The sequence below is a fragment of the Schistocerca cancellata genome, chromosome 6, assembly GCF_023864275.1.
Source record: "Schistocerca cancellata isolate TAMUIC-IGC-003103 chromosome 6, iqSchCanc2.1, whole genome shotgun sequence".
NCBI lineage: Eukaryota > Metazoa > Arthropoda > Insecta > Orthoptera > Acrididae > Schistocerca > Schistocerca cancellata.
In genome coordinates, this window is record NC_064631.1 from 261,792,313 (window position 1) to 261,853,260 (window position 60,948).

General features: G+C 40.9%; 1 protein-coding gene across 1 annotated transcript; it reads left to right on the forward strand.

Moving 5' to 3' along the window:
* Nucleotides 1-22,754: 22,754 nt before the first annotated feature.
* LOC126191436 (probable tRNA(His) guanylyltransferase) lies at nucleotides 22,755-45,215 on the forward strand. The gene is made up of 2 exons (XM_049932311.1): nucleotides 22,755-22,826; nucleotides 44,807-45,215. Exons 1-2 carry the CDS (start codon nucleotides 22,803-22,805, stop codon nucleotides 45,116-45,118), a joined length of 336 nt encoding a protein of 111 aa, XP_049788268.1. The 5' UTR covers nucleotides 22,755-22,802; the 3' UTR covers nucleotides 45,119-45,215.
* Nucleotides 45,216-60,948: the final 15,733 nt, after the last annotated feature.

The following is a 60,948-nucleotide window of genomic DNA, read 5'->3' on the forward strand; positions in this document are numbered from 1 at the left end:
CTGCTTTGACTCATGTGGTGATGTAAAGCCACCAGAAGGACTACACCGCCACTTCACCACCAGTTACGTGTCCTACAATTTTCAGTGCTTCCAGCACTTCAGTTCATATCTGTGGGCACCCGCGCCTGTATTTATCCTGAAAAATGCATAAAACTGAATGGCACAAACATCACTGCATCAGTTTCGTTTTAGATGTGATGTCATACACTTTGACCGCGAAAGGGCGTTCGTCAGTGATAAATGGGAATTACTTTCCATCAGTGGATCAAGCAGTGTTGAATGGAGTATGGGACTGATAGGCTTGGAAACAGCAATCCTAATATCGCCAAGGATAACAATCAACTACATCTAGGAGGTGGTAAAATTCTGGAAATACCTTAGCCACATATGATGTTGATGATCTAAATACTTTATAAAGAGGTCTGGAAATGGGTTGGAGCTATGAACAAACGTTAATACATTTAAAGCGGAAATAAAAACGGCTAAATAGGCAATAGACTTTAGCCAGCAAGATTCAATAGGAAAACTATTACGTTTCAGTTATGTTTATGAGAAGAATCTCGATAAAATTTATTTGTCGAAACAAGCAGCGGAAATATTACCACTCAGTATGATTCACGTTGAGTGCAATAAGGCAACAAATCTGTATTTCAGTAGTAGACTGATGGACACAATTTACGGATTTTTTTCTACAGTGGACCGAGAACATAAAATCATTGAAGTGCCAACTAGCCCCACGCACTTCCAGTGACTACTCATACATTAGATCTCGGGCCGAATATTGTGGGCCTGGACAGGAATGTAATCGATTTTCGAGGTGAGGAAATCGTGGTATGTCTCCACTTGAAGCAAATATCATCATTGGTGTGAGATACAAAAGTACACCACACAGCCATCAAAATGTCTTTTCACAGTGGAAGAACAACGTGATAACACAGGAGAATTACAAGTTTGTTAAATCGATAGGAAAAAACACACAATGACTTCACCACACGGCCTAATCATTTGACAGGAATATGTCGTCCGAAAACTGTTTGCTCCAGCTATGTATAGTAATAATGATGAGATACAAATTCTCATTCAGTACCAAGATACTTTAACAGTTCTAAGAAACAGATTCTTATACCTCAAAGGAAGATTATTGAAGAAGGCTGGAACACCTACAGCGTCATCATAGTTTATGTGAAATGCGTTCGCCTACCTATTTCAGGAGATCCGTTACGAACTCAAGACGAAATCGAGCGCACATGGACTATTGGAATCACTTCAACCCTTCAAACATGCATCTCCGCACCAAATCCCGACTTGAATAATTTATTGAATGCAGGATGGTTCATAAATGCATCGATCAACAATCACTTTAGCTTATGCATCCCACACAGCATTTATATAGATTTCTTTGAGGATATGAAGAATGCGATGCAGGAGCTCATTCTAGTACGATCTTAAAGGGACAATAATGTATAGATGCAGGCGATATAAGCTGACCCTAAGAGGACAAGACTTTGTTTGATAAATCAGTTTGGATAACACTGCATGTTTCTGTTTCAATTGAGGAGAAACTGAAATTTTTACAACTGCTAAATTCGGGAATTACACACATCAAAAAACGTTTTGCATCACCCCAGTTCCCAGAACTCCTGAAGACAGACGTTGACTGTGGATGTTGTATCACAGACACAGTCCCTTTGACTGTTCAGAGATGTCACTAAATCTGCCCAAAGGTGTAAACAACCATGAATGAGGAGCGCCTTTTAGACGGAGGGGGCCAACAGCCAATCAGTTCCAGTCATTCCACCAGGAAGGAGGTACACGGATCGTGTTGTCTGTAGTTCAACCATGCCTAGACGGTCAATACCGCGGTCCGATCGCGTCCGCATTGTTACTTTGTGCCAGGAAGGGCTCTCAACAAGGGAAGTGTCCAGGCATCTCGGAGTGAACCAAAACGATGTTATTCGGTCGTGGAGGAGGTACAGAGAGAGAGGAACTCTCGGTGGCAAGTCTCGCTCAGGGCGTCCAGAGGCTACTACTGCAGTGGATGACCGCTACCTATGGATTATGGCTCGGAGGAACCCTGACAGCAACGCCACCGTGGTAAGTAATGCTTTTCGTGCAGCCACAGGACGTCGTGTTACGACTCAAACTGTGTACAATAGGCTGCATGATACACAGCTTCACTACCTACATCCATGACGAGGTCCATCTTTGCAACCACGACACCATGCAGCGCAATGCAGATAGGCCCAACAACATGCCAAATGGACCGTTTAGGATTAGCATCATGTTCTCTTCACCAGTGAGTGTTGCACATGGCTTCAACCAGACAATCGTCAGAGACATGTTTGGAAGCAACCCAGTTAGGATGACCGCCTTAGACACTCTGTCCAGCGAATGCAGCAAGGTGTTTTTGGGTGGCATTAGGTGGGGCCGACGTACGCCGCTGGTGGTCATGGAAGGAGCTGTAACGGCTGTACGATACGTGAGTTCCATCCTCCTACCGACAATGCATCCACATCGGCAGCATATTGGAGAGGCATCCGTCTTCATGGACGACAATTCGCGTCCCCATCGTGCACATCTTGTGAATGACTTCCTTCAGGATAACGACATCGCTCGACTAGAGAGGCCCCCATGTTCTCCAGACATTAACCCTATCGAACATGCCTGGGATAGATTGAAAAGGGCTGTTTATGGACGATGTGTCTCACCAACGACTCTGAGGGATCTACGCCGAATCGCCGTTGAGGAGTGGAACAATCTGGACCAACAGTGCCTTGTTGGACTTGTGGATAGTATGCCACGACGAATACAGGCATGCATCAATGCAAGAGGACGTGCTACTGTGTATTAGAGGTAACGGTGTGTACAGCAATGTGGACCACCACCTCTGAAGTCTCGCTGTATGGTGATACAACATACAATGTATGGTTTTCATGAGCAATAAAAAGGGCGCAAGTGATGTTTATGTTGATCTCTTTTCCAACCCTCTTTAACCCTATCGAACATGCCTGGGATACATTGAAAAGGGCTGTTTATGGACGATGTGTCTCACCAACGACTCTGAGGGATCTACGCCGAATCGCCGTTGAGGAGTGGAACAATCTGGACCAACAGTGCCTTGTTGGACTTGTGGATAGTATGCCACGACGAATACAGGCATGCATCAATGCAAGAGGACGTGCTACTGTGTATTAGAGGTAACGGTGTGTACAGCAATGTGGACCACCACCTCTGAAGTCTCGCTGTATGGTGATACAACATACAATGTATGGTTTTCATGAGCAATAAAAAGGGCGCAAGTGATGTTTATGTTGATCTCTTTTCCAAATTTCTGTACAGGTTCTGGAACTATCAGAACTGAGGTGATGCAAAACGTTTTTTGATGTGTGTGTATTATCATTAAATTTCTGGTCATGGAAATTGTGTGAATACCAGTTTCTACTGACAACATGCAAACAGACTTTATCCATTAAAACGTCATTGAGCTAGAAACACCTCGCTATGTACTCGTAAGTCTGATGCTGTAAACACACAGTAGAGCAAACCTGATAAAGGATTCGAGTGTGTTTGACAACTGTAAACCAACCAAAGCAAGGGTGTTTCTGAATGCAGAATATTTTCCATATATAATAATGTACAGATTGACAGCAGTAATAACATGAACAGTCTACTACATAAAATGTATTTCAACTTTCACTCTTTTTACTATGAGAGAGATGAATCTGGATGTCACCTCGCAGCAATATAAGGACTTGGCACCAGCTGTAGTGGTAACTGTCCTAAGCAAAATGAAAGTTTAAAGCAGGTCAATTTTTATATACCGAATGAATTTGAATCATTAGAAAATTTCCCACAAGACACTGCAGTGTGCACATTATAACAACACAACTCCGTGTTCAATTACTCACCTTTCAAAGGTGTACAGCAAACTGTATAAAGGTGCGTATGTGTCTCACATACCTGTCATTTCATAATGAATCCACAGCGTGCAGATATTGTTGCTAATGTGCAAGGCTTTCCTGATGATTGTGGTTGCTTCATATTCAAAGATGTAGCTTTTGTCACATTCACAGGTGCTAGATGTGTTTTAACAAGTTTTCACACAATGGACGCTTCGGCACAACCGTTCAGAACAATAAAATGTATCAAGACTCGGAAGACAGTAGCATGATTGACTCGATTTCATCATGGCAAAATCTGGTACGATACAGGAATGATCTACGAGGATATGCTGACTATCGCTTCATAACTTTGATCACAGACACAGCATCGTGTACACCCAAGGTCACGAGAAAGCTGTGTGGATGTGGGAAATTTTCAAGAATGCTGTTATCTGGACTTAAGACTTATTCATCTACACATCAGTTCGATATCTCAAGCAAGTGTATGATAGTGGAGAAGAAGAAAACAGTTTCATACATGCTTCAGATAATGTGCAAATACTATTACAATGGTTGAGAGATAAATAATGTTTTTATAAGAATCTCTTGCGTTTATTTAAATACTCCCGACCTCATCTGTTTATCAGGTAAGTTTTTTTTAACACGCATCTTCATCGAGAATTTAGAGACGCTTTTTGAAGTCTTTGCAACACAGCATTCAAAATGTAGCCGATCAACAGCTGTTTGCAGCCAACATACACTCCTGGAAATTGAAATAAGAACACCGTGAATTCATTGTCCCAGGAAGGGGAAACTTTATTGACACATTCCTGGGGTCAGATACATCACATGATCACACTGACAGAACCACAGGCACATAGACACAGGCAACAGAGCATGCACAATGTCGGCACTAGTACAGTGTATATCCACCTTTCGCAGCAATGCAGGCTGCTATTCTCCCATGGAGACGATCATAGAGATGCTGGATGTAGTCCTGTGGAACGGCTTGCCATGCCATTTCCACCTGGCGCCTCAGTTGGACCACCGTTCGTGCTGGACGTGCAGACCGCGTGAGACGACACTTCATCCAGTCCCAAACATGCTCAATGGGGGACAGATCCGGAGATCTTGCTGGCCAGGGTAGTTGACTTACACCTTCTAGAGCACGTTGGGTGGCACGGGATACATGCGGACGTGCATTGTCCTGTTGGAACAGCAAGTTCCCTTGCCGGTTTAGGAATGGTAGAACGATGGGTTCGATGACGGTTTGGATGTACCGTGCACTATTCAGTGTCCCCTCGACGATCACCAGTGGTGTACGGCCAGTGTAGGAGATCGCTCCCCACACCATGATGCCGGGTGTTGGCCCTGTGTGCCTCGGTCGTATGCAGTCCTGATTGTGGCGCTCTCCTGCACGGCGCCAAACACGCATACGACCATCATTGACACCAAGGCAGAAGCGACTCTCATCGCTGAAGACGACACGTCTCCATTCGTCCCTCCATTCACGCCTGTCGCGACACCACTGGAGGCGGGCTGCACGATGTTGGGGCGTGAGCGGAAGACGGCCTAACGGTGTGCGGGACCGTAGCCCAGCTTCATGGAGACGGTTGCGAATGGTCCTCGCCGATACCCCAGGAGCAACAGTGTCCCTAATTTGCTGGGAAGTGGCGGTGCGGTCCCCTACGGCACTGCGTAGGATCCTACGGCCTTGGCGTGCATCCGTGCGTCGCTGCGGTCCGGTCCCAGGTCGACGGGCACGTGCACCTTCCGCCGACCACTGGCGACAACATCGATGTACTGTGGAGACCTCACGCCCCACGTGTTGAGCAATTCGGCGGTACGTCCACCCGGCCTCCCGCATGCCCACTATACGCCCTCGCTCAAAGTCCGTCAACTGCACATACGGTTCACGTCCACGCTGTCGCGGCATGCTACCAGTGTTAAAGACTGCGATGGAGCTCCGTATGCCACGGCAAACTGGCTGACACTGACGGCGGCGGTGCACAAATGCTGCGCAGCTAGCGCCATTCGACGGCCAACACCGCGGTTCCTGGTGTGTCCGCTGTGCCGTGCGTGTGATCATTGCTTGTACAGCCCTCTTGCAGTGTCCGGAGCAAGTATGGTGGGTCTGACACACCGGTGTCAATGTGTTCTTTTTTCCATTTCCAGGAGGGTATTTCATTTGGTGCGTCTCTGTATACAGTATAATCCCAGTCTTTTAATATGTGAACTGACCAGCGTTGATGATGAAAAGAAATGCTCATGCACTAATCATGATGATGAAGAATCCAGTAAGCGTCCACCGATTGATGATGATAACACACTGTGTCTCCATTTACAGGCACTGGTGTGCATTCATTCATCATAAACGACATGGCAGAGGGTGAAAGGAAGCACACATATTTATCTACATTAAAGCACTAATTGTGTTTCTATTCATGTCTCGATGATTCATATGCATTCTGCTTCTGCCTTTTTAGATGCGATTGGTTGATGATGATGATTGATCCTGGAGAATGACTCCTGATTGTTCAGGAGCAGATATGTGACTAGTAATTCATTCATTAATGTACAATAATAATAATTTTTGTTGTTATTTATGAGATATTTTGTTTTTAAGTGTGCCTAATGAGAATATCTATGTTCCAATACCCCCACCAGATGGTGGTGTACCCACACTTTTGTTGTCATTCAGGATTGGCCAAATCAGGACCATTACCCAGCTGGTGCCACACACTGCCTCCAATACCCATGCAGGGAACACTACTAAGGACTGACACACCTGTTGCTGATGGGCTGCTGGATGCATATTTCAGCAATGAACACACTACTCATTTTATATGTAAGTACCCAGAAATTATTATCAGTGACCCCAAACTGATTTTTATTTTTATTTATTTCACTTTCATTTCTTTCTTCTTCTGCCTATAGTTTTTGGGAGGTGGTGGTTTATGATAACTGTGACACAGTCTGGCCCCTCTCACTGGAAGCCATCATAGCTAAAGCCCAGGCCTTCATACTGGTGGCCACCACTCCATGCTGCCATAGCAACACCATCTCTGCAACCCGGGTCTTCGAACTGGTGGCCCCTCACATCTCCACAGACCTGGCCTTCAAATTGGCGATCACCACCCCATACTGCAGTAGCAGCACCACCTCCACACCCCAGGCCTTCGACATCTACATGTAGCATCACAGCTCTGGCCCATTTTCCGTGGTCTGGATAGGGATCTTCATGCCCTGGACCATCTCACGATCATCTCAGGAGATTGGCGCAATACAGCGTCGAGCCTGGTAGCGGTAGCAATAGCACCACTCCCCACCCGCACTGTTATGGATCATCAAGTAAGGCTAACATCTGCACTAGACCACACAGTGATCACTGGCTCAATTGGGGTCAGGAACTCACTTGCCTGAATCAATAATTCGAATTTGGGTTACCAAGATCCTGTCACTTTCCTTAGCGCTTGCCAAGCAGTTCTGGAAAAAGCTCCCTGGCTATGTCAACATCTGCAATATCCCAAGCGCAAAGCAGTTCTGTATTGGGAACTGATGCACTCTCCTCCCCCAAAAGATACATCCACGTGAGGTGCTGAAGAGAGAAGCATTATCGAAATTTGGGAGAAGAATTGCCATGATATCACGGGGCTATTCAATCATGAGTAGTTTGCAACTTTTACCAAGAGTCTCATATTCTTTTCCTAAATATAGGAAAGAGGGTCAGGCAAGGTACTCAGCCATGTACTCCATCTCGATATATACTCTCATATCTACAATCCATTTAATGGGAAACCAGCTACATCGCCCTTCTGAAAGATATATTGTAAAAAAGCATGTATTAATGTCCATAATCTGTATAAGAGGGACGTATATTGCTTCATATGGTAGCTTCTGGCTAGCGATAGAAATTACCCTAAAGATGCAACTCTTATAGACATGTATAAAACATCTGATGTCCATGGGCATTGCAGTTTCCATGGTATTAAATTCCCCATAAAACTCCAGAACATTTCAAAATTCGAGAGGCAGGGCCCCAATTATTCAGCTCAGGTGTACAGCATGGATTTGATAAGCAAGAAGAGGACAACGGTTGTTGTCATGATTACTGTGAGAGCACTGTGCAGAACAACAAAGAAGTTGAGTAAAATGTGGTTGGACCCCTGTAATTTTTCAAATTAGCTAATAAACGTCTGAGACACATAGACCTTTTGCTAATGTATGACGGCAATGAGCAACACTACCTGTGGATGAAAAACGTGTCTCTTTCATTTTCCTCCCAAACACAATGGTGCAAGGTATTTTTGTCATAGGTGCCTCAACATTTTTGTCACCAATGAGTTTCTTGAAAGACACCTCACTGACTGCTTGGGTCAGGAACCACTACATGTGGAAATACCTAAAATATGACAAAAAGTCTCTAAAGCTTAAGAACGCCCAAAACCAGGGACAATGTGCCTTAGTCATTTACACTGATTTCGAGTGCTTAGAGACTGCTGTGGTATATTGTGAAGGCGACCCCCCTGACTCCCGTACCAGCTTCACAGAACGACGTGTACGGTATGCTACTGCCTATCAAGTTGTGTACACCTCTGACTCTAGTCACAGCAAATTCGAATCTTACATCAGGGATAATCCTGTGAGATGAGTGCTCGCTGAGCTCAGATAACTTGCATGGAATGTTGATTGAATTTATAGTGACAACGTCCCGATAACAACTCAGAGGAGATTGATGCATTGTACAATGGTTGCCCAGAAAGTAATGCACCGCATTTTTCTCTCAGCCGAAAACAATGCTACGAATTGTATTATTTAAGTAAAGTCTCCTGGGTGAGCACGCCAGGTTTCCATCTCTTCCGACAGATAGTGAAGCCGCAGGATAGTTTCAAAGTGGCGTCTGTAGGTGACGTACGTTACAAGCAACGTGCCGTCAATGAATTTCTCACTGCAGAGAAAGAAACTGTGGGGAAATATTCACAAACGCTTGTGCAAAGTCTCTGGAGCGTCTGCTTTCGGCAGAAGTGCTGTTAGTCGTTGGGCACGGAGGATGAGGTCATCAGAAGGCGGTTCGACGGAGCTCCGCGATTTGCAGCGGTCAGGGAGGCCATCCATGGCTGTCACATCTGACATGTTGCAGCGAGCTGATGTCATTCGCGAGGACAGACGCATTACGACTCGGCAGTTGGCGCTGCATCTGTCAATCAGCAAAGGAGGTTCACACAGTGAAGCACAGGGTCCGCCATCAGAGTGCTCTTTGTACTCTCATGTTTTGGTCGTGATCTGGACTGGTGTCGTGTTTCATGTATTCTGCTGAAGTGTTTAAATATTACTTTCATTCTTTCGCATCATGTATGTGTAGTTATTATTGTGGATCGATGTTAACATAAATACAGTTACTCATACACAAATTACTTCAGTTGAAAACGTCTTGAATTTCAGGCTGCTTTCAGTGACAGGAAGCAATTCCTGTCACATTTGGAAATGATTATAACTGATAAGCCGTAACACTTCTTTACGTTTGTTGTCGGTTAGGAATTTCTGTTCTTATGCTGTGTTAACATGCAACTGGAGCAAATGGAAGCGAACACAAGTAAATGTGCATTCACAGGCAATTCGCCAGTGTCTTGAAGACAACAAAATGTAACAAAAATAGCCTATGAACGCTGTGTTACTGTTTTTTGGCGCTATAAATCTGTTCTCAGGACACTACCACAGTTTAACATATACAGTCACGACACTACTGTGAATATTGTTACTGTCTGACAATTGGAACAATACTACAATCCCTAGTAACAAGAAACCAAGTCGTAAGCTTAATATTTGTTTTAAATTATTTTTCTACTTAATAACCATATACTTATTATATTTTTGCTTTCCAAGCATTAGTAAATTATCGAGAGACAAATGTAAAAGCAGCCGATCATAACTGATTCAGTGGCATAAGCTACAACCTCTTGATGAAGAAATACTTTTGAATATGTTTATAACTGCAGCTTATTCCACTAAAAGAAAGAAAAAGAATAGAGACACATATTTCACGTTTGAGATGCATATACAGTATCTCTGTTGTAGTCTGTTTTTAATTTAATAGGCACTTTCCTTGACACAAAACAATTTTGTATGGGGTCTAATGATTCACACATTATTAACTTCAATCGATTTCCTAACAGACAATATTTTTGGAAATTTATTTCAAAAGCGCATGTGTTGACGATTCTTGCCATTTGTGGCTCAGATATACCAACAATTGTGCAAATGGTTTTTACTGTGACGGGAAACAATTTTACTCCTTCTGACATTTTATTATTACATCTGCATGGATTTCCATTCAGCTACAGCTGTGGTGGCTTATTTGGTACGTTAAATAATGTAAGTGTTGCTTTCCATACATGTTTCTTAATTTCTGCATTCACTGACTTCATTCGAAGGGTAATGAAGAAAATTTTTACATTGTTGAGTAGATACACGACATCCTTCTGCACAAGCTCAGATCTTATGCTGTTTAGTAGCCATCTTTTGTTCTTAAAATAAAACGATATTCTTCAGCAAATATGTTTAGGTTGCAAGAGAATCATAAATAAACTGTCCTTATTTCGTACCTCACAGGGTCGTTAGGAAACTGCAGTCAGACAAATGTGGTGTCATTTTTAAGTGCCGATTTTTATGGCGACACATATGCTTTCTATTGTAAAAACTATGTTACAAACAAATATACATGATACTATTTGCACTTATATTGTATTCAGAACCTTAGTTTTCTGTTCGCTTGAAGCGCTGCTGTCACAGTGTATAGCAAAAATGATTAGAGATTAGATTAGATTAGATTAGATTAGATTAATACTAGTTCCATGGATCATGAATACCATATTTCGTAATGATGTGGAACGAGTCAAATTTTCCAATACATGACATAATTAAGTTAATTTAACAGCATAATTAAGTTTTTTTTTAATTTATATCTAAAAATTCCTCTATGGAGTAGAAGGAGTTGTCATTCAGAAATTCTTTTAATTTCTTCTTAAATACTTGTTGGTTATCTGTCAGACTTTTGATACTATTTGGTAAGTGACCGAAGACTTTAGCGGCAGTATAATTCACCCCTTTCTGTGCCAAAGTTAGATTTAATCTTGAATAGTGAAGATCATCCTTTCTCCTAGTATTGTAGTTATGCACACTGCTATTACTTTTGAATTGGATTTGGTTGTTAATAACAAATTTCATAAGAGTATATATACTGAGAAGCTACTGTGAATGTTCCTAGATCCTTAAATAAATGTCTGCAGGATGATCTTGGGTGGTCTCCAGCTATTATTCTGATTACACACTTTTGTGCAATAAATACTTTATTCCTCAGTGATGAATTACCCCAAAATATGATGCCATATGCAAGCAATGAGTGAAAATAGGCGTAGTAAGCTAATTTACTAAGATGTTTATCACCAAAATTGGCAATGACCCTTATTGCATAAGTAGCTGAACTCAAACATTTCAGCAGATCATCAATGTGTTTCTTCCAATTTAATCTCTCATCAATGGACACACCTAAAAATTTTGAATATTCTACCTTAGCTATATGCTTCTGATTAAGGTCTATATTTATTAATGGCGTCATACCATTTACTGTACGCAACTGTATGTACTGTGTCTTATCAAAATTCAGTGAGAGTCCGTTTACAAGGAACCACTTAGTAATTTTCTGAAAGACATTATTAACAATTTCATCAGTTAATTCTTGTTTGTCAGGTGTGATTACTATACTTGTATCATCTGCAAAGAGAACTAACTTTGCCTCTTCATGAATATAGAATGGCAAGTCATTAATATATATTAATAATAACAAAGGACCCAAGACTAACCCTTGTGGAACCCCATTCTTGATAGTCTCCCAGTTTGAGGAATGTGCTGATCTTTGCATATTATGAGAACTGCTTATTTCAACTTTCTGCACTCTTCCAGTTAGGTACGAATTAAACCATTTGTGCACTGTCCCACTCATACCACAATACTTGAGCCTGTCTAGCAGAATTTCATGATTTACACACTCAAAAGCCTTTGAGAGATCGCAAAAAATCCCAATGGGTGGTGTTCGGTTATTCAGATCATTTAAAATTTGATTCTTGAAAGCATATATGGCATTTTCTGTTGAAAAACCTTACTGGAAACCAAACTGACATTTTGTCAGTACTTCATTTTTACAGATATGTGAAGCTACTCGTGAATACATTACTTTCTCAAAAATTTTGGATAAAGCTGTTAGAAGGGAGATTGGGTAATTGTTGACATCAGATCTATCCCCTTTTTTATGCAAAGGTATAACAATAGCATATTTCAGTCTATCAGGGAAAATGCCCTGTTCCAGAGAACTATTACACAGGTGGCTGAGAATCTTACTTATCTGTTGAGAACAAGCTTTTAGTATTTTGTTGGAAATGCCATCAATTCCATGTGAGTTTTTGCTTTTAAGCAAGTTTATTATTTTCCTAGTTTCAGAGGGAGAAGTGGATGAGATTTCAATTGTATGAAATTGCATAGGTATGGCCTCTTCCATTAACAGCCTAGCATCTTCTAATGAACACCTGGATCCTACTATATCCACAACATTTAGAAAATGATTATTAGAAATATTTTCAACTTCTGACTTTTTGTTCGTAAAGTTTTCATTCAATTTGATAGTAACACTGTCTTCCTGTGCTCTTGGTTGGCCTGTTTCTCTTTTAATAATATTCCAAATTGTTTTAATTTTATTATCAGAGTTGCTGATTTCAGACATGATACACGTACTTCTGGATTTTTTAATAACTTTCCTTAATATAGCACATTAGTTTTTATAATCCAGAATGAGATTTTCACTCTGCAGCGGAGTGTGCGCTGATATGAAACTTCCTGGCAGATTAAAAGAAGCTCTTCTTTCAGGAGTGCTAGTTCTACAAGGTTTGCAGGAGAGCTTCTGTAAAGTTTGGAAGGTAGGAGACGAAGTACTGACAGAAGTAAAGCTGTGAGGACAGGGCATGAGTCGTGCTTAAGGTAGCTCAGTTGGTAGAGCACTTGCCCGCGAAAGGCAAAGGTCCCGAGTTCGAGTCTCGGTCCAGCACACAGTTTTAATCTGCCAAGAAGTTTCATATCAGCGCACACTCCGCTGCAGAATGAAAATCTCATTCTGGAAACATCCCCCAGGCTGTGGCTAAGCCATGTCTCTGCAATATCCTTTCTTTCAGGAGTGCTAGTTCTGCAAGGTTCACAGGAGAGCTTCTGTGAAGTTTGGGAGGTAGGAAACGAGGTATTGGCAGAAGTAAAGCTGTGAGGACGGGGCGTGAGTCGTGCTTGGGTAGCTCAGTTGGTAGAGTGCTTGCCCGCGAAAGGCAAGGAAGTTTCAAGTTTCAGTTTTTATAATGTTTGATAGTTTCTGGGTCACTACTCTTTCTTGCTGTCAGACACATTTCCCTTTTCCGGTTACAAAATATTTTTATACCCTTAGTAAGCCATGGTTTCTTACATGGTTTCTTACGAGTATATTTTAACTATTTTCTTGGGGAAGCAGTTTTCAAATACATTTACAAAAGTGTCATGAAATAAATTATATTTTAAATTGGCATCAGGCTCACGGTACACCTCATCCCAGTCTAACTGCTGTAGGCTTTACCTGAAATTTGCAATTGTTAAATCGTTGACTGAATGTACTACTTTGGAGGACTGTTTAGAACTGCTGAATGGAGCTATATCATATATTGTAACTAGCTGTGCACCATGATCAGAAAGACCATTCTCAACAGGCTGAGCATTTATCTTGTTAAACTTATCTTCGTTTATAAAGAATTTATCTATCAGTGAGCTGCTATCCTTTACCACCTGAGTAGGAAAATCAGTAACAGGTGTGTCACGTGAGTATCACAACTGTATGTAGATCTTGATACAACCAAAGCAGACAAGGGCTAATTCACACTGGCCAACAAATCACGTCACGTACTGTCCCATCCAAACATTCTGCAATGCATTTACAATGGCGGCATCCACACTGGTCATCCCATCCCATCATGTCACGTCACGGCAGCGTCAAGGTTTCTCAGCAAGAAAGTTTTGAGGTCTGACATCATCTGTCTGTTGTTGACCACATGGCCGCTATGCTCATTTCCTACCGATATATGGCCATGCACAGATCTACATATTTCCTTTAGTTGTGATTTTAGTGGTTAATATCACTTGTTTTTGTTCGTCATTTGTTATAAACTTATTTCTTTTGTTAAAATTTATAATAACTGACGAAAGATTAACTGAAGCAGTGAGGCAGCAGTCTGAACTGTATGACATGAGGGTACTAAATTACTTGCCCTTTACTACATTTATAAAGTGGATTTTTATACATACATACCAGCCAACTGCAGTACAAATAAGACACTAGAACTATTAAAAGACAAATACAAGACGTAAAGAACACCTATTAATCTTGAAGGGAAAGGTATTGAGGAAGATATGACTATTGCACAAAAACTTTCAGTGGACTAACAACGAAAGTTAACCCTAAACAAGCCAGTTCTTCACAGGATGTGATGGCAGCTCATAACACTGTGTTTCTTTTAATAATTCTGGGTGCAGTTTGACATACTCTGACAAATAAAAAACTGATACTTCGCCTCTTCCTTGAGGTCCTTGTATAGTGACTGAGATTCCCTTTGTGCACCATGTAACGATATTTTTGGGTTGTTTTGTGTTGTTTTGCACTCTGTATTCCTTCTCTAAAATACAAGCTATCCCTCCAAGCTGCAAATTATTTGAGTCCAATAAATGTTATTTTAGTACAAATGTGGACTCAAATATCCATGTACATGAGCTACCATGCTGTGTATGTGCACTTCGCACATAAACACAGTTCAAAATCACCTTGCGAAGATCGCAGTTTCCGCGAAAAAGATAGTTGAGGACAGCCATGAGAGTTGAGATCACGTGACTTGAACTGACTTGATATGCCATGACGTGATGGACAATGTGAATACATGTTGATGTGACAGTGCTGTGACGTGATAGTGCCCTGACGTGCAGTGTGAATTGGTCTTTATCTGTTTGGATATAACTCTTTACAGTTAGAGTCAGAGTGCAAAACTTTGGTGTTCCGAGAGGATTATTTAGCACTGTTGTACTCTGTTTCTAAGAAAGTAAACAAAATGGCATAGGAAGAGAAAAACTTAGGCGTCTCAGTTAGCATGTAAACGTAAAAGACTTGGGTCATAGTGCATTTAGCACTGAATTGCAGTTCCAACTTTTCTTAGGATTAGTCCAGAACTCGTGCATGTAGGCTGTGTCAGTTTTCGTTGACTTCTCATTACAGTTGAGTTTTGTTTATCATCAAAAATCTCTGAAGGTCAGTGATACATAAACCATATAATTACAGCTACCACAAAGGTAAACAACAAAAATTATCAGGTTCTTCGTATATTTTTAGTTTTAATCATTCAAATACCATAGATTCGTGTTAGATTTATTTGCACTTGCTTACTTTCAAGGAATTTTATTGTGCTTTTCCTCTTTAATGAAAAAAATCACAAAGTTTGCGCTTATTCACTCTTTCGTTCAGTGAGTTTATCATCTTTGTTACATCCCAGTAGGACCGTTGAAGGCCTCGACAATTTTCTACCAGTTATATTTCTTTGACTTCAGCATTTCTACTGTAGACCTTTACTATCAGATAAGCATATATGTTGTCTACATCCTTCTATCAGTAATGTTACATTCTCTTTGGATTATCTTGTCGCTCACACAGCACATGTCAACAACAAAGAAGTAGACAAGATAGCAGATGAAAGCTTTCTGTACTCCTGGCACCAAAACAGAAGGGTGTGAACTTTGTTTAATGGTTCACTAAAAACCTATAATGAGCAAACAACTGAAAATGCAAACGATACATGACTGAATGCCATTTGCACATGTTTGTGCAGCATTTAGGCTAAACCAGAGAGAATTCTTATTCTCTGTTATGTGCTTGCTTCACTACTTAAAAAATGGAGAACTTCATTCTTGATGTATCATGCGCTTCTCCAAACACGAAAGCTCTTTTTCTTCACTCCGCCATGTCTCCACATGACCCATCTTGTTGTGCTGATTCCATACAACCGACTGGTACATACTTACCACTCGCCTATCACGACTTAACTCAGTGGTGGAGCGTCACATAACTGTCTAGAAACAGTTCTACACCAAGTACAGCGCTTCAAAACGACCAGTGTGATGATTTATGGGGGTAGCTGTATTTTATCTGGTGATATATTAGAAGGATTGTAGTAGTGAGCCCTCATTGTATTCTAAACTTTTTGTAAGCTTCATCACATGTGATCCTTTATTTTATTACAATCTTTGTATGCATCACATTCAACATGACTGGTACCTCACTTAAGAACTATACCTCATTTAAGAACTATGTAATTCCATTGCTGCTCTGGTAAACTACAATAAAATATTGGCATAAACATTTGACTGTTAATTCGAGCTTACCGTGATGAATTCTTGTAGTCTTTTTACCAAAACACTCCATGCAGCTGATATCAAGATGAATATCAATGAAAATTCCACTTAAATGAAAAACATCAAACTACTGCATGAATCATCTGTGGTAGCCAAAATTCAAAGGTTGATCACCAATATTGTTGAAACTAGTATGCAGTCTCTCATATTGGTGTTGCTTTTAAGATGTAGACATTCCTGAAACGTTATGTATCAAGCATTAATTTACAAGTTAAATTTTTGGAGGCAGTTTGCTTATTTAAAAAAGCACCCACAAAGCCTGAACTCTCTTCATCTTTCTAAGTTTCTTCCTTCTAGTATGCAAAAGCAGGAGGGCACCACCCACTTTCACTGGTTCGTTTTCATCCACGTCACAGTAACACTGTGGCACATGCTAACACTTCTGCCTAGGAAATATACTGCCACAAACACAGCCAGACAACAGTAAACGAAAATGTTGCTTCTGTGTTGCTGCAATCCATAGCGTTTGTTCACATTGTCCTGAATGAGGGCTCCCTAGATCTGAACCAGCATAAGTCTATCGACTTTGCCCTGCTCATGTTTTGTGTCAGGCATAGGCCGCTCCAAACAATGATGATCTAACAACACAGTATCTGTGTAGTGAGCTTTTACACAGAGTTCTTGCGTGCCATGCCATGTCAGCCTTTTTGAAGTGGCAAGTAGCCGCTGGTTTTAAGAAAAGGTACCACTGGCATTCCTAGTCATTTTTGTGAAAAGACATAGCCATTTTCATTATTCGATAATTTTTACAATAGAAATCCAAAAATAATACAACTTTGGTTTTTATTATGAATGTAGTTGTATTTTTTGAAGTTCTTTTTCCTCTGTGATGCAATAGATGCCACACATGGCTCATGTGTTATCACTGGACATCCCTGTGCGTCCCTGCATGTGTATATTCATGAAGTGGTATCGTAATATACACATCTTATCTCATGTGTCATATGACACCTAACTTGGTGCTTCCCTTGTCTGTAGAAAGGCAGACGCCAGAGCTATAAGCTAAAGAGCTAAGAGCTTGCAGAGATGTAGTTGCACTTGCTTGGAAACGCAATACATGTTCCAAGAGTGTTGTTGAAGTCCTTCTTCGTTTATAGCGTGCGTATGCAATGAGTGCTGGAATGAGTGTACTTTCTAACTGTGATAGTTAATTATCACATCATGCCAAAACCACAATATACACAAATTTACAAAAAGGAGTCAGGGAATATGTTGGACTTTAAGGAGTGGATACAACCACTTGTAACAGACAACTGAAGCAAGTTTTACAAACCAGAAATAAGGACAAAATTATATGATTTAAAGCATGATTGATGTTCTAAAAAACACATTTAAGCATCTTTTCACTTAGAAGCAAACTACAAACTCACCCTTAAAGGGTTGATGAAATGATAGGCACATAGAAAAAAGGCTGCAGCTAGATTATTATCATTATATACAGCAAAACATTCTGCAATAATAAGCATTGACCATATGTCACAGTTATGCAGTAACTCATTTTCTTTGAGTGACAGCAAAGCAGTCGATCTTCTTCTATACAGGACAAAACCTAAGAGAGTAATTGTGAATATACTCACCCCACACTTCACTGATCTATTAATGAGAGATGAAGGCGAATATAAATTCAGCCTTGTTATAGAAGAATCGATTGACTCTTCAGTATCGAAATTATTAGCTGTTGTAGTGCGATATTAAAGTGCACAAATGACCGAAATAGTGTCCACGTTTTTTGGTAATGTTGAGCTAGAAAAATATGATGCTGCACCTATACTTTCAGGAATAAAATAGCTTTTGCTGAATTTTAAATGTGCGGTTTTAACACTGAGGTATATGTTCAGATGAAAAACAAATTTGAAAACAATTCTATTGTTCTCAAGCACTGCATCTGTCATTCATTAGGTCTCACACTTTTTGATTCTATAGAGGTAACACTGCCAAGAAACACTGAATTTCTTATTCATGGAATCCATAAATGGTTTATGTGTTCTTCTCCATGCCGCTTAGAATATAGGCATGTATACAATATAATTAATTGTGAAGAAGGTGAGCATGAGCCACGAAAGTTTCCAGAAATTAGCAGTACTTGCTGGCTTTCCATTTAACCCACTGCTAGTAGAATTTTATAGCAGTATGTAGAACTTTGGCCGTAGGGATGAGTACTGACCCATCCAACCAATTAGCCTGCTTAGTTTATGATAAATAATGCACAAACGATACATCATTTACTAGAGTGACAACGACTTTATTTGATTTGTAGATCAAATAATACAGAACAAACAGTGTACACAAAGACAAACTCGAGAGAGAATGACTAAGCATCTTGTTGACTCATTACTAATGGCTATATAAAATCAGAGAACTAAGTATAGAGTTAACATTAACATATAAATTATTATAAACTAGGAGTAAATGACACAGAGTTTATATGCAAAATACAGTGGAATTAATCTGCGTGGAATTAATCTGACAGTGCGAAATCTAACACTCGTGGCATGACTCGTGCTTCAAAGAGTTGTGGACTGCACTGTACACAACTGCCGACCGTGGTCGCCACAACAGCCCCCTCTGCGGAAGTGGAGTACCAATCAGGAAGCGCGCCAGGAAGTGGACACATCAACCAGGTCTTGTGGTGCGCTGGTCCCCTGGAGCTGACATGGCCAGTATTGGCCCCCTAGGTGCTGTTGCTGAACCAGACGCTGAATGAGGCTGTGTCCATCGAGTCTCGGTAGGGGCAGCTCCTTGGAAATGTATGCTGGCCTGATCCTGTTTGTTGTAGAGTGTTCGCCGCTGACCAGAATGTCCCCTCTTGTCGACACGATGTGGCCCAGTGTATGGTGTTTGTAGGGTCAGTTTGACACCATCAGTACGCAACATCATGTGTGTGCGTATGCTGAGGTCTTTGTGGACAAACGTGGCAACAGTTCCATGTCGGGACGGCTGTGGAGGTTGGATCTTCTTGATCTGACCTCTAAGGCGACTGACGAAGGTAGATGGGTCTATATCAGGCTGGTGAGCCACATCCACAAATTCGCCAGGCAGTCGTAATGGCTCTCTGTACAGTAATTCTGCAGAGGAACTTTCCAGATCGGGTTTGTATAAGATCCTTAGGCCAAGTACAACCACAGGCAGAGCTTCGGTCCAACTGGTGGGGTGGCACAACAGAGCTGCTTTTAGTGGCCATGCTCTATCATCCCACTGCTTTCTGGGTGATAGCTGGTTGTTTTGTGATGCTTCACGACACAGTATGTTGCAATCTGCTATAATACACAAAATGTTATATCCTGTTTAGGAGGAAAGCATACGTCAAAGTTTCTGCAATGTTGTCCACAGGTGCCACTTCTGGCCAACAAGTGAATTAGTCAACCATTGTTAGGAGGTACCTTTGACTGTTCTAAGTTGGTACTAGTCTCACAACATCCACATGCACTTGAGTTATATGTGTGGTAGTTTCGAGGAAACTGCCAATCGGCACATGTACATGCTGCCTGACCTTGCAACACTGACATTGTACACAATATTGTGTCCATTCACAGCTGTCTTTCTTCATTTCTGGCCACATGAAGCGATTTGTGATGAGATGTAACGTTGATCACGTGTCAATGTCACACAGGTTGTGTAAAGGTTCGAAGGCAGCCTCCCAAAATCTGGCAAGTGAAAACAGCTGTGGTTTTGCTATTGATACATCACAGTATAACTTGATGCCAGCTCCAGAAACATTGACTAACTGTCAGTCTAGCGACGAAGTCGTTTCTAGCAACAGCTCTTGCAGTTCCTTGTCGGTACATTGTGCTTCTGCAAGTTCTGTGTAGTCAATAGCAGGGACCCTGCTGACTCGGGAAAGGCAGTCTGCTACCACATACTCGATCCTGGGTATGTGCTGGAAGTCTGTGGTAAACTGTGAATAGACTTAAGCTGGTTATGCTGCCACAGCGAACAGTTGACACTATTCTGCTGAAATGCATACATGAGTGGCTTGTGGTAAGTGAAGACCGTAGACTCACGGGCTTCCTGCTGAGGTCGGAAGTACTTGACTGCTTCACATATCACTAACAGTTCGTGGTCGTAGCTGCTCCATTTCTGTTGAGATGTTGTTTCCATGACAGGCTGCCACGTGTCTTCTTGTGCTACTGTAACACAGTACCCACTGCTGTCTGGCTCACATCTACCAGCAATGCCATCTGTCCAAGTTCTCTTTGCATTTCGTACCGAGAAGCACAACTATTAATAGTTCTTGAATTTCTGCTGCCTGTGGTAGTTGCCAACGAAAAAAGTTTAACATCCCTAGAAATCTTCGCAGCTCCTTAACTCTGGAAGGCTGGGGGATCTTCAGAATGGTTCCGCTTTTTCAGGTAGCGGTATCGATTTATGGCTGACCAAAAATACACGTCATTGTGTTCAGAACAACGCCGAATTGGTCCAGCCTGTTGAAAACTTCTATGAGATGCTGGCAATGTTAGTCTGGCGAGGCTGAGAATACCAATGCCAATGCAACACTGAATCGATAAATCTCTGCCATGTCTGTGCAGGGTCCTGAGGCCAAATGTCATGAATTCGCTTTCAAACAGGCCGAACGGTGTTATTATAGCTGTCTTTGCTATGTCTTTCTTGGTGACAGGTATCTTCATGTATGCTTTGACACAGTTCAACACACTGTACAGGCAGGTCCCACTCAACATGTATTTGTAATCATGGGTTAATGGCAGTGGGTAACGATCTGGCACTCTATGAGCAGTAAGTGTTCTGTAATCACCACAAGAGCGCCATGCATCACACTTTCTTGGCACTAGATGCAGTGGTGAAGGCCAAGGACTACTGGACGATTGGATGATGCAATCTCGAATTGTACTGTCAAATACTGCCTTTGTAACTGCTAAGCGGTCTGAGGATAACTGTTGTGGCCTACAGGATATAGGGGGTCCCTCAGGAGTCTTTATATAGTGCACAGTGTTGTGCTTCACATCTGTGGGCATACCTGGCAGCCTTGTCAGTGCCAGGAAATCTCGAAGCAAGACGGTGTATTTGCTGTCTTTGACTTCAGTCAATTTGGCAGAGTAGGTGGTTGCATGACGTTAAAATCCCGCAGCTGTGAATCTGGTGGTTCGGTCGACCAGGCGTGTGTTGGTGATGTCAGACATAAGATTGTATTACGCCAAGAAGTGCGCTCCTATAATCAGCTCTGCGACTTCACGATCGTGAAGCTTTACACGAACACACTGCATAGGTCTAGATCCACATCAAAACGTTGCGTGCTGTATATTGTAATAGAAGAATTGGTTGCAACAGCTAGACAGAATGATGTACATGGCCTACACCAGTGTAGCATTGTTCATGGGAAGATACACAGATCAGCGCCATTGTCAACCAGGTATTTCTGTTCTGTACGTCGTTCACTTAAAACAGACGCCGTGACTCAGACAGGCAATTGGATGAAGCGTCTTTACTCAACTGCTGTCGGCACTGGGTACGCACAGGGCAGGCTTGATACAGCGACCTGCTTGAGTGCCAAATCTACTGTAGTACCAACATATCTCATGCTTCGTTTGTGTCCTAGGTGTAGTCGAGGTGGTCGACAGTCTGCTGTGTGAACATTTCCAGAATCTGGATCGGTCACGGTCGCTGCTGGCGTCACAATGAGATAACAACTGCCCGATCTGTTGTGCAGGTACGTCCACCTTTGCCGCCAGAGCGTCGTAGTCAGTGTGCGATACTGTGGCAAATGTGCTTGCGCATTGCAGAGTTGTTACACTGATAGACGCCGATGATATAGTGTCTTGCATCTCGTCTGATAGCTCTACCACTGCGTCTAAAGGCATGTCAGATTGCGACGTGATGATTAGTTTAATGGCGGGTGGCAACTGAGTACTCCATGTGGTTCTCAGCAGGATGTCCAGTACTGGGTCAGCATCAATCTTGCTTTGCAAAAGCTGCAAGTACTGGGATGGTTTGCAGTCCCGAATGTCTTTCTGCATCTGGTCTTGACAATTAAACAAAGTATAATGTAGCCATTTCTGACCCTTTTTGCGAGACTGCTTCGCTATTTTCATTGAATTATAGTTGGCCACCTGTCGAAACCAGTAAAGCTGTCCTCATAGCAGGGGACGTGACCGGCTCAACACGGCGTGCCGAAAGTTTGGCGGCCTGGCGATAGACCACCGTGTTGTCTCGTTGTTCACGCACTCCACGTGAAATGGAAAAATTAAATGTTATAGGATATTAATGAGCATTATTTGCATGAACTATATTGGTATATTAATTACACGGAACATTTTATTGGGTGTCTTTTTTCCGCAGTGTTGGCAGTTGTGGGGACATGTAAGTTTATTGTTTACGATAAAAATAAAAGTCAGAGTAACCTACTTTTCGTCCAGAACTGCTGTTAACCCACGTGGGCTCTCGGAAACACACATTATGGGAATTTGCCTTTCCCCTTATGTAATTGTTGTTTATATTGCAGCATGAAAGAGCAAAGAAATTATGTTTGAATGTGTGGCAGGAGGATGTTGTATGCGCAAGTACATTGCCTGCAACGCTGTGTAGGCCGTTATCGTGGATTTTCACGTGTACGTCAAGAAATACTTGTGAAACGGTGCTTATCGGTCATGGCGAAAAGTAGATTCGAGTATGTAAAAAAATTTGAAGCGAATGACAGTTGTCTTCCGAACTGCTGGATAGTGGTTAGACTTGATGGAAAAGATTTTCACAGGTTTACGGATGCTCATGGTTACGAAAAACCTAACGATGTTCGAGGACTTAATCTCATGACGGAAGCGGCAACTTATGTAATGAATCAGTGGAAAGAAATATGTATAGCTTATGGACAAAGTGATGAGTACAGCTTTGTTTTTAGGAAAGACACCACATTGTTCAACCGCAGATCGTCAAAGCTCATGAGCATCGTAAACAGTTTATTTTCGTCGGCATTTGTTTACAATTGGGGAAAATGTTTTGGTTCAGTTCCATTACAGTACCCACCTTCTTTCGACGCACGGGTTGTGCTGTATCCGTCCGACGATAATCTTAAAGATTATTTGAGCTGGAGACAGGCAGATGTTCATGTGAATAACCTGTACAACACTGCTTTCTGGTCACTCGTATTAAAAAAGGGGATGACTAATACAGAGGTACTTAAGTTAAAAGTTGTTTGAATCTGAAAATGTATTTTTACTGTTGTACAAGCTTTACATAGGCGTTGATTTCCCTTTGCCCACTTGTTGTAGGAATATGATCTATTTTAGAATCATTTGCCCATCCATTGAAAGTATTTTATTGGCCGTAGATCTTCGTGCAAGCCCTTTGCAGTAATTGCTGTGTTACTAGATTATCAGGAATTGATTATATCCTGACTTGTGATCCATGAAGTGTTGTGTTACTTGTGCAGTATATTTGTTAGATGTTGAGTTATCAATCCAGAGAGGTTATTCCTTGAGCCATCAGGGTGTGGATGAGCAGCTCATGAATTGTTAAATTTAGCCTAATGTGATTATCTCCCCTCCCTGGAGCTCAACATTACTTTCACCCCTGATTATGCTTTTTGTACCTTAAAAGTGCCAAGTTACACTTTGGCTTATTTATTTATCCATCTTTAAGGATAAATACAATCATTGTTGTCTTTTGGGTCCACAGATGGTTTCAGTGTTAAATTATATTATTCTCTTACACCAGTAAACTTTCGGGGAACTAAATTGTTCCTCAATGACCACTAAAAATCCTTTTTTGCTTTCAGTGCTATTCTTCCTTGACTTAGAGAACACCATAGCATACCATGAATGCCATGATGTTTTTCTGCTTTCACTGTGCTTACAAGAGGTATAAAAATTTATATTTATTGGAAGGAAGGGCTTTCTCCTCACACCCTGTATATCAGTTTTTCTGAATAATTGTATATACAAATGTAAATTATGCTAATGTTTTTTTTCCAGTGGAAAAGTTTGTTTGATAAAAAAGTATTCTGGTTGGAGGCCTAAGTTAGTTCTTACATATAACTGAAGAAGTCAAACATGCCCTATTACTGGATTTGGAAATATAAATAGCAGTCCTTTATGGTTCATGAGATCAGATCACATCTGATACTCGGAGTTCTTAATCTGTAGATTATACCACTGTTGTCGAAAGGAATTAGAGTAGATATGTGTTGTGGCTGAAACAGTTGTTAGTCAATGGTGGTTCATTAGTCTTGCAGGAGTATCACTGTGCAAGGTGTTGCAGCCTACCAGTCATCTGCAGAATGCTGTACACGGAGGCTGGGACCATTAAGCAGTGTACTAGACAGAGTTTTTCTTTTCCAGCTGGCTGAAAATGTAGGATAAAAATACGCTAAATTGAAATGTTTATAATCCTTGCTATCCCAGATATGTAAGTGTGCAAAGGGCCTTTGGCAAATGACAGTGCTAGTCATCAGCTGTTACTCAGCAATAACCTTTAAATAGGTTGGATGTGCTGTCCATTTGAAGGAGATGGACCACTGGACCACAAGCTTGGCTTGGACAAGAGAGGAGACGAAAATGGGTTATGTCTTTCGAAGGGACTGGATTGAAAAAGGCCCTTCAGAAATTGGATATGTACCAGTATAGTAATCTCTGGATTTGCCTTGAAATTGATTTAGAGAAATTACAGAAAACAAATCTTAATGCAACACTTACTTCTAGTGGGAAAAATAAGTTGTACAGCAAATCAGAATAGTTTATTATTAATCTTGAGCATTTTAGCTCTTTCAAAACAGCGTGACTTAACAAGAAGTAGTAGTACACAACATATTATTTAGCCGTAGTAACCTGCGTGCCGTGAGTGTACTGTTGCACGGGACTGGTTCTCGCTACATTTCTTCTTTTGGCATAATGTTATGGCCATGCACCCATTCCATACTAGAGGACCTCCCTCACTGACACAGCTTGTGCTGTGTGTATGGAAGAAGCTGTTGTGCCCTCTCCAGGCTTCCTTGGTCTGTTCATAAATGTCTGCTAGGAGTATGAAGCAGGTTTTTTTTTTTTTTTTTTTTTTCCCCCCCCTCCAGAAATTCTAGCATCTCATTAACAGTGTTTTCTCTGTGTTTTTGTGGTGGGTGATATTCGTGCTCAAATCCCATCACAATAAGTGGCACTTCTATAATCAAGAACTGATCTGATAAGCCCTCTGTATGTGTGGACTGCTACATTAGAGTCAACTCCCCACCATGTAGCTGTGACGCTTCTGATGATCATCCTTACCATGACCATTTCTATCCCATGTTATATTGTTCACAAATGAACTGAATGTGAACCATCTCTTTTGAGTGAGCAAGTAACCCTATAATTTTGTCTTCATGTCTGACATATACCTGATTAAGATATAGAAAGAGCCATTCAGAAGGCTTTAATGAGACATAAGAACTAAAAGAACAAGTTATCCTTGCATTACTTCCTTTCCTCCATTCTTTAAAAAAGATTTTTATACCTCATTGTCAGCTCCCTTTGGGTTGGTAAAATTGTATTATCTAGCCACAAGAATCTGTATGCCCTAAGTGCTGTTGTGTGGGACTGATTCTCGGCCATATTTCTTACAGGGCCGTACTATTACAGCCACATATCTCATTTCGTGAGAGGGAGACTAAATGGGGACCCATTCAGACTATAATATTTGTTTGAAAGTTATATTTGATAGTTTTCCTGATTGATTTGTACACATGGTGACTTTTTGTTGTGTTGGGTGAGACATTTTCATGTTTGTGAAAATATTTTTCCATTTGCTTTAGTATATCAGTTTTTCCATGCAGTTTAATTTCAACCAGATCCACCCTTTATGTTTCAAAAAAATGCAGGGGATAGGACTGTTACTAGAACAATAACTTGACTTTCTTTCAAAGGGCGAGTTGAGTAATTCTGCTCCTTTGATAGCCTTCTTGTGTCAGTCTCCAGATAGTGAAAGTAAGTTTCATTTTTTAGTGTGACTTCCTTACAGTACATAATAAACCAAGGAATTTGAGGGGAACTAGCTGTTGGTAGTGAAAATGTGTGTCAGTCAGGCTCTGTGACAAACTGAGGAGCTAGCATGACATAAATATGCACACATTGGTCTTTTAATGAGTGGTTGTTCTGATAGAGGGTTGATGGGTGACTCCAGGAATTAGGAAATATGTGGAAGGCAAGGAGGGCGACAGACGGGGAGGAGATGGATAAGGCGAAAGGAATTATTGGGAGGGGGATAAGGAGGAGACAAATTGCTCATAGTGACAGTGGCAGAATGTCAATTCATACAGCAAATGATAAGGAAAACTGACTACTGAATGGAGGAATGGGTTGAGAGTCCAAAGTTATGATGGATGAAACGTATGGAAAATGAAGAATGAGTGCAGGAAGGAGTGAAAAGTGATCAGCCCAGGATGGAGACATGCTGAGATTTAGTTCAGGGGTGTTGTGGAAATGATGATTTTATAGACGAAGATATTCTACAATTGCAGTTCAGTGAAATAGTCGTGCACATAAGGAAACCCATATGATACTGGTACTGAAGCAGCTATTGAAGTCATCATTTTCATTTCCTCTAGTGTTTCATGAAAATAATTACACCATCCAATTGTAGACTCAATTGTACTTCGGCTTCCTCTCTCAAGAGTATCAGTACATACTAAGGAATCAATTATTCCAATCCAGTATACAGACCACTGTCTCAGTTAACCCGTCATAGCTCTTAAGCTTACGTTGCTGATATACTATGCATCCATGCAAACTTCCTTTATGTCCCATTAACCACACTGCTTTTGAATAGCCTCTACAGACTCCCAACACTATCATCATTGTATTCTTCAAGAAATTTACTCTCGCTGAAGTATCAGCTCTTGCAAGAAGTTGGTTCTTCAGCTGTGAATCGAGGCTTAATCGTACCAAACTTGTAAAGTATCTGAGTTCCTTAAAATGTTCCAGACAATGGAAGTATTAGAGGCAGTCAAATGAAAACAAGACAGATGGAAAAAAATAGTAAGCTCTTTATTATTTCAAAAGTAATCACCATAACTGTTAATACATTCATCCCAATGTAAGACAAGATGGCCAGTGCATTCCTAGAAAAATTTTTGCATTTCCTTGTGGAACCATGACTGTATTCAAGTATACAACTCTTCAGCTAAAGAAAATTGATGGCCACAAATGCCTACCTTCACAGCTTCAAAATTGTGGAAATCACACAGGAAGAGGTACAGCATAGGCGAAACAAAATTGGCAACCTCAAGGCTCATCCACATTTTGCCAGGATGGTTTTGACTATGCTGCAGAAGTTTTGCTGGAAACTCGTACACATCCTCCATTGTTCTGATCTCTCCCCCATTTGATTTCCATATTTTTTAAGTCCTGAAGAAAGACATTCATGGCTGTTGATTTGCTTTGGATGAAGAGGTGAACACCTGGGTACAATTGTGGTTCCATAGGCAACTTCAAACATTTTTACATGAAGGCATTGATCGTTGCTTCTGACAGTACGATAAATAGAGATTACTCTCATTTTCATTTGACTACTCCTTATATTTTTGCCTGCCCACCCTAATGGCCACAACCAGCATTAACCACATATGGAGCCTTGTCAAATTCAGGTCCAACTTCTGTCTCAATCCCTGATAACCTTCCAGGAATTTCTCGTTTCGATCCTGGTTTCACCTTCCTCCCCCAAAGTCTTTTTTTTTCCTGGTGAGTCTAACATCACAGATTTTGAACAAACAGCTTTTGTGACCTAGTTCACTGTTGTGATTGGTTACAAAGCTACCATAGAGATGCCCTCTGCTTTTGTTGCCCAGCATTGCATAAAACCCAATTCTAACCAGACCGAGCGAGGTGGCGCAGTGGTTAGCACACTGGATTTGCATTCAGTGGGACAATGGTTCAATCCTGCATCCGGCCATCCTGATTTAAGTTTTCCATGATTTCCCTAAATCGCTCGAGGCAAATGCTGGGATGGGCATGGCCGACTTCCTTCCCCGTCCTTTCTTAATCCAATGAGACCGATGACCTCACTGTTTGGTCTCTTCCGCCAAACAACCCAACCCAATTCCAACCATATCAGTCAGGTGTTTCAAAAGGAGTCTCTATCAGGGCAGTTGTGATGATCAGTCATTATGTGGTGCTGTTTTTCCAGTACCTCCTCTTAGAAACTTTACCGCTTTGATCCCATTCTAGAACTTTAGTGTGGACTTCAAAGAACTCATCAGCAAATTAGATTCCTTCCAAAACTAGTCAGTCACCCTCCTCACAGTAGGAACCCCTCCCCCTCCACCACCTTTTCCTCTTCATTGTGCCCAAATCTCCTCAAGCCCAACTTCAACCCTATCGTGGCTGGTTACAGAACTAGCACAGAGATATCCTCTACCTTTGTGGACCCATCATCCCCAATCAATCGCTGTAGTCTCCTTCAACATACCCAAGACACTAATGCATTTCTTCATTACATTTCCACAATCTCTGGCCACATTATCACTAGTCTTCTCGCTCCTCAGTGTAGGTACTATGGCCCTGTTTATAAAAATCCCTCATGACATTGCTATACTGAGAGAATACTTTTCTCAGTGTCTCCTCATGTAAAACGTTAACTGCTCACTTATCTGCTCGGCCAGTCACATTCTGACTGAAAAATTCTTCTTCAAAACCAAATCTGTAAACTGTTTCTCATATCTGCCATAAACATACATAAGGATTCTTTCTATTTAACTGAATATCTTTTTGGTGTAGACTCATGGTACTCTTCCAGATTCTCAGTACCATTCCTAAATGTACTTCAACTGGTCCTTCTCAGCTTTTATGGATGTTGAGCTGCTGCTTTCTGATGACTGTATAAAAACATTTCAGTATCAAACACACTGAAGACCAACAATACCACCCTTTTGACAATTGTTTTATGTTCATTGTCAGAAAGTCTGTGATCATACTTAAATCTGTAGGACAAAATGGGCATGCATTGATTACCTTTACAAAGGCCATGCAAATGGATAATACCATACCCAACTAGTTCTTAAATATAATTTCAATGCAATTTTTTATCATAATTGAAATAAACATGATGCCACTGCAAATCAGTTACTGAACAATACAGTCCTTATTGCCGAGGCATAACAAGCCACATCGTTCACCAATATCATGCCTTAATGAAGGACAACCGACTCAAGTTCTACCCTCACATCCTAAACTGATATTTTGTCACCTACACAATATCCCACCAAATCACCATGCCACTTGTAATTCTAAATGTGTGCTGTGAATGTGACAAATGTAAAACCTGTGCAATTCCACTACCCACCATTTCTTATTATATTCCTGTCACAGGCATTTCTTATCTGATCAAAGAGACTACATATGGGAGTAGATGTGTCACCTGTGAAAGTCGCTGCAAGTGCTGTACAGTGTTTTTTGGATAAAAGTTTACCAGTTGTTTATGAAGGAATGACACTGCCGAAATATAAAAAACTGGAAATACTACTACCTGGTTGTGGTTGCTGAACATCTTGCTCAACAGAGCAGTGATGAATTCAGTAACTGCTTCAATACTTGTGTCATTTCATAGCCCCCCTCCTTCCCAACCTCCCTCCAACTACTACCCCAACCTCCCTTCTGCTTTAACCATCACCAGCTACTCTGAAATGCATAGGTGGGGACTGTGCATTATGTTCTCCATTCTCTCTCTCAATCTCCCTGGCCTAGACCTCTGCTTATACCCATCTTCATCCACTTGTTGCCCACATAGTGTCATTTTATATCAGACTTTTTTTTGTTTTGTCCATTTTGAGGGTCTCCTTCCCCCCCACCCCCCACCCCACCCCTCCAATCTTTCAACCTGACTGGATTCCACTCTTCCCCTTCTAATCTCTTAATCTCCCCCCCCCCCCCCTCCCAAGTTTTTGGTCATTTACATTATGAACTGATATTATGCCAATAGTACTGAAAACTATTTGTCTCCTTTCTTTCACCACCTGATACTTTTCTACCACCACCACCACCACCTCCTCCTCCTCCTCCTCCTCCTCCTCCTCCTCCTCCTCCTCCTCTTTCTTCTTCCACACATCTTGCCTCCCTGCTACCATAATCCATTAGTGAGAGAGGAGAGATGGAAGGAAGTGGAAAAGCTATAGTCAGTTCAGAATAAGTTTGACAGTTTGGCTGGACCATGTGGGGTGGGGGTGGGGGCACTGACCAGAGTTGGCATATCCCCCACTGACCATGCCCATAATCTTAATTTCATTCAAATCACTCAAACGGGCAAATTATTTAATGTACAAATATGGAATTGGTGTCAGTGTGTTTTTGGAAGATGTGCACTGTTTTCATTTTAGATTTATTTGCAGCAGCAAATTAATAAGGCATTATACTGAAAATCTGTTTTCTATTGACAATACCCAATTTTCAGCTTGCGGGAAAGTTAATTGTTATTGAAGTTAGGTCAACAAATTATGTGAAAGATATCTTAAGAATACATCAAATTTTCATCTGTTCCAAACTGGATCTATTACTTTTTTCCTAACACGAGATAATTTCAGATAAATGTGATGCACAATGGTCTGAGCCGGCCAGAGTGGCCGAGCAGTTCTAGGCACTACAGTCTGGAACCGCGTGACCGCTACGGTCGCAGGTTCGAATTCTGCCTCGGGCATGGATGTGTGTGATGTCCTGAGGTTAGTTAGGTTTAAGTAGTTCTAAGTTCTAGGGGACTGATGACCTCAGAAGTTAAGTCCCATAGTGCTCAGAGCCATTTGAACCACAATGGTCTGCTTGTGTGTCAAATGCTAAGTGGCCACCAGTATGGTTTCATTACGAGAAACAGATAAATAAGTTTATAATTATTAAGTTTTCTGATCCACTCACTCATTTATAACACAAAAAAGAATAAGATTTATGCTTGTTTGGTTGTTTGTTGAGAAAATTTTTCTTAAATAGACAAACAGGTATGCGGGACAGAACAAAAATAATACCAAAAGCAGTGTTATAGTACTGCAGCAACTGTTTTGCAAACAGTGATATTTATTTTGTGTGGTAGATATTAAATTCCTAGGATGCACTTCATTTGGAGTTAGTTGCTGATAACAACCTTATTACAGTATCAGAATTTACAAATATGTAAACTGTGTACTTCAGACATGCAGCTGAATCTGCCTGTGCTCCATTTATATTGTGACAATTGAAAAACTCCACTGATATCACTCTCATTGTTAAGGCACTTGTTTGAAGTATCACTGTCACTTTTCCAAACCATCTTCATTCTGCCATGCTTTTTTTCCACGATTCTCAGTGCATGTTTGCTGGATTTCTTGCGTGTGACATTTGTAACAGCTTTTGTAAGTGCTTTAGTTGAATAAATATAACCTTTCATTTGGGCTCATATTAATTCTGTTGGGTTGAAATGGTAGTGGTTAGGTGGTAGCGTAACAATGGTAAGCCCATATGTTTTTGCCAGCTTGTCAGTTTCATATATGAGGAACTGTGATTTAGTTCCGTAAGCTCTACATTTCTATTTTATCACTTACAATGATGAAACTTGCTGGCAGATTAAAACTGTGTGCCCGACCGAGACTCGAACTCGGGACCTTTGCCTTTCGCAGGCAAGTACTCTACTAATCTGCCAGGAAGTTTCATATCAGCGCACACTCCGCTGCAGAGTGAAAATTTCATTCTGGAAACATCCCCCAGGCTGTGGCTAAGCCATGTCTCCGCAATATCCTTTCTTTCAGGAGTGCTAGTTCTGCAAGTTTCGCAGGAGAGCTTCTGTAAAGTTTGGAAGGTAGGAGACGAGATACTGGCAGAAGTAGAGCTGTGAGTACCAGACGTGAGTCGTGCTTCGGTAGCTCAGATGGTAGAGCACTTGCCCGCGAAAGGCAAAGGTCCCGAGTTCGAGTCTCAGTCGGGCACACAGTTTTAATCTGCCAGGAAGTTTCATATCAGCGCACACTCCGCTGCAGAGTGAAAATTTCATTCTGGACTTACAATGATGTTACGATGCTGGAACCGATCACTCATTTCCTCCTTTTGCTTTGTGATTATAGGTGCCTTGACAATATATGAATGTAAGGTGTGTTATCTAGAACAGTTGTTGATAGTTTTGATAGTTTGCCCAGGTTCGTAAATGTAATGTCTTCTTTGATTTAAAAAGTAGCAGACCATTTGAGAGAATATTTTGCAAGGTGCCTGCGTGAAGAAGAATAAGTCTGCCCCCATCCCATTGCCAGTAGACATTGTCATTGTTACTTTAGTTGTGTTGTCTGTCTAATTCTGCTTGACAATGTGACCAGAACTAACCCATGTTCCTTAAATCCACACCACTTTGTCAATATTCACTTATTTGCCTTAAAAATCAGTATCACCATCAACAGCTTATGGCCACAGAAATGTCTGTAGTGAAATCCTAGATTGTGCAAAACTAGGAATAATTATATGCAGCTGGCTTCTAACAGATGTGCTGCCTTAACCTACTGAGTGTCGGATGTTCCTTTCTGTGATGATAATTGTAAACGTGATGACGAATTACATCCCAGCAAATCAACTTCTGTTCATTATCTGCTTACCTGTACATAGTTTTTTCCCGTTAGTTTCAAACTTCCATGTTTTTCCAGCTTTCTAACTCCTGAAATTGTAAAAATGAAAACAAATGATCATAGGTTGCAATGGTCACACAGTACAGCAAGCTGCCTGAACTGAAGTGCAAGTGGGAAGTGTTGTGGTGGTGGCGACTGTGGAGCTTTGGCAACTTCAGGTGGTTGCTGCAGCTACAGGTCTCTTGGAATTGTTGGAATGCATGCTGTGCAGTTGACTGGGCTTATAAGTGTACCCGGTGCAACCATCAGCTTCGTGCAGTTTTCCTCGTTTTGATTTTTGTTTCCATTGTCAAAATATTTCAGTTGTAGTAATAAGAACAGATGAATGGCTGTGCTGGAAGTACAGTGGGGCCCACTTCACAGCTTGCTTACTGGAACATTAACTACTTATTACTTACAATGACTCTGATGAGATCTGTACAACATAGTCACTTGAAATGTGGAAGATTTTGGATTCTGTCATCATTGACAATAACAACCACACTTTTAATAACTGACAATAGTTGCCTGCAGAGTCATATACCCTGATAAGCCAAAATATTATAGCAGTTGCCCACCATGACACTGAATACCATATGGTGGCATCACGACTACTAAATTTGCGTAATCAGAATGCTATGGAACACATCTGTAACACTATCACATGCACAAACCAGCAGCCTCTAAGTTACGGGAATTGTGTGACCAGTGTGTAAATATTTGGTGCCATGTACCTCTGGAAACCTACCAAGGACATGTCGAATCCATGCAACGTAGAACTGTTACAGTACTGCATTCCAAAAGTGGACCAACACACCATTAAGAAGGTGGTCACAATGTTTTGGCTCATCAGTGTAAGTGCTGGTGAATATTTGAAATGTTCACTTCACAGCCTCACTCTGTTTGAAGACATTTCATTCTCAGACTGCATTTTGGAAGCTTAATATAATCTAGCAGGAAAGGTGATGTTGTACTGAAATACTGTCTACTGCCCTTTATTCTTTTGTGTGTGATTTTATATATATACAGGGTGCGTCAAAAAAATGTATACACACTTTGAAGCGTCATAGAAAATTTATTTCCCGTTCTACAATGTTAAATTTCTGGAAGTGGAAAGCTTAAAGTCCAATTGGAAAAATAAATGTACTTTGCAAATGTGATTAATATTCAAACTGGTGGCCTTCAGCATCAATACATTCCTTAGTACGAGTCACCGCTGATTCCGTACTTCGTACCAAAGTGTGTGTCCATTGAGATTTCTGCGCACACCGCCTGAATCTCATTCCACAATGTGTCCAGGTTATGTAGTTTACGTTTGTACACCTCATCTTTTACTGTGCCCCATAAGGAGAAATCCAGCGGCGTGAGGTCTGGAGAGCGTGCAGGAAACTCGATTGGTACCCTGCGTCCTATCCACTGGCCTGGCAGATTGTGATCCAGGTATGCTCGTACGTCCCTATGATAGTGCGGCGGGGCACCATCTTGTTGGGAATAAAACTCATTACTGTATAATGCACGAATGGCAGGGAATATGGAGTCAGCATGCATTGTTAGGTACGTTTCTCCAGTAACAGTACCTTCAAAGCGGAAAGGCCCAATGAGTCCCCTTGCAGACAAACCACACCACACATTTACACCAGGCAAATTCACAGCCTTTTCAACTGTAATGTGAGGATTATCTTCAGCCCAGTACACACAATTGTGCCTATTGACAGTAACATTGAGCTTGAATTTGGCTTCATCCGACCAAATTATGCTACCCATAAATCCTGGTTCACGTCTCACCATCCCCTGAACCCATTCACAAAATTCTAACCTTCGAATTGGATTGTTGTCACTTAGCTGTTGCACAAGCCTTAGAATGTACACACAAAACTTGCCTGTCTTCAGAATGCGTAGCACACTACTAGCACTTACAGGGTGTTTCAGAAATGACCGGTATATTTGAAACGGTAATAAAAACTAAACGAGCAGCGATAGAAATACACCGTTTGTTGCAATATGCTTGGGACAACAGTACATTTTCAGGCAGACAAACTTTCGAAATTACAGTAGTTGCAATTGTCAACCACAGATGGCGCTGCGGTCTGGGAAACTCTATAGTACGATATTTTCCACATATCCACCATGCGTAGCAATAATATGGCGTAGTCTCTGAATGAAATTACCCGAAACCTTTGACAACGTGTCTGGCGGAATGGCTTCACATGCAGATGAGATGTACTGCTTCAGCTGTTCAATTGTTTCTGGATTCTGGCGGTACACCTGGTCTTTCAAGTGTCCCCACAGAAAGAAGTCACAGGGGTTCATGTCTGGCGAATAGGGAGGCCAATCCACGCCGCCTCCTGTATGTTTCGGATAGCCCAAAGCAATCACACGATCATCGAAATATTCATTTAGGAAATTAAAGACGTCGGCCGTGCGATGTGGCCGGGCACCATCTTGCATAAACCACGAGGTGTTCGCAGTGTCGTCTAAGGCAGTTTTTACCGCCACAAATTCACGAAGAATGTCCAGATAGCGTGATGCAGTAATCGTTTCGGATCTGAAAAATGGGCCAATGATTCCTTTGGAAGAAATGGCGGCCCAGACCAGTACTTTTTGAGGATGCAGGGACGATGGGACTGCAACATGGGGCTTTTCGGTTCCCCATATGCGCCAGTTCTGTTTATTGACGAAGCCGTCCAGGTAAAAATAAGCTTCGTCAGTAAACCAAATGCTGCCCACATGCATATCGCCGTCATCAATCCTGTGCACTATATCGTTAGCGAATGTCTCTCGTGCAGCAATGGTAGCGGTGCTGAGGGGTTGCCGCGTTTGAATTTTGTATGGATAGAGGTGTAAACTCTGGGGCATGAGACGATACGTGGACGTTGGCGTCATTTGGACCGCAGCTGCAACACGGCGAACGGAAACCCGAGGCCGCTGTTGGATCACTAGCTGCGCGTTGCCCTCTGTGGTTGCCGTACGCGGTCGCCCTACCTTTCCAGCACGTTCATCCGTCACGTTCCCAGTCCATTGAAATTTTTCAAACAGATCCTTTATTGTATCGCTTTTCGGTCCTTTGGTTACATTAAACCTCCGTTGAAAACTTCGTCTTGTTGCAACAACACTGTGTTCTAGGCGGTGGAATTCCAACACCAGAAAAATCCTCTGTTCTAAGGAATAAACCATGTTGTCCACAGCACACTTGCACGTTGTGAACAGCACACGCTTACAGCAGAAAGACGACGTACAGAATGGCGCACCCAGAGACTGCGTTGTCTTCTATATCTTTCACATCACTTGCAGCGCCATCTGTTGTTGAAAATTGTAACTACTGTAATTTCGAAAGTTTGTCCGGCTGAAAATGTACTGTTGTCCCAAGCATATTGCAACAAACGGCGTATTTCTATCGCTGCTCGTTTAGTTTTTATTGCCGTTTCAAATATACCGGTCATTTTTGAAACACCCTGTACATTACTCTCACGTGCTGCTTGCCTTGAAGATTTTTGAGGTGAACGCTGAAACAGTTCCAAGACCGCAGTTGTGGAATCATCACTTTTAGCTGTACGAGGTCGCCCTGATGACCTTCATGCACATCACACACTGTTCCATGAATTTCTAATTTGTCTCGTATATGTGTAATTGTTAACCTTGAAGGTGGTTCTGTGCCATACTCACTTCTCCACTGTCTCCGAACCGCAGCTACACTCTCAAACTTGATTATCTGCTTCCGTGCTTCAAAGCTCAAACACACGTCCACCATGTTGCAGTTACTTCCTTGCCACTGCTGCCACCTGTTGAAGAAACATAACATTACTTTCTCACAGAGATTTAACCTTGTAGAACGGGAAATAAATTGTCTATGACAGTTCAAAGTGTGTATACATTTTTTTTACGCACACTGTATATACACAAAATTCTGAAGTACAGGTGAAAGAAACATATTGTTGATTTTGTACCCAACACAGCTGAACAATTTAAGTTGACAACCGCGTCCCCCTTCCCCCTCCATCCCTCTGATGCTTGGGTCCAAGACAATAACATTAATTATTACACAATGGAAATGAAAGATTACTACTCACCACACACAAATTATTAGTTAGAACTATCAGTTAAGCAGTCGAACTATCAGCTAAGCTGGAGGTTTGCAGTGGCCAACTGTAGATATTATGTGTAATTTTATTGACAGTAAAATAAATAAAACTTTGAGGGTTAAGCTAATATGTTATAAGCAGAATGAGATTTCCACTCTGCAGTGGAGCGTGTGCTGATATGAAACCTGGCAGATTAAAACTGTGTGCCAGACCGAGACTTGAACTTGGGACATTTGCCTTTCGCAGGCAAATGCTCTACTAACTGAGCTACCCAAGCACGACTCACGACCCATCCTCACAGCTCCAGTTCTGCCAGTACCTCGTCTCCTACTTCCCAAACTTCACAGAAGCTCTTCTGCAAACCTTACAGAACTAGCACTCCTGTAAGAAAGGATGTTGCGGAGACATGGCGTAGCTGCAGCCTATGTTTACATATGTTTGCAAGCTCGCAGAAGAGCTTCAGTGAAGTTTGGGAGGTAGAAGATGAAGTACTGGCAGAATTGAAGCTGTGAGGACAGGTCATGAGTCATGCTTGGGTAGCTCGGTAGAGCACTTGCCTGCCAAAGGCAAAGGTCCCCAGTTTGAGTCTCAGTCCGGCACACAGCTTTAATCTGCCAGGAAGTTTCATGTTATAAGCAACATAAAATCAATAACAGAAACAGTTGTAATCCTACTACCGATCAGAAGCTCTGCTAAGTGTCTTTGAGCAAACGTAAATGAAAATCATCACTGGATTAATTAAATGTTGCACGGACTGGAAGGGATTTACAAGAAGAAATCTGAAGTGTAGAAATGGATAAGGTAATGTCTCATTATGATCATAAGAGCCCCCTGAAATAAATGGATAAACATTGCACTTTTATGCTTTACAAGTGAGAGTACAAGAGAGACATTAATTGCAAGAAGGAGAATTAGATCAATAAGGATAATTCGCAGTGTGCTGGAAATATGTTTACGAATGAACAGATATACCTGATGCCTCTGTATCCAAAGGAACACTTGTAAAAGCTGTAACATTACAAGGAGACGAAATTAATGAATAGTTCTTAGCTTCAGCAGGCAAAATTCCAAGAAACAGAGAAAAAGGACATACTTAACTTTCAGTATTGTTAGTTCCTTCCTCAAAGACGGATTAAGAAAAAGAGAAATTCGAAGTTAAATGAAAAGTATGGATAACAACTCGAAGGAAAGTAGGAGAAGAGATGAGAGCAAATAAAATGAGGAATAGAGAAGGGGTGGGAGATGAAAATAAAAAAAGTAATAGGGCAAATGATGAACTTTACAACTGGAGAAAAAGTGGTAGGGAAGAGGCATCGTTATCAGAGATTAAGTCTACAAAGACATCGGATGTAAGATTATTTCGGAGAACAATTTACCACTTTGCTCTGGTTTTGATGTAGGCAGAGCACTATATCAAATTCTGTTTACCAACCAATACATATTCACATCATGGTCTTTTTATAGGTATGACCACACCAAACTGGCATAGTTTATGAATCTCACACAAGAACTGTCCACCTTGGGGACTAAGGACACACAGTATCCAATTGCTGAGCAGACTCTACAGGATCACACAAGGGACCTGAATACCTATTACACTAAACAGTCCATTTAGATCTTCCACCCCTCAGGTGCAACCAAATGCCAACAGTGTCTATGGGCAGTGGAGGTTCAGTGCACTCTGTTGTGCTTGGGATGAGAAATCACCTTTCAGAAATCACTCTGAAAGGTGGATGAAGTGGTGTGACCTGGTCAAAAAAAGAAAACATTCTGGATGTAATATAGCTTCCCAATTGGATCTCCAGGGGAAGCAGCAAAATAAGAATCAGTCCAGGAGAAAAAGTGCTCCATATTGGGACCTGGAATGTTTGGATTTTGCCATAACCAGAGAAGCTGAAAAACCTGAAGAGAGAAATGAAGATAAATAAAATCTATGTGATAGGCTTAAGTGAAGATGGGAAGGGCAAGGTGAATGATGGTGTCAGAATCTATCATTCAGGGAGAGAAAAAGATAGCAGTGGGGTTGGCATTATAGTATAAAATGAGGTAACAGCTTGAGTGAAAAAGAGTTAATATATGGGGAAAGTAGACTCAGTGCTCACAGAAAGATATATTAATAGTCTAGGTGTACATTCCAACATCCTGTTATGATGATTTAGTAGTAATACAGCAAATGTATGAACATATTGAAGCTCTGTTGAGAAAATATGGATTGGGAAGATGAAATGAGAGAAGAGAAAGGTCACTTGAGTTTTGTCTGAAAAGGAAATGTTCATCACTGATAAATGGTTTGCAAACCACAAAACACAGCACTGTACATGGATCTTGGCAGGAGATAGAACTAGATACTAAATAGATTATAGTTGATTGGCTAATAGGTACAGGAATGCAGTGAAAAAAATCTTGACAGGCTACTGAGAACTGGTATTAGTAGCAATAACATGTTCCTCATGATACAGATGAGCACAACATTGAATCAAGTGAAGAAAGCATACAAGTTAACACATGAAACAGAGAAAGAATGAGATGAAAAGTAATTAAAACAAACCATGAAACAAGAAAAGATGAAGTAGAGGAAAGAGGGACCAGGTCAAAGATGTTATAACCCCAACAGCAGAAAAATTAGAAATAGGATACTTCCCAGGAAACAAGGAACTCCTATACAGAATAGGAGTGTGACACAAAGGAACCTATTAACTTGGATTTAAATACTTGGGGTTTCTCGCTCGTCCCCCCCCCCCCCCCAGCTCTGTTGGAAAGTGAAAATGAAACATGCTGAATGCTGCACAACTTTCTGTATGGTGCATAAGGATGTGTGATCCAAGTGCAAATTGTTTCTTCGTCTAGCATTCACTCAGTGAATGTTGCAGTATTTTTCTGAATGCATCAGTATTAGTAACAACAAAGCCATGATGGAATATATGAGGTGTGGTTATAAAATAATGGAACTGATGTCACAGATTAAGTACTTGTGTGGCAAAGATGAACTAATGATGCAGTGAAGTGTGAAGCTTCTTAGTCCAATGCGGCATATGTCATGTCTGTAGAAAACCAGTGTGGCCATGGCCTTCATTTGTGTAAGAGCCATTATTTTGTTTTGCCGGGAAAAGATGATGTTACTGAAACGCATCTGTTATGAAAAGAAATGTATGGCAGATACTGTTTATTAAGAGTGTGGTCCTAGCATTTCCAAGGTGGCAGAGAAGACGAAGAGACTCACACCCAAGACACCCCTCAACATCAAGAATGGATGAAGATAACATAAAAGTAGATAATTTGATTCAATCTGATTGTTGGTTAGGTACTCAATCAATTTCTGAAACTATGAATTGACAAAGAATGTGTAAGGCAAATTTTATATAACAAGTTTAACACAAGAAAAGTGTATGCGAGACTGGTGCTAAAAATTTTTACAATTGGACTAAAAGAAGCTCATGAAAATGTTTGTATTGACACATTGAATACCTTTTTTTTTTTTGGAAAGAGTGACAACATGTGATGAATTTTGGTTTTTCACTTATGATCCAGGAACTAAGTGCCAATCCATCTATCGAAACGGCCCAACTTCACTGAGAGTGAAAAAAGCTCAAATGAGCAAATCAAGATTCAAAACAGTGATGATTGTTTTGTTCAATACTTGTGTTGTGGAATTGTGTATCTGCACTAGGTTCATGAGGTCAAACTATTAATCAACGTTACTATTTGAGGTTCTTGCTCAACTCCATGAGAAAATAAAAAAAAAAGAAAGACCCAAACTGTGGGAGAACAAGTTATGGGTTCTACATAAAGATACTGCACCGGCTCATACCACATTATCTATGAAGAGGTTTCTAGCAAAGTACAGCATTTAAAGGTTTCTAGCGAAGTAAAGCATCCTCGTATTAGACCACCTACCGTATTCCCCTGATTTAGCACCATGTGGCTTTTATCTACTCCCCAAGGTGAAATGTGCATTAAAAGGGACAAGATTCCAGTCCACTGAAGCAGTGAAAGAAAAAGTGGCACATCTCATCAAGGAGCTCACTCGGGAAGACTTCTACCAGAACTGTTTCTGTCAATGGAAAATTAGCAAGGAGCGTTGTAGGGCCAGAGGTGGAGGGTATATTGAGGGTGACAATAACTGAATATGTATGTTTTTGAAGCAAAAAGTGTTACAGAAATAGTCCTGTTATTTTATAGCCACACCTCATCTGTAACGGGATGTCAGAGGTAAAATTCCAAGACACCTGAGCAACAGTTTGCATGAATTTCATGAATTGACACTGGAGGTCAGTCTGATCACCCTTTTCTGAACTAAGAATATTCTTGCTGAGCGCACAGAGCTGCCCCAAAATATAACGGGATACAAGGTAATAGAGTCAAATTATACAACCCTTTTTGTTGGAGGCAGTGGAGATCATTCTTGAAGTGAAGATGGCACATTCTTTCCACAGAGTTCTTGAATATGATATTTCCAACAAAGTCTTCAATTGCTCACAGTCCCAAGAATTTAAAATGGTCAGCTTCACTAGCTGTTTGTCCAGCTTGGACAGTAAAATTTTGCTTTTAGGCGATTTCCACAACAGAAACTGTATGCATTGTGTTTTAGTGCCGTTAAATGTTAATCTGTTCTGTGAAAGTCATGTGCTTATGTCACTAACTACCTCTTAGCTACATTATTTATGTTACATTCCATGTCTTTCAGAATAACATGTACATCATCTACAAAGAGAAATACGTTTTAAGTTTTCTGCCATGTTCAGTGGCAATCTCCACTTTACCCAACTCCAGTCAGATTCAAACCTCTTCCCTATTTGTTGACACTGGAGGACAGCTTTCTGCGTCTTCCTTTCCAGATATGAAGTGTATTACTGTTGAGTTATTCCCATAACATGTCTGGGTCCAGGGATTTTGCAGCACCAAGCAAAAATAGCAAGTGTTACCACCCTCTCTCCCTCCCACCCCCCACCCACAACCCTACTTCCATTTGCAGACCTAGTCAGCCTTCTTCTAAAGTAATTGAAGACATGCATGGAAAAATGGGCTAACCACCAAATGTAAAGTGTTACCATCTGTTGCTAGATACGGAATAACAAAATTGACATTGGTATGCCAGTGGTAATCTGCTTTTTGTGTCCTCCTTGCTTGTATGTCGTGGGTTATTTGGCTGCCTAGGTAGAAGAATTGCTCAACTTCGTCTTCTTTGTGATCCCCTATTCTGATGTTAAGTTTCTTGCTGTTCTTGTTTCTGCTACTTCTCATTACTTTCGTCTTTCTTCATTTTACTCTCAGTCCATGTTCTGTACTCATTAGACTGCCCTTTCCATTCAACAGATGCTGTCACTCAGGACAGTGATGTCAGCAAGTCTTCTCATTATTATCCTTTCACTTTGAATTTTAATCCCACTCTTGAACTTTGCTTTTATTTCTGTCATTGATTCTTCAGTGTGTAGATTGACCAGTAGGGGAAAGACTACATCCCTGCCGTACACCGTTTTTAATCTGAGCACTTCCAGTATTATTGTTTCCTCTTGGTTCTTGCACATATTGTACATTACCAATCTTTCCTAATAGCTTACCCCTTTTTTCTCAGAATTTTGAACATCTTGTACCATTTTACATTGTCGAATGCTTTTTCCAGGTCAACAATTCCTATGGATGTATCTCGATTTTTCTTCAATCTTGCTTGCATTATCAACCACTATGTCAGAACTGCCTCTCTGGTGCCAAACTGATAGGCACCTAATACATCCTATATTTTCTTTTCCATTCTGCTTACATATAAATGCTTTATTTGCTGGAAAAATTTGTAAAGTCCCAATGCCTGTTTAGTGTGTCCATAGTATAGAAAGGAAAAGTGGTTGAAGTTGGGTATTGAGAAGGCATGCTTTCCGACATGGCATAATCACCAATAATGGCTCAAAACAAGCAGTTTGAAAGCATTTTCATTTAGTGTAACAAAAAGCAACAGTTAAATCCTGAACAAAGTTGTTGGCTTGCAACCAGTGTGAAATACAATGAAACTGCTTAAACAGTTCATACTACACTGTTGCGATGCTTCAGCTCCAATATAAGGTTTGGTAGTATTTTTCCCTAGTAATCTCAGTATTAACATATATTAATTATGACTTCATTGTAGAGAAAGTAAAGATGACAAGGGAAAGATTAAAAGAAGTTGCAGAGAAAGAAAAAATAATAATTTAGAGGAGTGTGTCGAGAAGAAATGTAAATGGTATTGATGGCAGATCCAAGAAAGACAGAGTGATGAGGAAAGGATGCCATGTACCTTCTCATGTGTAAGCGATACTTCATCTAAATGACTGGATAAAAGCAGGATATGGCATGTGATGGGCAATGCATTTTTTACTTATTCTTTATTCACTTATTACAAAATGTCTTTCTCAGTGATACCACTGTAGGTGTTTGAGTATACTGTGTAGGAACTGTTAGGCCATCACACGTTGACATTTATCTTTACTTATAAAGTGTTCCGCTTCTGTAGGTGCTTTCAAGCTGATGTAGGTACAGTTCAAGTGTTGTGTAAGCAAATGATAGAAACTGAGTTGGCAAGTTTTGCCATTTTGAAAGACGTACCCAAAGTAACCATCTCCAGTTCTTGATCTGTCATCTGTTCCACTACAGTGCAGACAATTTCCAGTAACAAAGTAGATTTTATGAATGATTTGTAGTTCCAACTTATTCTCACATTCTTCATTTATGCAAAACTTTCGTAGTCTTCTTTAATTCATCTTTTTTGAACCATATTAAATTTTAAAATTTTTGCCATCCCCAGAAGTTTGCCACTTTGCTTGGTGGCCCTGTAGGTAGAGCTGAGGAAAAGGGTGGTTCAATGCTTCATGTCGATCGCTTTTCTGTGCAACTATGAACATTGAAAGTTGGTTGTTGAAGAAGAGAGAAAGGGGAAAAATTAAAGCACTTCAGATATGAGTTTGGAGAAAAATAAAGAAAATAAAATGGGAAGATACAACAAAGAACAGTGGAGTAATGGAAAGATTAGAGCAACAAGCAACACTCCTAAAACTAATTAAAGAAAAGAAAAACTGGGGAGGTGGGGCGTATTCTTCTAGGAAAAGGAACTCTATCAACTATCGAAGGTACAGTGCAAGGACAGAAGAAAATAGAAGGGGAAGAATAAAAATGCTGGATGAAGTGAAAAGTGGAAGGTACCATGCTATGAAGCAACTGGCCTGGAACAGAATCAGGCGGAGACACACATTGTATCAGGAACTTGCCAATAGACAAAATTACTAGTTCCCATGAATTTTTGTCTTTGTCCTCACAACAGGTGGCTCCTTCTCAACTTGAGGTCTGAATGACTTGTCCCTCCCATCCAGCTTGCCCTTCAATCCTTCCCGAAGAAGAACTAACGTTTCTAAAAGCTAGGTATGATACTTTCTTCCTTTTAAATGTGAGAGGAGATTCTTAAAAGGTGTAGCCATGGTGTGCTGTCATTGAACAATTACAAGACATATTTGGCATAGAGTATATGGTCTGCTCACATTTTTACAGAATTAATTGAAACCATTACATATTCAATATTTTGTTATTTTTAGGTGACCATATATTTTGTTATTTTTAGGTGACCATTTGATGTTTCACAAAAAAGCCTATACCTAGTTGTAAATAATGGAAAATTATGTGCTTATTTATGATATGACTCCACTGTAGCATTATACATGTTTAAGTTCTAAAAGGAAAAGGCAAATATAAGCTTATAAACATAATTTATAAATGTATATTATGTATTTGTCACATAATTGCACTGTTATCAGAAATGTTGATTTGTATTCACATTATATCACAAATGTTTTTTATTACAGGCAGAGGAACGACTACGTGGTACTCTCACTGCAGATAAGAATGAGATACTCTACTCAGAATTTGGTATAAACTACAATAATGAACCTCCAATGTTTCGTAAGGGTACAGTATTGCTCAGGAAGCTGATTAGAGTTGAAGAGGGTGGAAGACTTCGCAAAGTTGTTTTACCATTTTGTATAGATATAATTGGAAAACAGTTTTGGGATGAAAATCCTGAAATACTGAACTTTCGTGAACTACAGATATGTGACAGTGGCTGTGAATCTCAAAATTCTGTTTCTAGAGAAGCTCCCAAAAACTCTGTTTCCTGAAGACAGCAGAAATATTTATGAAAAGTTGTAATATATTTTCATCACATTTTATGTGCTTTTAATAAAAGACATTGCAGATTTGTAAAAAATAGTACCTTTGTGAAAAATCCATAACTAACACCATCTTAAGTGGTCTTTATAATATGTGTTTATGCTGCTGATTTTACTATTTTCAAATACTTTACAGAATATCTACAGTCAAAGGAAGCTGTTTCTTTGAGACTGTTCTTACAGTCCCCAGTATCACCTCATTATAAGCTGAATTGCATGTTTAATTGTATACTCTCAAATCCTAAGATGGATTCTCATTTTTAGTCATATTTTCTGAAGTCTTCTACATCCTGATTTGTGTGGAAGTGTACAAGGGGAGTGTATGGCAGATGCTCCATTTTGTTTAAAATGCCTTTGTATTTTTATGAGAGTTCTTGGTCTCTAGTGTGTGGTGTTACAAATTGCCTGATGCATAACTTCAGTCTGCTGCCATGTAGATCATTCCAAATTAACTCCAGTTTACTTTATCCTGACAGCTTAACGTTCAGCTCTGATTAAGTTGTTTCAGTTCAGTGACAAAAACTGCAGGTGTTCTTAGGACTTCGTTTAGTATGATAAAAGTTGTGGTTACAGTGAGTTTTGAGAGCAGTGCAGTTTCTTTGAAAGCTGCAGTATATAACAAAAATCCACAAATTTATCAAACAACGTTGTTCTCCATTACCTGTTTTACACTTATCCACAGGCTAAATCATGTTGTGTGTTTTGTTATTTGTTGTTAGTGGCTTTGTTTACAGCAAGTGAAAACATGTTTCACATTGGATGGTAATAACAAGTTCCTTGTGATCCATAAACTACATGAACCTACTGGGTAGTATTAATGACGAGCATCTCAGCAAGCTAAACCAGAAATAACTCTGTTTACATTTGGTGGTGCATATGTTTCATATCTGGGCACTAAGCAGTGCTGCCAATACTTTATAAATTGAAGTTCTGGGCATGCTCTGCAAGTACTTTTGAATGCAATGGGGGACATTGGGTTGCATAGATTTGGGATGTGGGCTTTACACTTGATCGTAAGCATGTTATAAAATAGTATAAACAAATTTCGAGCTAAAGGTGAGCCACACACTGAGGAGCTGAATGGATGTTAAGGTTAAAGTTTCTTTAGTGAATCACTTATACTGCACATGCAACATATAGTTGTATCTGGACTACTTGGCTATGTGGGGCTCTGCAAGAGCAACCACTAGTTCTATAGCTTCGTGTAGAACTTCAATAAATTGCACTAATTTGTTAACTACAGACATATGCAACCATTTGGTGGCCAAATGGGGAATTAGCTCATAGAAAGCTCACAAGTGCATTCTGGACAATAGTAGTCCTCCTTGACTTAAAGGGTGCGTCCGGTGACTGTGTGTGTTTACCTAAATTACTGCAGTATATAAAGACAAGTTGTTTAATTTTCTTGCCAGAGTTCTTGAAAAGTTCTTCACTAAAAGTTCTTAACCAGTTTACTTCAAATTTTTACATGGTTCTCTAATATATATTTGGGGATGGGAATAGAATACATATTTTTTAAATACGTATAGTATATAAATACGAGGCAGCGTTAAATGAAAACCTTAAAAGTGTAATTAAAAACAGACATATCGCACCATTTTTCAGTAAGTTGGCAGTACTGTTGCCAATGGTGTAAGGAATGCGCTATAACTGGCAGCATACTACAGACAAGTGAAATGCAGCCACAATACCAGTTCAAATGGCTTGTGACCTGAACCAAGGAAGAATAGTGTTCTGTCATACATTTTCTGAGCAGTGAAGATACAAAACCTACTGAAATCCATCAGTGAAAGAAGGTCTAGTATGGTGATGCATGGCTATTGCTGCAGCAACTATTTGGCTGGAGTAGAAAATTCAAAAGTGGCCTGACTTTAGTGACAAATGCTCAGTGCCTGGATCAGGCACACCATCTGTGACACCAGAGCCTACTGCAGAGGTTGAAGCGACTGTGATGGAAAATTGCTGTGTGACAGTGGATAAAATAATTGCAAATTTGAACATTAGTCATGGCTTAGCAAATCACATCATTCATGAAGTGCCTAAGTTTCACAAAGTGTCTGCAAGGTGGGTGCCTTGGCACGAGTGTGTGTGTGTGTGTGTGTGTGTGTGTGTGTGTGTGTGTCACCATCACCCTTCTTCAGAGGAATCCATGTGCATTTCCTATTCACTGGACGAAGTGTGTTGAACAACATGGATACTATGATTTTTAAGGTTTTACTTTGATTCCCCCATCACATAAAGCCAAGTTGTTATTTCCCAATGTTACCAAAAATCTCAAAAAGTTTTTGAGCAATTGAGTTCCAATTGTTACACAATACTCTACTAAACATTCAGACATAAATTACACATTTTTAAAGTGTATATATAAAGGGGAACATTCTCTCTCTCTCTCTCTCTCTCTCTCTCTCTCTCTCTATCTATCTATCTATCTATCTCTCTCCTCTCTCTCTCTCTGTCCAGTCACATTAAAGTGACAGCCTGAATGACCACCTTTTGCAGCACGGACCGCCGTGAGACATGCAGGAAGAGAGTCAATGAGTTTCAGGAAGGCACTGACAAGGATGTGTAGCCATGGTGACTCCAGTGCTGTAGCCAATTGCACTAGATTTCTCATTTGAGTAGCCCGACCCAGGTGGTCATGCATATTCTCGATTGGGTTTAAATCCAGGGAATTTGATGGCCTGGATAGTACAGTGAACTCATCCTGGCGCTCTTTGAGTCGTTTACATACACTGCGAGCTGTGTGACACATTGCATTGTCCTGCTGGTAGATTCTTTTGAGCCAAGGAAAAACAAACTGCATGTAGCGGTGTACATGGTCCCCAAGGATAGGTGCATACTTGTGCTGATCCATTGTGCCATCCAGAATGAGGAGCTCATCCAGTGAATGCCATGAAAACATTACCCAGACATGCTCCCTCCTCTGGTCTGGACCCTTCCGATGATTGTTGCAGGGAGTTTGCTTTCAGATGGTTCACGACCAATGGAGCATAAAATGTGATTCATCTGAAAAGACCATCTGCCGCCACTTGATGGACATCCAGTTGTGGTACTGGCTTGTAAATTCCAGACTTCGTCACTGAATAACAGTCAACATGGATGCATGAACCAGATGCCAGTGCAGAGGCCCTTAAGCAGCAGTTTACTAAATGGTCATTGAGGAGTTGGTGTTGGTAGCTCCTTGGTTCCTCTGGGTGGTGAGTTGCTCCGCAGCTGCACATGTAATTGTCTCCGACCCCTGTCATCTATGGCCCATGGTGCGCCACAGCTGCTTCAGCATCACTTTTGGATAGCATCATTTTGCTATGCACAGCATTCTTTAACCACAGCAGCGTGCAAGAAGTGTACAAACTTAGCTTTTTCAGAAATGCTTCCACCCTTAGCCCAAAAGCCAATGATGAGGACATTGCAGACGTGAGATAAATCATTCCATTTCTGCATTACAAGAATTGCATTGTTCTCCGTGTCCCCCTTAGACAATTTTTATAAAAGTACCTTCCACCACTGGTATCCCTGCCATCTGTGAGTGGTTATTGGACATTGACATCAAATATAGGTGGTGATAACATTAATGTGCCTTGAACATTAGCAAAAATCTCAGACTTTTATATTTATATATATGACACACACCACATCCTCTCAGATCCAGCAGCTGGACTGGTCTTGTCCTACCCCATATATCAGTCATCCCATGTGATTTAGCCATTCATTTTAAGTGACTTCAGTCCCCGATCGAGCTTTTGTTTGCAATAACAGGAAACAAGGCTCAAGGTCAGAGAGGCGGGAGAGGTAGGGGAGATTAGAACGTATGTCTAATTCCCATGCATGTTAAGCAATTTGCGAAGCATTGCGGGATTCACTAGTAATAAATAAAAGAAACTGAAGTGTGAGTGTCTGTATTTTGTGAAAGGATTTACAGCAAATATGTTATGAGGCTGTAATTCAATTACACTCCCCTTCCACTATCCACCCACAAACCGAAAGTCAAGTAGCAAAAATCTCTAGAAGTTTAGATTGGTCACAGTATCACGAGACTGATATAGTGCCAAATCCAGCTGACACAGGGAGCAAGGACATTTATAGCACTCGTTAGTTGTCATTCAGAAATCTGCTCAGCCCCTCTCCACAATCACATAGTTGTGGCTGAATGATAGATGTTGGTTGACAGCAGCAGATGCCATCAGAGTGTTCTGACATTGTCTTTATAATGTCTCCAGATGCCTGGAAATACAGCATCCTCAAAATAGGTGGCTGACAGTGTTCTAAGAGAAATTTTCCTGATTATTTGACATACTTGAGTGGAGACAGCAGAATTGTTGAATTAGTTCAGTAATACTTCCCAGGACCTCTTTTTCTCCACTTTGACTGTTTGTCAATTTTTGCTCTTTGTAACTTAAAAGACAGAGAAGTTTTCTGCTATTAGTTTTAACTTAAACTGTAATGGAGCTGCACACATTACCAGATTGCAGAGCAACACCCACCATTCCACCAAGTGACAGGGTAACCTGAAGACTTAGGGATGGATAAATCAGTGGCATGGTAGATTGGTATGATGTGGTTCACCATGGACATTATTTTAATTTTACTAAATACACAGTTGAAACTCTAGCATTTACTTTGCTCTGTGCGTCATCTATCTTGGTAGCTTCCTTTTGGGTCTGTTCCATCTGATACAATTGCTCACTGAACTGGTAATCAGTAACTTCTCACTGATAAGAATCTGCAGTCTGGAGAGCATAACAAGAGATCTGTGGGATCTATGACTGAAGATGACCCTGCACTAGTGATGAAGTACATATGATGCTGAAGGAGTGCCATGTGTCATTGTTAAATGCAGTCATGCCACATTTGGCCCTGTCTTCAGTAAAGTCATACTTGCAGTGCAGGGTATAACTCCTCAGGCACTAACGTGTTTCCTCCAATTACAAGCATGCACCAGGAGTTTCAAATACGCCACATGCACTCGGAACCAATTAATGTTCCACTACACTATGAAAGCCATCTGAAGGGAAGTTTTTCTTTGTTTTTCCCTTTATCCTTCATCAAGTTAGAAATCCATATGGGGTAGGGGTAAGGGTAGGGGATTAGATGAAGGTTTCTGTGGTTCATGCAGATTGACCTCACAGTCCAAAGCCTATTTAAAAAGTCAACAGATAAAATTAGGGTTGAATGTAAAAATCCTGAATGCTTTAATATATTTATTAAAGGACATCTTCTATACATCAGGAACTGGGCTACAAATGTTTATTTGCCAACAACAGTTTTCATGTTTATAACCCCTCATCAGTGGCATCTACTACAGAGAAACAATCAGCTTTATGTACATCAATTTCTACAAAATAACAACTGTGTTTATAGTAGCAGAAATATGAGTATAAGGTTATTTAGATTATGTCCCCCCGCTGGAGGTTCAAATCCTCCCTCGGGCATGGGTGTGTGTGTGTGTGTGTGTGTTGTGCTTAGCGTAATTTTAGTTTAAGTTAGATTAAGTAGTGTGTGAGCCTAGGGAACAATGACCTTATCAGTTTGGTATCATAGAAACTTACCACAAATTACACTATGAACCTCTATAGCAGTGACGTAGTATCAGTTAATACTGTAGGATATGGAATCAGTCCTATCACATAATATACAGGTTGTCAGGTACCAAAAGTTACTGCTATCAATGTAAGGCAGTGACAATTGTTGATTACGTTTGACATGTAAACATGGAACTGACAGATCAAAGAGTCTACATTACCTGTCTTTTGTTATCTCTAACATTGTATTTATATACATCTGTGACATGCATTCATATATGTAGATGACAATATTTTGACTATTGCTGTCAAACTACACAAAGCTATAAAATTGCAAAATATTCCAACATATGTCAAACGGGAGAATTTTTAGTGCAGGACTCTTTAACCTGTCAGTTCCATGTTTACATTATATGATAGGTAAGTCAAATGTAATCAGGAATTGTCACTGCCTAAGATCTGACAACCTGTATACTACGTGATAAGACAGTTTTCATATCCTGTTGTCTTTAACTGACACAATGTTGTCATTGCTATAAAGTACATAATGTAAGTAATCTTATATTTCCACTTCTATATATACACAGTTGTCATTTTGTAGAAATAGATGTATGTATAGTTGTTTGTTCCTCAGTATCAGATGTCACTGATGATGGGTTATAAACCCAAAAACCAGTTTTGGCAAATAAACATTTATAGAGTAGCTCATGGTGTGTAGATGATGTCAATAAGGTTGAATGAGCCAGCAGTTTTAGCTTCAGTTTGTAAAGGGACTTGTGTTTTTGGTGGCAACAGTGTGGGTATAATTGTTGCAAAGACAGCAAAGGATTTGTCTTTTTCTGCTTATTGTGATTTGCTATGCATTACTGGCAAGTGTAACTGCTTGGATGACAAAACTACTACTGTGGCTGTCGTGCTTTTACAATTGCAGTAGCAAGTGAAGATTTTTACACTTTTATAACTCTTCTGCCAGTGGAAAGGGACTAACTTTTTATATTACTTGCATCACTATAATGGCAAATGATGTCTTGCCTTATGCACCTTTTTTGTCGCACTATGCGGTATGCAGTTAGTCACTAATTTCCTGGATATTCTTCCCCTTCAAGTAAATGGAACTCTCCTGCTATGGAAAGGGTGGCTCACACCAGAATCCACACACGGTGACATAGAGTGTGATGAGGTGGTACTTTCATGGGCTGTTTTGCCACAATTTATGCTTATTGCTGGCCCTCAAATTCCAGTTTAGGGTAGTACGAAATGTTCTCTGTGCCCTTACATTAATTCTCCATGAAAATCTTAACTTTTGAAAACACTGACTATTGTCTTCATTAGGAAAGCAGCTATCTTCTTGATGAAGAGAATAGTAGATATTGTGTAAAACCCAGATTTATGTCAAGAAATAACAAGTAAACCACATTTGATAGAACAAATACATCATGAAAGACTTTGTGGTTATACCAGTGCAGTGTGTTTGAACTGTTGCAACTTAAAACATTTTAAAGGATTTAGAATTTAGAGCCAAAGTATTAAGCAGGTATAGGTTGCTGTAATATGTTCCAAAAAAACTGTCACTTGGAAGTCAGGACAAATCGGCATGTGAGCATAATTATAGCTGGTGACACTTAACATAAATTTTTGATACAGTAGTCATTCCAGTGTGAAATTTGAGTGAATGTTTTCTTCTTCAAATGTAACATTACTTCAGCTTGCACTTACCCATCACACTCTCATAGGTAAATTTGCAACAGAACCCCCAAACATACCTCTCACATATTTGCACCTGGCATGTCTGCCCATGACATAATTTTCATAACATACTAGAATGTCCCAGAAAGAAACTGAGACTGACTACATATGGAGACTTCGAACACATTAATGTATCTGAACTTGCAACTGAGGTGCATGCAGACTACACCATACACCTGAAAATCAAATTGCTTACAAGCAGAAGTGGAAGAGAGTCAAGTTGTGAAAAACACTAAACTCAAGCATGGCCATACATACGCTGACACCTGAATTAGACAATTTATATTAACGTGTGGTGTCTGTTCTCTCAGAAATGTTCAAAAGAACAGACACCACAAGTCTGCAGCTGCAGCTTTGTGATACATTATATGTAAACTGAAGGTGAGGGGATGGGAAGGGGGAACGGAAAGGGAAGGGACTATTGATGTCAGCTGCATGGTCTTGTATAGGCAAAGTAACAGCAGCAACTGATCTAACCTATACTTCACGTTACATACAACCACAGCTGAACTCAAGTGCTGTGCTCTGGTTTCACTTACTGCTGATGTCTTGCTAGCACTTTATTGTACCCAGCACCATAAAGTCAAAGAGGAGACAGCTAGTGTTAGGCATCACTCAGGGTTCGGTGTTATGTCCTATACTCCTTTCATTGTATGTCAGTGACAGGTCATCAGTTTTGTCCTACTGCACATATCACATACAGGGTGTTACAAAAAGGTACGGCCAAACTTTCAGGAAACATTCCTCACACACAAAGAAAGAAAATATGTTATGTGGACATGTGTCCGGAAACGCTTACTTTCCATGTTAGAGCTCATTTTATTACTTCTCTTCAAATCACATTAATCATGGAATGGAAACACACAGCAACAGAATGTACCAGCATGACTTCAAACACTTTGTTACAAGAAATGTTCAAAATGTCCTCCATTAGCGAGGATACAAGCATCCACCCTCCGTCACATGGAATCCCTGATGCGCTGGAGAATGGCGTATTGTATCACAGCCGTCCGCAATACGAGCACGAAGGGTCTCTACATTTGGTACCGGGGTTGCGTAGACAAGAGCTTTCAAATGCCCCCATAAATGAAAGTCAAGAGGGTTGAGGTCAGGAGAGCGTGGAGGCCATGGAATTGGTCCGCCTCTACCGATCCATCGGTCACCGAATCTGTTATTGAGAAGCGTACGAACAATTCAACTGAAATGTGCAGGAGCTCCATCATGCATGAACCGCATGTTGTGTCGTACTTGTAAAGGCACATGTTCTAGCAGCACAGGTAGAGTATCCCATATGAAATCATGATAACGTGCTCCATTGAGCGTAGGTGGGAAAACATGGGGCCCAATCAAGACATCACCAACAATGCCTGCCCAAACGTTCACAAAAAATCTGTGTTGATGACATGATTGCACAATTGCGTGCGGATTCTCGTCAGCCCACACATGTTGATTGTGAAAATTTACAATTTGATCACGTTGGAATGAAGCCTCATCCGTAAAGAGAACATTTGCACTGAAATGAGGATTGACACATTGTTGAATGAACCATTCGCAGAAGTGTACCCGTGAAGGCCAATCAGCTGCTGATAGTGCCTGCACACGCTGTACATAGTACGGAAACAACTGGTTCTCCCGTAGCACTCTTCATACAGTGACGTGGTTAACGTTACCTTGTACAGCAGCAACTTCTCTGACGCTGACATTAGGGTTATTGTCAACTGCACAAAGAGTTGCCTCGTCCATTGCAGGTGTCCTCATTGTTCTAGGTCTTCCCCAGTTGCGAGTCATAGGCTGTAATGTTCCGTGCTCCCCAAGACGCCGATCAATTGCTTCGAATGTCTTCCTGTCGGGACACCTTCATTCTGGAAATCTGTCTCGATATAAACGTACCGCGCCACGGCTATTGCCCCATGCTAATTCATACATCAAATGGGCATCTGCCAACTCCGCATTTGTAAACATTGCACTGACTGCAAAACCACATTCGTGATGAACACTAACCTGTTGATGCTACATACTGATGTGCTTGATGCTAGTAATGTAGAGCAATGAGTCGCGTGTCAACACAATCACCGAAGTCAACATTACCTTCCTTCAATTGGGCCAACTGGCGGTGAATCGAGGAAGTACAGTAAATACTGACGAAACTAAAATGAGCTCTAACATGGAAATTAAGCGTTTCCGGACACATGTCCACATAACATCTTTTCTTTATTTGTGTGTGAGAATTGTTACCTGAAAGTTTGGCTGTACTTTTTTGTAACACCCTGTATAAGCTGATGACCACCACTTTCACTCTCTAAGCAAAGAGTGTACGGGCTCACAATATATGAAGATCTAAACTGGTCTAAGCATCTAACTCCAATATGCAAGAAGATATCAGCATCTCTCGATGTCTTACAAAAATATAAGGTCTCCCCTCTTGACCTGAAAAAGAAGTTGTACAAATGCTTACACTTCCAGTTATTGATTACAGTGATGTTATCCAGCAAGGTCTTTCTCAGGAAAGCTCCACACCTGGAACTGGATATGAAAGACTGTGCTAGATATATCTGTGATGTTCACTTCTTTCATCATATTCCACCACCATATGCACAGCTATCCTGGCAGACAAGTGCAGAGATTTCCATACACTCTACTGTCTTATCAATGTACACTATCCCTTGTATCTCTCTTTGACCTAAATGCTCTTGTGTGAACAACATGGCAGAAACACCCATCCCCATCACAGCAAAATCTCTTCTGTGCTACTCACTCACTCAGCCACTTTCTCAACGTCCTTCTCAGTAGCAGCAACTCAACTCTGGAATAACATCCCATATTATATTAGATAATTGAATAACATCTCCATTTCCAAAAGACTGTTAAAGACATATCTACTGAAGCAACTTAGCAACTTCCATTGTCCCTGTATACACTTGTTATCCCTTTTATGTCCTTTCAACCAGGTCGTCCTCATTTCCCAGTATTCTTAGCTGGCACAGTCTCATTAAATTTCCCTTTCCTAGTACTCGCTATATCAGAAAATATCTATGTTGTACACCTATAAATTATTTTTGTAAGTCCTTCTACCATCATCGTCATACTCCACAAATTCGCCTCAAAACTTTTCATGCAATAACCAAAGAATAAAATAGTATGAAAACCAAGTTTCTCAAAAATGACAAAGAATTCTAGAAAATTACAGGCTATGTTCAATGCACAGTAACTTTCTATTGCAAATAAATGTCTTTTTTTTTGTTATCACATCTAATATCGCTTTACTGCCACTCAGATATTGAAAAAACTTTCTACAAGTATCTCTTTACCTAACTATAAAGGAAATTGTTACTTGGATCCCTTTTTTTTTGCTTGTTATGCACCCTTAATGATCTTTCCGTAATTTAACTAAGTCAGAGTTTTGGTGCAATAGTTGCTTGGAAATTCAAGTTGGAATCTGAGGAGAAAAGGCATTATCACTGCTATCCTTTAATTACAATTATTATAATGTTCATGGTTTTGATGCTGCACATACTGAATTTTAGTGGACACCAACTATTTTTGCATCTACAAATGGAAATGTGCAATTGAGTTTCATCAGACACAGGATGTAACATGTACCAATGTCATTAGTCACGAATCTCGGAAGTATTATCAAATGTTTCCAGGACTCTCGGGTGTCCAGCCAGATGCGATCGTTGAAGTCCCACGATATTTCGGCGAATAACCTTTCCACCGTCATCAGGTGGTTCTGATGGAATGGTCTTTCTGCTCATTTTCAGTGTTATTTATGTCCGTCAGTCGGGCTTCGATTCCCTGCGCCGACATTCCGTTTGCGAGCACCGACGCTTCGATTGCGGCCGCCGACAATCCGTTTGCGGGCGTCGCACCGGGTGGTGGAAAGATGCAGAATCCCATGGAGTGTCCTCTGTGGCCATCATAGAAGGGTCTTGTGTCCGCTTGTGGCATGACTCCTTGATGGCGTTAAGTAATGGTTGCCATGCCTTGCTTAGTTGAAAACCCGTGTCACGGTTTATGAGATTGTGCGTTATGCAAATTTCAATGGCCTCCTTGAAGATGCTGTCCCAGTAGAAGCTGGTAGGGGCCAGAATATTGATCTCTTTGTACTTCGCGTTGTGTCCAGTTTCCAAGCAGTGTTCTGCCAGTGCCGATTTGGTGAGCTAGGCGCGTGTGGCGTTAGTGTTCTTTACGCAGTCTTCGACTGTTTGTATTGTTTGACCGTTGTAGGATGTGCCGCAACCACATGGAATATTATATACACCCACTTTATTGGGGCCAAATTCGTCCTTCACTATCCCCAGTAGGGCCCGTATCTCAGATGGTGGTTGGAAGACAGTGTCAATTTTGTGTTGTTTTAGCAGTCTCCCAATTTTTGGTGTCACGTTGCCTGCATACGGTAGAAAGGCAAGGCTTGTTTCCTCATCTTTAGACTGTTCTTCATCTGGGTTTCTGCAGTGTTTCCGTCATCTGAGGGCTGTCTGAATCTGTCATTTGCTATATCTGTTCTTGTGAAACACATTTTATAGGTGTTTGAGTTCTTTGTGCAGACTTGTTCGTCCAATATTGAGTATGTCCTATGAACCAGTGTGTTGAGCATCCCATTGAGTTGTGCAGGATGGTGGCAACTCGAGGCATGTAGATACAGGTCCGTATGTGTAGGTTTGCAGTACGTGCTATGACCCAGCGTGCCATTTGATATCCAGTCTACGAGTACATCAAAAAAGGGTAATTTCCCTTCCTTCTCAATCTCCATGGTGAACCATATGTTGTTATGGATGGAATTTAGATGTTCTAAAAACGTCTGTAGATGATCAGGTTCGTGGGGCCAGATGACAAACGTGTGAATGCATCCCATTGTCAGCAACGTAGGGGCGCCCACATACCCTCTCGCACAACACCTGCAGGTCTTGCTCAGACTGTATGTGGGAAAGTGCGAACACCATATTCCGAACTCAACAGACTTCATTCGTCATCTCATGAAGCTGACCCTACAAGAAACAGACATCATGGTGAGCTTTGATGTCGTGTCACTGTTCACAAGGGTCCCGCTAGAAGATTCGATTCACCTTATCAGCGAGAAATTTGGTCCCGAGTAGACACAACTGTTCAGGCATGTACTTACATCCACCTACTTCGTCTTAAATGGCCAATAGGCCAGTATTACACTATCAATTTTCTTTGTCAAAGATATTTGGTGGTGTAATAGGGAAATTTGTCAAATGTCGTCCGATATTTGATCAAATCTAGGGCCTCGCTGTAGATTTGATCAAAGAAGTCGCTTGTCTTCTGTTCACTGCAATGTGACATGTTACCACATGGAGCACTAGCATCGCTGCTGCGTTCTGTCGTCCGTAGTGTTTTTATAAACATTGCCGGTAGATACAATTGGTATGCGCTAACAACTACAAAATTAATAGAGATGTATGAAGCTGATGAGGTGCTTTACAACTTGAGGCACCCTGAATACAAAAATAGATTAAGAAGATTATAGACCTGACCTGACCTGACCTGACCTAACCCAACCCAACCCTCTCCTCTAGCAAGGAATCGGAGTGTTACAGTGAGCCTGTCTTCTGCAGATGTAGCAGTTCTTAAGTGAATATTGTGCTTTGTGATATGAGGATACACTTCACTGTGCACATACAGAAATGTATGCTCATCCATTCTTAAGTAATTGATGTACAACTTGACATCCTCCACTATAAGCTCACCTAAGAAGTTTTGTTGAGTGCTTTTATCGTGTTGTCGTAAAACCCACGGCTTCACCCAGGTATGTTTCCTTTTTTTTTTCCCCCCCGCTTCTCTTCTGCGTGTGCACATAGTGTAATTGTGGTACATGCAACTGCTGCGGTTAATAGCAGGTTGTTGTTGTCAGCCATCTTGAACTTTGACAAAAAATATGATGACCGTGTAATACCCCTTCTAGCGCTACATCAAAGATCTTTGTCAAATATATTTTACGGAATATCTGATCACATCTTTGATCAAATCTTTGACAAAGAAATTTGATAGTGTAATACCGGCCATACTATGAGCAAACCGATGGTGTGGCTATGGGGAGCCCTCTCTCACCAGTGGTAGCCAACTTATTTATGGAGAGTTTCGAAGAAGAGGCACTTCAAGTGGCCGAACGGAAACCCATGTGTTTTTACCGATATGTGGATCACCCGTTTGTCATCTGGCCCCACGGACCTGATCATCTACAGACGTTTTTAGAACATCTAAATTCCGTCCATGACAACATACGGTTCACCATATAGATCGAGAATGAAGGGAAATTACCCTTTCTTGATGTACTCGTAGAGCGGATATCAAAAGTGCACACTGGATCATAGCGTGTACCGAAAGCCTACACATACAGACCTATATCTGCATGCCTCGAATTGCCACTATCCTGCACAACTCAACGAGATGCTCAACACACTGGTTCATAGGGCATACTCGGTATCGGACGAACAAAGTCTGCACAAAGAACTCAAACACCTAGAAAATGTGTTTCACAAGAACAGATACAGCAAATGACAGATTCAGACAGCCCTCAGACGATGGAAACACTGCAGAAACCCAGATGAAGAACAGTCTAAAGATGAGGAAACAAGCCTTGCCTTTCTACCATATGCAGGCAACACGACACCAAAAACTGGGAGACTGCTAAAACAACACAAAATTGACACTGTCTTCCGACCACCATCCGAGATACGGGCCCTACTGGGGACAGTGAAAGATGGATTTGGCCTCAAGAATGGGGCGTATATAATATTCCATGTGGTTGCGGCAAATCCTACATCGGTCAAACAATCCGAACAGTCGAAGACCACTGGACAGAACACCATTGCCACATGCACCTAGGCCAGCCCACCAAATTGGCACTGGAAGAACACTGCTTGGAAACTGGACACAATGCGACATACGAAGAGACCAAGATTCTGGCCCCTACCCGTTTCTACTGAGACAGCATCTTCAAGGAGGCCACTGAAGTTCGCGTAACAGACAATCTCAGAAACCGAGACACTGGTTTTCAGCTAAGCAAGGCATGGCAACCATTACTTAACTGCATCAAGGAGTCACGCCACAAGCGGACACAAGACCCTTCTACGATGGCCGCAGAGGACACTCCACGGGATTCCGCATCTACCACCACCTGGTGCGACGCCGGGGTGGGTCGGCACCTGCAAACAGATTGTCGGCGGCCGCAATCGAAGCGTCAGCACTCGCAAACCGAATGTCGGCGGCCGCAACCGGAAGTTCGGTGGCACAGGGAATCGAAGCCTGACTGATGCCATGATGTCCATATGGTTTATAAATGTTAATCCACATTTCAGATCTGATGATGGCACCTTCAGAGTGCTGAAACCGGTCATCTAATAAACGATTGAAGCGATCATGGCTTTTCAATTATTTTGGAAAACTTTTACTTTAATTTCCTGGTATGTATTTACGTGTTTGATAAAGGTATAACAGACAAATATGTCAATAACAACAAATAAAGGGACATAAAACAAGTCAACGGTGGAACAATGTTATCTTTCATATTGAAAAGTAGAAAAACTATATAATTATGGGACTGAAATGCTGACCAGTGCGTGTACCTTTGACAGATAAAATATTTAGTCCTGCCGATACAGGTAGTTACTTTTTTGTGTGTTTTGGGTTTACTAAATATTTCACCTCCTAAAGGTAAGTTTTGGGCAGCAGCACTGTGTCTCAATTTTATAGTTTTCTTGAGTAAATTATTTATTTTATACAGTTAACACTGAAAAACACAGCTAGTACTGTCTTCACACTGTTAACTTAATTTGATGATGAACTAATACCCCTGAATCCACATAAGTTCCTGGGCTCCAGGGTCCGGGACAGGTGACAGTTTATTATTTGCTTCAATGTCTTTCCTACAATGCTCAGTGGGACAGCACTTCGATAAAACTGAAATACAAGGAGCCTGGTTTAACTTGCCTGGTGTGAGGATGGGACCAAAATGCACTGGGGAGGCACAAATAGTCTTCTTTAATAGTTCTTAACCCAAAAGGTTCAGGAGTTCTTTGTAGTTCTTGTTTTAAATGTTATGTGAGAGCAATCCCAAGCACCATTGGAACAATAAATATTACTGGAGGCCAAATCTCCAACATAATTTGTGACTGCACCATTTTCATTGGTACAGTCATTATTACGAGTCTTCGCCAATGGTTGTGTCACAATGTTTGATACATCATTTGCTGTGCAAGGCTTTTACCAGCACGTGCAGTGAGTTTGTGTATGAACCTTCACAATGTTTTGACCAACTGATTTGTTTGACTACTGACAGGAAAGTAATGATTGTTTTACTAATTCTCTTGTAGGAGTATGTACTTCTCCTTAAACTGTTGGTATGCATAATAAGTGGACATATACTTCGGTGACCAGCTTCGTACTTACTGTACAGCTTCTTTGCCTCGGTGTAAGACACTTGATGACTTGTCTCCTGCACCTTCTGTGCATCCTGAAACACTAAGCAGATTTGGCTCTATACCGTGCAAT

Coding starts and splice junctions, on each gene's coding strand:
- LOC126191436 (XM_049932311.1), top strand. CDS start 22,803: ATGGGAATTTGCCTTTCCCCTTAT. Junction 22,827..44,806: donor GAATTTGCCTTTCCCCTTAT/GTAATTGTTGTT, acceptor TTTTTATTACAG/GCAGAGGAACGACTACGTGG.